Source organism: Pollicipes pollicipes, unplaced genomic scaffold (genome assembly GCF_011947565.3).
Source record: "Pollicipes pollicipes isolate AB1234 unplaced genomic scaffold, Ppol_2.1 Scaffold_4295;HRSCAF=5057_pilon_pilon_pilon, whole genome shotgun sequence".
In the NCBI taxonomy this organism is placed as follows: domain Eukaryota; kingdom Metazoa; phylum Arthropoda; class Thecostraca; order Pollicipedomorpha; family Pollicipedidae; genus Pollicipes; species Pollicipes pollicipes.
In genome coordinates, this window is record NW_023596461.1 from 34,903,530 (window position 1) to 34,974,291 (window position 70,762).

At 49.7% G+C, this 70,762-nt stretch overlaps 2 protein-coding genes across 2 annotated transcripts; both read right to left on the minus strand.

The window, feature by feature from the left end:
- Positions 1-330: 330 nt before the first annotated feature.
- On the minus strand, positions 331-2,016 carry LOC119097473 (SH3 domain-containing protein C23A1.17-like). Its single transcript, XM_037220503.1, has 2 exons — positions 1,660-2,016; positions 331-357 (listed from the first exon to the last, which is right to left on the minus strand). The coding sequence occupies exons 1-2, from the start codon at positions 2,014-2,016 to the stop codon at positions 331-333; spliced, it is 384 nt and encodes a 127-aa protein (XP_037076398.1).
- A 9,122-nt stretch (positions 2,017-11,138) lies between these two features.
- LOC119096825 (chondroitin sulfate N-acetylgalactosaminyltransferase 1) lies at positions 11,139-17,430 on the minus strand. The gene is made up of 4 exons (XM_037219786.1): positions 16,953-17,430; positions 16,252-16,760; positions 13,597-13,666; positions 11,139-12,797 (listed from the first exon to the last, which is right to left on the minus strand). Exons 2-4 carry the CDS (start codon positions 16,370-16,372, stop codon positions 11,540-11,542), a joined length of 1,449 nt encoding a protein of 482 aa, XP_037075681.1. The 5' UTR covers positions 16,373-16,760; positions 16,953-17,430; the 3' UTR covers positions 11,139-11,539.
- Positions 17,431-70,762: the final 53,332 nt, after the last annotated feature.

A 70,762-nucleotide genomic window follows, 5' to 3' on the forward strand; every position in this document is an offset into this window, starting at 1 on the left:
ATCTTCGCCCACTACATTTTTTCAACTGCAGCGTCACCGTCTCCACATGGAGCCAGCGCCAGCACACAGGTTCGTCGAACCGCGCCACTTTCGCCTATGCACACTTCAGCTTAACGGTGACCGGGCCTGAGGAGGACTGCCCGACTACACAGCACACGCCAAACAGTCCACTGAGGCTGTGGCCAGGGCTGAGGGGGACTGCCCGACTACACAGCACACGCCAGACAGTCGACCCAGGTTGTGGCCAGGGCTGAGGGGGACTGCCCGACTACACAACACATATCAGAGCGATAGGTTGGCAGCACACGTCAGCATACGTGAACAGTCGACCTAGGCTGTGGCCAGGCCCGCATGGGACTGCCCGACTACACAGCACACGCCAGACAGTCGGCCTGGGTTGTGGCCAGGGCTGAGGGGGACTGCCCGACTACACAGCATACGCCAGACAGTCGACCTAGGTTGTGGCCAGGGCTGAGGGGGACTGCCCGACTACACAACACATATCAGAGCGATAGGTTGGCAGCACACGTCAGCATACAGAAACAGTCGACCTAGGCTGTGGCCAGGCCCGCATGGGACTGCCCGACTACGCAACACATATCAGAGCGATAGGTTGGCAGCACACGTCAGCATACGTAAACAGTCGACCTAGGCTGTGGCCAGGCCTTCAAGGGGCTGCCCGATTACGAAACACATATCAGAGAGATAGGTTGGCAGCGTGCGTCAACATGCGTCAGGCAGTCGACCTGGGCTCAGTATCTTTTACCGAGAGAGGAGGAGAGACTGAGAGGTATGGATGCCGTGGGATGTTTGCTGTCGCGTTGCTTAGTGACTGCTGCGACAAAAAACATGCATTCAAGCCGTTTGCTATTTTTTTCGAGTCGCTCGCTAAACTTTTATTATCATGCGTGAATAAATGCATGCCTGCACACCGTTAAAACTGTGTGGTTGAAGCTGAGATATTGTCAGTTTTTAAGTTAAAAAATCGTCATTCACCATATCAGGAAGTAGTAGTTGAGTAATGTTGTCAAGCAGTTATTGCCATGGTGAACTCCCCATTGATTTGTAAGAGGACATTTCAAGGCAGTACTAATGGCCACAACCAGTGCCCTGATCACCGAGCGGCAGTCATAGTCACTCGTGATTGTGTTTGCTTGATAACGTTGTGTAATAAATGCCTGCATGTACATGGACGATCTGTTATTTTCAACTCCAGGACTTCCTCGTAGTTGAGATTATTTGACAAATGATGCGTGCACCTCAGCACCCGGCAACCACACAGCCCTCAAAGAAATATTGGGTGATGCTTGCATCTGCGCCCGTGGCAGCCAACGATTGTCATGATGATTTTCTTTCTCCTTTCGGTGTCTCCGGGTGCAGTACCGAATCAGTTGGTTAGCACTCCGCATAGACAGTTTCAGTCAGCCCTTGTGATCAAATATGTAGCCGCCGGCGGCAGACGCAATGGACTACCGCACAGTTCCTGGAACGCGACGCGCAATCAGCAGTAAGCAGGCCTTGTTATTACCTCGCCGTCGGAGGCGGCAGCTTCAATTACGTCCGCGCATTCACGGAATTAAGTCCGCCGTCTGGGCGGGAGCGGGAGTGGCGGGGCGCGGCGCTTCTCGGGCGCGCCGGCGGCGGGACGGGCTGCACTACCACGTCCGCCGGCAGTGGGACGGGTCGCACCACCACGTCCACCGGCAGCGGGACGGGCCGCACCACCACGTGCGCCAGCAGTGGGACGGGTCGCGCCACTACGTTCGCCGGCACCGGGACGGGCCGCACCACGTCCGCCGGCAGCGGGACGGGCCGCACCATCACGTCTGCTGGCACCGGGACGGGTCGCGCCACCACGTTCGCCGGCACCGGGACGGGCCGCACCACGTCCGCCGGCAGCGGGACGGGCCGCACCATCACGTCTGCTGGCACCGGGACGGGTCGCGCCACTACGTTCGACGGCAGCGGGACGGGCCGCACCATCACGTCTGCTGGCACCGGGACGGGCCGCGCCATCACGTCTGCTGGCACCGGGACGGGCCGCACCACCACGTCCGCCAGCAGCGGGACGGGCCGCACCATCACGTCTGCTGGCACTGGGACGGGCCGCACCATCACCTCTGCCGGCACCGGGACGGGCCGCACCATCACGTCTGCTGGCACCGGGACGGGTCGCACCACCACGCCCGCTGGCGGCGGGACGAGCCGCCCCACCACGTCCGCCGGAAGCGGGACGGGTCGCACCATCACGTCCGCCGGCGGGGCAGGTGACGTCGTTCGCCAGACGGCTCGGCCGCTTTATGAGGACAGTTATGTCGGCGCCGACACCGAGTCGGCCGGTCGTGTAACGAGCCGGTAGCCAGTGGCCGCCGGCAGGCAGGTCACGGAGAGTATTAAATTCGGCAATGACCACAAATCTCGCCGGCGGCGCGACGCGAGCCGAAATGAAGCTTCACGCGCCAGTTGTACGACCGGCACGTTTTCGGCGCCTGCCCGCGCTCGTCCGGTCGTGCCCTCCAATCACTCGCTCGGCCGATTCCGAACCGCCGCTCCAAGGGGCTAAATCAGCCATTTGCTGACCACCGTCTCGCTGACGACTATTGATTGCTTATTTTAGGCGCCATTTAGATTCTGAAGATTGAATGGGATGGAGACGCTCGGGGCATCATTTATCCCGGCGGCAGCTGTCGGGCGAGCCGGTCCGCAGCGGAGGATTTAGATCCGGCTCTGTCCCCTACAGCACGCCCTGGGGACAACCACGGGCACTACTAATGTCTTACAGGTATCGCGCCGGTCCTCATTTCCATATGAAATGCCGCTCTGAGCAGTATTGGAGCATTTCAACCACCAACTTTCTGGAATTCATCAGCGTAAGCGAAGTCGCAGGCTTTGGAACTCTGACTTGAATAAGGGTTGAAGTTTGCGCACTACAAAGGATTCGCATCTTGCAGGACCACCATCGTTTCAGGAAGCACAGAGGTCCTGGTCATGATGTGGAATCGCCACCCGGAGAGAGACGGGGGCATCCGCCATGTCACACGGAGTGGTGAAAGCTGTTGCTACAGCACTTACATTCACAACGTTAATGTTAGACGCTTGATTCTACCCAAAACAGTTTTATATTTCACGCTTCATCAATGTGATGGAACGCTACCATCATCAAAATTATCCATTCGGGTTCCAGCTAATCATGAATACTTTCATTTTTGCTATTTGTCTTAGGACTCAACGCGATTAACTGCGACATAATAACGGAAGCACCACTACCGCGTTCCCGCCTCCTTAAGGGCCCACTTTTTATAAAATCCTGTAGATGTCTAAAAGCTCGTTGTATACGAAAGATATGAGCGAGTGAAGAGAATAAGCCGACAGTTTTTTCATTGATCAAACAAGTTTTTGCAAGGTCCTACCCTTTTGCTTAACGTAAATCTAAATACTGGATGCGTTATTTAGCTGCCCTAGGTGAAGGTTGATTTATTTTTGATCACCTGTTGCTGATTTTGTGCTTTTCTGACAGGCATTTAGCATCGTCTTTCTGGCAAGAACGCGATAGTTTTCAATGCTTTTCGTAAGTCTTTCCTTGACATCTTGACACAAGTCTTTTCTACTGGTATGGAGGCTCAAGCCTGTGGGGGATCGGAGCCAACCCATAAAACACACGAGAAGTCTTCTCGTGAAGAATGCGCCTCATATCTTCCTTCTCAAACATGCGACCGACACCGCTAGATGGGCCGGCCAACAGTGGCTGCCAAGCTTCCCACTAATCCCAGCGCCTCAGCCGCCTCATCCCTCCTCGGCGCAGCGCCTCGGCCGGCGCCGAGGCCTTGGCGGCGCTGCCCTGAGCGCCCGCAAGGGCTGGCGTCGGGAGCTCCCAGTGGAGGGGGGTGTCGTTCCACCCCCGATGAGAGCCGGTCAGCGGAGGGTCTTTTTATGAGCGGGCGTCATCTGTAGGACGGTCACATATCTATTCAGAGCACCGCCGGGGCGGCCGACGCGAAAACCAACAAAGGCCGGCGCTGATGGATGGCAGTCATAACAGACCAGCGCGCGGCTAGCGAGTTATTAAAGATGAAATTGGCGGAGGCGCCGGTGAAACCAGCTTCTTGGCCGCTGCAGCGTGTGGCGGTCAGCGGCAGGGTGCGGAGCGTCTCCGGCTCCGGCACGGAACGAGAAAACACCCGTGATACCTGGCTCAATGGGTCGTTGATGTCGACGGCGATGGCGCTTAGGCTCCCTGCTAAGATGGCCAGCAACAGAGCCTCAGCGCCGGATTTGTCATGTAGTACGCTTTTGCATCATCAAGAGATATCACATGTTACGTGGTGGATCTGCGGGTTATGGCCGGCGGTTGAAGCATGTAAATGAGGCGAAACGGCAGTGTAGAACAGGGGCACAGTGGCCGTCTGGCCTCGACTGATGTCTGTATTAGCATGCCGCAGTTGACGGTGTTCAGGTGTTGCAGACGGCATTGCGTCAGACGCAACAGGATGTATGCAAGGGGCACGTGCTTGCAGCGAACTATGACGATCAAAACTAAGTCGTAGATCTGTCTATGGCTGTTACATGTGCTTTGTTCCGTATAGTTGTCGTCCAATGTCATGCCTACAATAGTTTGGCTTCCCCACTTTCCAACCTTATTCTCAGTGACGTGTCCGATTTGTTGCCGTGCATTGCGTATCCTTGGCGATGATCACAGAAGTCCGTTTTAAGATTAGAATGGTCGATGGCCTCTCGTCTCTTGATCTGATCTGATCTGACCTGATCTGATTTGACCTGATCGGGTGGATCACTGGTATGCCAATAGTGTTTCAAGCGCAGAACCGAGAAATGAAGCAATGCTATGGCCACCGAGAGCTAGAGGTGGTTGGTAACTTCCTAAGACGGTATCAGAAATAGTACTCGTTGGCAACAAGCGCGTGAAAGTAACAGCTGTTCACCCATTCTCTAGCCTCACTTGCATTTGCTGAATGTTTATGTTCTAATTATTCATATATTTTAATTCACGATGCGAAACGATGTAAGTCGTTTTGATAACAAACCCGCCAAACAGCCTCATGAGCAGTGGAGAATGATAACATCAAATCACCCATTGCATGTACGTCCAATGCCATGCAAATGCCTGCTTTGTTAGTCCCAGACCAAAATGATTTAGAGCATTATCCGTTCAGCCCGAGTTCCCCGTCCAATGTGACTGGGATGCTCTTATTCACAGCGACATTCGTGTTCTCAGACACGTGTATTTCCTCAGGAATTTTCCGTCATCTGACGTGGCTGACTCTCCACCGATCGCTCTCTGCCCTCCCTATCCGTCCCAGCCGTCCTTCCCGGACCTCCCATTTATAGCGAGCGGTGACGACAGAACAAAATGCAATAACGGCGAACAAACAACTCGGCGTAATGACTCCCCCAAGAAAACCCAATAAGACGGCTGCCGCCCCCGGGGCTGGGCGAATTGACCCCTGCTCAGTAACTGGGCGCCGCAGGGCACGGAGCGGTCGTTCCGGAGCGGGCTCGCGTTGACGAGGGGAGCGGCGGAGAGGGGTGGGAAGCGAGGGGTGGTGGGCGACGTCCGACCGCAGGATGGCGCCTTCCGGTGATCCGGCGACGGAGGCGGCGCGCGGGAGACGGGTGGAATTGTGCTCCGTTGTAGTGGCAGTCATCACGGAGACGGAAGCTGTGAATAAGCCTGGTCTTGAGATTTGGAGTGCTGCGTTTTGGTTCTGGCCCTAGCTATGTTTGTAGATTGTAGAGCGTGGTCCTTTATGCAGTCGCCTGTGTCAAAGGATTTTTTCTTCGGAAAGAAGTAGGCGATCGATCTAACTGCGTTACGCGAGTACTAAACTCAGTTAAATCAACTTGCCGGTTCTAAGAAAGGGGCGTCGTTTAACCGAGCCGCGTCTACTGTCGTCCAAACGAAAACATACAGCCTGAAGCTGCCTGAGCTGGGGCAAAAAAACCCTCAGTTGAGTCAACTAGATTACCGTACGGAAACAGGGCATCTCGCTCAGGGCTACTCAGTCCCTGCAGCCCCAGGTGGACGAACAATCGAGTTAGTCCGACTGCCGTGATGTGTTGCCTCTGCGCGCGTCCCGCGCCGTCCCATCGACGCGACGCTCTTTGGACGAGTTCAGCGTCGTGTTCTGCGCCTGCGGCTCACCGGAAGACCGGCTGATTGCAGACACGGGTCGTGAGCCGATTGGCCGATTTCTTTTTACGCTGCTGCTGTTTGCTGGCCGGATAAGCGAGGGAAAAAGGCAGCCGTCGCGTCTGTGTCAATAGTGCCGCGTCGGTCACACTTTACGACGAGACGGCATTTTTTTATCTTTTCGCAAGGAATTGGCTCCGGGTCTCCAGGGACGACCCTCTGTGTGTGTGTGTGTGTGTGTGTGTGTGTGTGTGTGTGTGTGTGTGTGTGTGTGTGTGTGTGTGTGTGTGTGTGTGCGCGTGCCTGCGTGCGTGCGCACGGGTGCATGTGGTGATAAGCAGGGAGTATGACGATCTAACTGCAAGTTCAAACACGAAGGTGTATAACCGGCCTCATGAACTATTCTGCAAAGCGAATATTCGTACATATTTGGTTTTGTAGCAGTAACAGTTTACTGTATGATTTTTAGAAACAAACATTTATGACCGGGCGCATCAAGATACTCTATCCAACAAAAATCTGTTTATGCATGGATTAGTCTCGCACAAACGCATAAGCCAAACCTACCCCGTCACCCGAAACAATGTTTCTCCTCAGATTTGGCCCACTTTCCTTTCAAAGTTGATGGTGGAGCTGGAACCCCACAACACACCCCGCCCCCTCCCCCCCCCCCTCCCCTATGGCACCATCCCAAGTGAACTGGAAACTGTATCCGCGCATCGCTGGTATAAAGCACGAACTGCCACTGGGTCAAACAAGAAACCCTGGCTCATTCGATCGTACCATACATAGACAAAGGACGCCTTGAGAGCCGCAGAGCGCAAATCGCTGGCCGAAGCGACTGGTGCACAGCAGTAAGCACTGGTCTTGCAGCAGCATGATCAAGGCAGCGATGGGGCATTGAGTAATAATGAACACATCAGACGTTAAGTTAGCTCAAAGTATTTGAAGAAGAATCCGTGAAGAATTCTTGTGAAGAAGAATCTGTAATCTGAAAAAAGAATCCGAAATTATATTTAAGGGCTCATTGTAAACGAGGCGGAAGACTGTGCGATATTTTCTTGAACGATGATAAAACTTTGCAAAGTTCAGTCGTTGCGGAGTGAAGAAAAAATGTCGTTGGGCGCATATTACAGATTCATGCAATTATAAGTGACTTGAAATTTAATCTGAGTTTCAACAGTATTCTGTGAAACATATAAATTGCTCAGCAATGTATGTGCTTGGCCAAGCCTTTCCCACAGCATTGCAACTTAATCACAATTTTACCTTCTCATTCGATTCACATGATTATTTAAAGTTTGCAACTTGAAAAACGTCTGAGAAACGTGGTTCAGAACCAGATGCATGTATCGATGACCTCAAAATGTGGCTTGATGTCTTCGGACGGTCGCGTGATTTCCTGTGAAAACAACGGAGGCGCACATTTTTGGGTTTACTTTCAGTGTCAGATTCTAGAAACCAGGGCAAAGGAAGGTGTGAAACAAAGACACGGTGTCGGCGAAGATGTCGACTGCAACTTATTAACGGGTATAATCTGTCCAATCCACTTGTTTACGCTCAACCCACCCATTTTAACTCTGTCCAACCCGTATTGCTTCCACAGCCTTGGTCCAAGCCATGGACTCGACAGAAGTCAACCAGAAAGCGACTAAGGTCACCATTATCGAAACGGACATTCTGAGCGCATGCTGCCTGGCCTGAAACGAGATCCATTGTGCTCTGGAAATTACATTTGATTATTTTCATGCATAGCGGCCAATACCTAACGCTCACAAAATATTTCCTTTTGCCGCGATACTTTTGGCTACGGCAGTTATAATCCCAAATAATTCTAAACTCTCGAATTTTAAGGTCTTAAATTGTCAATGCCAACCAGACCCAAAAACCAGCCATTTTTCGAGTAATGATGCATGTGAACTAATATGTGAACTGAACACTGATAAATTGAGACCGGCGTGACTGATTTCCTTTTCTGGAATCAAAAGATTCAGCATTAGTAATGTGACCCCTTTCCCACGGAACATTGACTGTCGGTATTAGTCACTTATTCGCTCTCATTCATTACTGGTCACATTACCAAATATTTTGATTCCAGAATCAGGAATTACTGACGGTGCTCAGTGCAATTTTCAGCGCACCGATCCTCCACCTGTTCAATTTAGAAGAGCGGTAGACTTTCCACCGCATTTATCAAACTTCTGACATCGGTTGTCAAATGTGTGCTTCGGAAGTCGCAGTCCCCCCCCCCCCCCACCATGCCACTCCCGGCGTCCCCTCCCCGGTTCTTGTGCCCATGCCATGAGCAGAGCTTATTGTTCAGCTTGGTTGGGTATGTGACCACTCGGGATTTGCCTGCCAATAAGTTCACTAGGTCAGAGGCTTAATCGCAACATGGGTTAGGGTGTGTTAGGAAGGGGGAATCGGTAACCTAGATAAGGCAGTAGTATTAGCTATATTCCTTGGGGAAATGGCAGGAAAATGGAGATATAGTAGGGTTGATATTTTGGCAGCATGTTATCGAAACAATAGCAGAAGTCAAGATAAAGGCATGCTGCCGAAATATAAACTCAGCTATACCTCCATTCTACTGGTTTGTCTCCGGGGAATAAGGCTAATACTACTGTCTTATCTATGTGAATGGTGTTCCTCGCTAATGCACTGAGCAACTTCCGAAATGGGTAACCTTACCCACAAAAATAAAAGTGTTCATCCGCGAATCGATCCAATTCCCTTTCAGCCCTGGGAAGTTCCTCTTCCCCGCAAGTGAACAGGAACCTTCACTGCCGCATAAGATCATTTAGCGTCAAAAAAGGCTCTTTTCAAGGCAGCCAATCGAGCAGGCAATGCTCGAGTGTAACTAAAATACGGCCTCAATGGCGATGTTCTTATGCGTTCGGGACCAACAAAACCTCATCCATATCTCGAGCAGATTTTATCGCGTCGCGCACACGCTGCCAGCCTCCGGCTTGGGTTTCACGTGACGCCTGACAGATGAGCAGTTTCACACGGGCCAGCGGGGCACAGTCGCTATGTCCACGGCACGTGAGGTCACGACGTTTATGACCCTCGCAGTTATGCGTTTCGTGGAAGCGAGCATACCAAGCCAAATAGTTGTTTCTGTGGCGGCGCGCGCCGGCGGGTGGCGGTGACCGGCCGCCCAGCTGGCCACACCGCGTCGTCGCACACCGTTGTTACCGGCCCGAGGGACGCTCCAAACGCCACGTCCGTCGCATAGGCACTCCTCCGAGGCCAACCGCCGTCGCCATCAACAACGGCTGTGTCCGAGTACAACCTGACCCCGTCAGGAGAGCCTGCTCACGTTCACTTCCCTGCAAGGGACGAAACGAAAAACAGAGCGTTTCGTCTCTGCAAGCGACGTGCCAGACATGCCTTTTCCTAGACAAAATCTCTGCTCCTGTCCATCTCGCATCATCTCTTCCGCTGGTATGATTTTTGTTTCGAACGCCTCCGTCTCGCAGCGTACTGAACTAGCACGGGTGGTAATGAGATTTAGCCCCGGAACTCTGTCGAGTGGAGTGCTAGGCATCCTGGCTAATGTACAATCTCTAATTAAATTCCTTTTAATAGAGACGCAATTATGCAGCCGTGCAGAAGGACGCAAAACATCTTTCGGCGATGTGAAGGGTAAATAATGTATAGAAGACTCAGCAGATGACAGGAAACAGTTTGCAGTCGAAGCTGTCTGAAACTCGTGCTCCACGCTTTCATAACAAAGCGCTTATATTCCAAGCCTCATTAGACAAGCCGGTGTAATGGGCGAAACATTCGTCCTGAGGCAGTTTGGAACTGTTGGTACAGGTACATCTTCAAACAACGCTGAACACTCACCATCTTTGAGCATGACAAAGTGGAGCATATCGAGCAGTTCAATGTTTTATACCTACCAGCCGTGTCTTTGTTGCAAAATAATGCGCTCGATGACCAGAACCATTGGACAAATATAAAACAAAAGAGATATTCATTGTTCTCACGTTTCATGGCTGCCCATGTTGAACCATAACCATTCCCGTCGGTTAACTCGCTCGATTTTCCCACTGAAATTAGAACGATCATTTCGGTGGGCCCATGCGTGGCGACTCCAGCTCGAATTATGTGGACACAGATGCTAGTGTCAGTTAGCAAGGACGTCACAACGTATGTTCAGAACGCTTACAATTTCGATAAGACAGTGGTATTATTAGCCTTATTCCTCGGAAAACCAGGAGAATAGAGATATAGTTCGGTTGATATTTCGGCAACATGTCTTTCTCAAATTAATAAAAGAAGTGAATTCAAGATTGTCTACCGATGGTCCTACTCGATTGTTTCAGGCTTTTTACAGAGGAAGCCACAGTTTTTACTGAACATCAACATTCAGGGGATTAAACAAAGAGCGATTGTCAGCTATTACCAAGATACAGTGCCTATCTAAGAATTAGAATGTCCAGACATGACACTGTATCTTGGTAATAGCCGGCAATCGCTCTTTGCTTAATCCCCTGAATGTTGGTGCCCAGTAAAAACCGTGACTTCCTCTGTAAAAAAACTGAAAAAAATCGAGTAGGACCATCGGTAGACAATCTTGAATTCACTTCTTTTATTAATTTGAGAAAGGCATGTTGCCGAAATATTAACCTAACTACATCTCTATTCTCCTGGTTTTCCGAGGAATAGGGCTAATACTACTGTCTTATCGAAATTGTAAGCGTTCTGAACATACGTTGTGACGTCCTTGCTAACTGACACTAGCATCTGTGTCTACATAATTCGAGCTGGAGTCGCCACGTATGGGCCCACCGAAATGATTGTTCTAATTTCAGTGGGAAAAGGGAGCGAGTTAACCGGTCCGAGCGAGTCCTTCAAAAAAGCCTGAAAACCGAGTAGGATCATCGGCAGGCAATTTTGAATTTGCTTCTGCTATTGTTTCGAGAAAGGCATGTTGCCGAAATATCAACCAAATATATCTCTATTCTCCTGGTTTTTCCGAGGAATAAGGGTGATACTACTGTGTTATCTCTGTGAGTAATGTTCCTCGCTAATGCACTGAACAGCTTATGCGTAACATTTCCGTTCGCATGCGTCTCATTACGTAGCATCACAAACAACACACAAATACAACCATGGTTCAATTACCCAGCGGCAAAAACGCATCACCAACTTCCAGTGTGGGCGGATATCAAAGGATGTCTTACTGGCACTTGGAGAAAACAGGCATCACACGTCAATCTCTAATGTTCCTGGAAGCAAAACATTACAAGCGCGCCTCAGGCATGCAGCTCATGTTGTCATTCACAAAGCACAGCCCTTACTCGTATTCTTCTCGCGGGACACGCAGACAACGCACGGAACGACACCAGAGCATGTCGCATCGTCACACGAAGGCTCAACGCTTCAGGCCACATTTGTGCTGCGCTTTAACCCGTCTGGCATTTTGAAATTGTTCACCATTTTCAGGAATGCTTCCACATCATCCGTATCCCCCATATTTTTGTAAACCCACAATCCCCACTCAAGTTTGGACGCTTCGTTCATTACCTTCTTCTTCAGACACTTGTTGAATGATTCTCTGCCCATCTCCTTAGTGCAGTGGGCCCTGTGATACAGCTGCACAAGGTCTCGATCAGCCATGCGGATGACTTGAATCTCACTTTTCACGAAACGCTCGTACAACCGAAATGCAAAGCTCTCACTGGCCTGGTTTGCAAACTGCACGCCGAACTTCCGAAAGTCGGACAGGTACTGGCACGACATCTCGTACTCCGTGTCCAGCCAGTAGCCCAGATTCTCGTGAATCAGATGCTCCTTCTCATAGTTCGTCAGGATAGGTATCACCTGCTTTTTTATCACACCGTAGACGATTTCTGGATTGTACGTACTAAACACCATCGGGTAATAGACCCTGCCGTTGGGCTGCGAATTTGCCCGACACCGCTGCAAGAACTCGCGGCCGAAGACCATGTCGATGTTGCAAAGGAAGAGGATGACATCATGTGACTTGTCCCAGTTGGCGGCGGCCGCCAGCCACCCGGCACCGTGCGAGAAGGCCCCCCTCTCTTCCAGGAGCCTGACGCGCGGGACGTCGCCGCCCAGTGCCTCGTTGGTCTCTCGCACGAGTTCGGCCACGCCCGCCCTGTCCAGCCGCTCCTGGTAGCCCTCCAGGGCGGGCACACCCTCAGAGAAGTGCACCACCGTGAGAACCACGGCCTCCGCGTCCAGCACCAGCTGGCGGAAGCGCCCCACGAACGCCTCGAGCGCGGCGAAGCGGCCGTAGTAGGGCAGCACGATATTGACAAGCCTGCTGCCGGCCAAGCCGGCGTACGTGACCTCTAGCGGTCCAAGCCCGCGTTGCAGGCGCACTGTGTGAAACTCGGAGGCAGTAGCCGGCCGCAGCGCCGGGAAATAAACCTCGTACTCGGTGCCGAGGCCGGGCACGAAGCGCAGCCGGGCGCCCCGTGAGTCGCTCGGTCGGGCGGCCGGCTCGTCGGTGCTGCGCTGCAGCTCGGCCGCGGCTAGGTCCAGCACGCGGTGCAGCTCGTCAATTTCCGGACCGGCCTCAATCCGCTGCTTCGTGCGCACGTCACCCGGCACGTGCACGTGCCGCCGCCAGTGGCCGTAGTGCACGTGCTGCCACGGGTACATGCCTTGTCCGCTGGAGGTGTAGGACGCGAGGTTACGGCTCATCGTACGGACGGGAGTGAGCGAAGAAGGTAGAAACGATGATAACGTGTTTTGAAGGGCGCCTGTGCACAATAACATTGATCGCAGCGAGCGAAAGCAATTGCTCTCATGAGAGTGTTGGCTTTCAGTTCAAAACACCACTGTGGTGGTATTAGCATGGATCTGATGCTACCATGAAGAACGGGGTACAAGAGCATAATTCATATAATGACATGATATAAATCCGACCAACTTTCTGTTTGTCACCGCCATTGCTGATCATGAGTATCATGATAACTGGTAGTGATCCATAGAGTCTAGTGATCGTGAGCTCTAAAGCATTTTACCTTTCATGCAACTTAAATAGGACAGTACTGCTAGTCTTATAACTTGTCGAAAAAACAGGAGAAACAAAATATAAATCCAGTAAAATTTCGACTATATGCTTTTATAGACACGAATATTGGTACTAAATTCATAATGCTGGTTTGATTTCGGAATTTAGTCTGAAATTATAAATTTACTTTTAATAGTCGTCTTGATAAAGGCAAGGAGCTGAAATGTTAATGCATCTATCTCTCGTCTCCCCGCGTTATTCGACGATGGATAAGACTTATAGCACTGTCTTATCTAGATTATAATGCTCGTTACAAACGAACTTAACAGCTTACACAAAGCCCCAGTTTAACAAAAGCTGGTCCTTGATCAGACTGACCGTAGTCTGTTTAAAATATGTTCTGGAGGCAAGATAAATAGTATTACGCAGCCGGCGTAGCAAACGACGTATTTACCCTGTGCTGGCAGTGAAATTAATAAGGTCAGCGCTTCGAACGGACGTGAGCGGGCGGGTTTCAGTCGTCGCTGAAAAAGAAACAGGCATTAATGCGAGAGTAATCTCACTATCGACATGGATTTTGAACAAGTCGCATTTTCCATTAGCATCGCATGCTACCATACCGCCATTGGCAAATGCTCGTAGGTCGATATATGAGCCCTGAAGAATAGCCTTACGACACGTAAGGTACTCAGGCATGTACGAGGCACGTGACCTTGGCACATAAGGCACGTGTGAGGAATAAAACGTCGGCAAGTAATGCAACGTAACGTAACGTACGAAAGGGGGCTAAGGCACGAACGTAACTCAGACGTGCGGTGCGTATATGTACCCACAAACCTAACGTGAGTGCACCCACACGACCAAGCCGTTTTCATAGCATCGTTCTTCACACCCAACGTTTGCAGTTGCAGAGTTTGTGGTAGATTCCAGCGGTTCGCAAGGCTTAATATTAGCATTTCATGTACATTGAGCAGCTGCAGATTGCCTGAGCGAGTGTTTCAGCTTTGTATGGGCTCATGGTAACATAGTAATGGGCTCCTTGTTATCTAGATAGACAATAAAGATGTGAGCGAAAGCAGTAAGCAAAATATTTAGTCTTTAGTCTTACCTACGAAAAGTATAAAATACTAGGAGATTTTCAAAACAGATCCAATGTGAAGCACTCTTTACCTAAATTAAAAACATTCTAGACCAGCAGCAGCGTTACCAGTGATGCCAACAGAGCACCGCTGCTGAAGGTGTCGCATGGCGCTTCAGGAGGGCGGCGAGCTCGTCACACAGCTTTTACCGCAGTACGTTGCTGCTCCAACGGATATACCGATGTAAGAATGAAAAACAGCCATGCATTCACCTGAGAAGAATTAGGTTGCGTTTTGCGTTCATGGCAGCACATGGTACACTCTAATTGTATTCTAAAGGTGGAAAACACACGCATCTGACAAAATAGTTTGAAGGCCATCGACAATTTGTTCGTTTCGTTGAAATGTATTGATTTTGGATGAAGTCAGAATAGCCTGGTTAGAATTTCAGAAATGTGTTGATTTGCAATGAATTCAACGATGACCTGGTGCGACATCGAATCCCACGGCAGTTGTGGCCGTTGGAAGATCACATGGAAAGCCAACGTGGTTTTTCGAGACGCCATACGTGGACGCAGATGACCTTTCATTCTTAATTGCACTTTTAAAATAGTAATTCCTCATGCATTGATCTTCTCAGCATGATGCAATTTCACCTGTATCAAGACACTCAGTGCCAAGTAGAACAGTATACATAAACACAAGACCGAATCAAAAGGCCACTGTAACAGTACAGTATTAAGTATAAAGGCCACTGCAACAATATTAAGACCACTGTAACAGTACAGTATTTACTGAGCTCATGAGTTTTTGAACGCTATTGGGAATATGGTAACAATACAAACAAGCTTTCAAGCTTTTCAAAATATGCGTAGCCTGACTTGTCGTTTGGGACGAGAAATAGCGCGGCCAAAGAAAACTTGCGCAGTATTTTACTTGAATCATACATCCGCAGGCAGCTGTAATTTGGCGCCATGATAAGCTATGGCAGCGCTGAGAAGTAGCGAGTTTAATGCTTTTGTTTTTAATGAAGTATGCATGCACAGCATACTGCTGCTATGCAAAAATCACCACCGCGCCTAACTGCCGAGTTAGTTAAAGCGAGTGTGGATAAAAAGGTGCCCCAGCGGAATGCAGTCGCATGGTGACGCACGGGCTCGGGCTTGTAGGTAGCGATTTCAGATTTGATGAATTGGACATCTTGGGCGTCTCTCAGATTTGATTTATTTGGACACTGGGCGTCTACCTGCAGGAGCCAATAACGTAAAAATCTTCCGTCGAACTACATAGAGCGTTTTCGGCCCATTAAGGCGACATGTATATCTGAAGACGACGTGGATACGCAGACGATAAGTACTAGAAGCCGGCATGCAGCTTACACAGCATGCTTATCCTGGATTGTCAACGACAGTCTAGTGATAGAAATTTGATGGCTTCTGAAATCTTAGCAGGTAGCTCCACCAGTAAGTCCCATCAAGAGACATAAGACTTGACGTTAAGAGCCCAAGCTAGTACAGATGTTCTCACTGCCCCGTGAAGAGCTTGTGTGTTCCTGAATATTCGGTGCCAGACTTGAGGTCATATCGTAATCACTACCGACATCACATGATGAAAACGAGCGTGGAGAAAGATCAAAATTGTGTCGAAGGTGACTAGTAATATTGCATATGGAGGTGCACATAGAACTGTCACAAACACATGAGGTTTTGGCACTGTGCGTTAAATTTTGTAAGATGTCTCAGAAAATGGAAAATGTCTGCATACATTCAATACGCAAATTGCTGCATGTTATAAGCATATTCATATTAATAAGCATATTATTCATGTGCGTAGGTTTTACGTCAGACGCAAGATCTACGCACATGAAGCCCATTGATATGCCAATTATCGCAAATCCCCCCCCCCCCCCTCCGTGTGACTTGTTCACCAGCCGACACCTTCCGGACACAGTACGGTGACTCTGAGAGACAACCGTGAAACAGCTGGGAACAGAGCCTCCGACTGCCGGGTGTCACTCGCCCGGCACCCACCTGGGCTTCTCGGGTGCGGCCTGCGCGCTGTGCTGGTGCTGTGGCGCGACAGCAGGAGCAGGGCCGGCACCGAGACCAGCAGCAGCAGTGCTCCACACATCGTCAGCTGTCGGCGGCGCATCGCGCGGGCTCGGTTCTGCCGCGGTCTGGCAGTGCGGGCGGGCGACGAGCGGGTCCGACCGACCGGTGATGGCCGCAGACCGGCTAGCGTAGAGTCGGCTGCTGACGTCGGCTGGTGGTGAGTCAAGTCGGCCACGGGCCGGCAGGTGGTTGACGCCAGCCACCGAACGCTGTCTCAGCCGCCTGACGATACCTCAGCCACCTGACACTCTTTCAGTCACCTGACACTGTCTCAGCCATCTGACACTGTCTCAGTCACCTACCACCGCCACCAGCGTCACCCAGCGCCGACGAAGATCCCTGACACTGACTCAGGCACCTGACACCGCCCCCGGCCGCATGATGCTGGTCGCCGGTCGGCTGACGCTACGCTGTCACCTGGCGCCGACCTGAAGATTGGGACACGTCAGCAGTGTCGTGGTGATGTCAATGGTCCACCGAGAAACCGCGGGACCACAATATGAGTTCGTATGCGCCCGCTTCACCGAGTCGCTCACTTAATGGGCCCGTGCGTGCTCACTGCACGTGCTCCCGTCATCAAGTTGCCGCACACTTCCTTTGCTGAGCAGATGAGTGCTTACCTCAATGAGATGTCACGCAGAACTTGAGCACGTGGTAACGCCCAGCCGCCCCCTGGCCTGCAGAGAGCAGTCTGCCCTCAAAGCGGTACCGATGAGGTAGAGGCTGCAGCAGTGTCACTGACGCCACCCGGCAGAGTCACTGACAACACGTGGCAGCGGCACCGATTTCACCCGGCAGCTTGTCACTGACGCAACCTGCGGTGTCACTGACATCAAGCGGCAGCATCACCGGCGTGACTGTCGCCACCCGGCTCCTTGTAGCAGACGTCACCCGACAGTGTGACTGACGTCCGGCAGCAGCGCGGCCCGCACGTAGCCTGGTCAGTACTATGTGCCCGCCGGCGCCGCCCGGCCCAGTACACCTCCCTCAGCGCTGACGGTGTCCTCCCACGCTGACACAGGGCGGTGTTGACGTCAGCTCAGCACCGTCGGCCGATGACACTCCGAGACATCTCTGCGGTCGACCGACGGGCGCTTTCGCGGCGTTCACACGACTGCTACGAGCGGCGTGCGTCTCAGTGCCGCCAGCGCGCCGGCCCTGCCGCCTTATCTGGCGCCGCGGCCGACGCTGAACGTGAGATAAGAGGTAGGGCTGGGTCGGGGGTCGGATATGCTTATCTGGAGAATGCCTCAATGCATGCCCATTATTGGAATCTAGCAGGAGGTGTCGATAACATGTTGGGGAGTGGCACTGCGAATCAGATGCTGTTAGAATCAGGTGTGAATCAGAAGTGACTGTATCATATGTGTGCGTTGTTCAGTCTTGTGCGCGGGCGCCTCTAAGAGTGTGGGGTCGAAATACAGGGTGAAAAGTTGCCTTTTCTGTCCGCGACAAAATTTGAAACCGTCTTAGTTGCCACCTGGAATGAAATCTTTCAGAAATCGCTGCAATATATCCCTAAATTATATAAGCCACAAAAATAAAGACGAATTAAATGCCATGCAGCATAACCATCAAACCTTTTCGCTTAGGGAGTTCATTGCACTAAAAGTGTCAGTTACTGGTCATCAAGCACTGAATGGTGCTCGATACCACACTAACAGAATGATCAGATAAGAGCATGCTTAACATAACCCGACTAAAGGCGTGTAGTTTCCTATTCGGTTGGGGGGGGGGGGGGCAGGATTGTGGTTCCTCGCCAGGGACGCAGTTTCCTATTTTCGACTATAATTTTTATCCATTATTGTTCATTTATCATAATTTGGGGGCTCAGCCCCAAAACCTAATTTTGAGAAACTACACCACCGCTCCCAAAAAGTGCGTTATTTAGAGTCACTTATTTATTATTGATTTACTTCTAATCTATAATGTTACCAATTTGTAATTACTTAGAGCAAGGCCCATGCAGTATTGGGAGCAACAGAACAGATGCAAGCGAAATTTGATATGCAAATGATGACAGCTAAAAGAGTTTTATCTCACGCCTGTCCATTGATGAGTGCGCTAAGTCTGAGGTACAAAAGGCAATTGAGAGGCCTACACCTGTGATGCTCAGCCCCTTACCCCAAACCCGCTCTTCCTCTCAGCAACAAAAAGCCCCGTATGAATCATTGACATGTGTCGCCCCAACGACCTCCGTTTACCTCTGAAGCTACAGTTCAGGTATCCACAAAAACAACTCTCCTAGATCGGCAGGGCTTTTTAACGATATTACCGTAAAAACTGACGATTAGCTACGTTCTTCTAGCTAGTCAGCTTCTGACGACATGAACACAACTGACAGCAGCCCACGGCATTGCAATGAACCCAACGTATTACCGCGTGTGGGCAATCTGCCCATTTGTCTCAAATGGCGCGACGCTTTAAAACGCTGCGTGGTAAGCTGATCACTTTCGTTGTAAGATGCTGTGGCCAGCCAAGAATCTCGTGATTAGCAATGAGCCTAATTATTTGACATTCTATACTGCTTGGTATGTGAAGTGAGTCCTGGCTAAAAAAAAATCTTTGAAAAACACTGATCTGAGGGACACTGGAAAAGTGCTGTGTCACCACTGATCTGTGATATTTGATAAAAGTTGTAGTATATTTTGATATAATTTGTAGTATATTTTGATGTAATTTGTAGTATATTTCTGTCACCTCCTAAAACTATCCTGATTAAAGCTACCATGTTTGGCAGGATCTTATGACTCAACTCGTTCATATAAGGAAACTTCAATGCTTCGATGTGTGCTATACACCTGTTCACGCTGCGAGCTCGACACGCGTTCACCTCGCAAACCCGGTAAACCATTTGGCCGAGGGCCAAATGGATTATTGTTAATTACACAGTTATTGCCCAAAATAGTCCACGCCACTGGGTGGAAGCACAGCCTCTCTTCCCAATGCGCATCAACGCCAACTCTCGTCTCGCAGAAACAAAGATGATTTTCGGCCTTTTCGCACACCACGTAAACAGTATTCAATGGAACTCCCCTGTTCCGGCATCAATCTATATGTTAATCTTTCTTCCTTCCCTCACCCCTCGCGCTAAGTAAACCAAATTTGCCGCGTTTGTGAGGCGCCAGACTGCGCTGCCTGTCACTCTGACGGAGCAGCAGGCTTACCGTCGTCCTCGAACACAAACCAGACGTTTGGCCGTCCCCGACGGGGGTGCTGCCGTTACGAGCATATGTCGAATGTCTTGGGTGATGGCATTCATCCAGTCCATGGAAGGGTGATGTATGGACGATATGTTGTGCGGTTATATTCTGTGATGGGGATCACTAGAAGCATAAACTCTGTAGCAGGAAGATGTTAATGAAAGCTTAGCACTGTTTCGTCGCCAGTTCTGCCGGATATATCTCTTTTCCGTGGGTGAAACAGTCGTCGGAGTTAATTGGCTCAAGTCAACCACAAATTTCCGTGCTTTGCGATTGTTATGCTTAGCAATAAGGCGTTGATGCAGGCTGCACTTCTACTTCGATTCCAAGAGAGATGACGCACAATATAAAAAAAAGAAAGGTGCCATGCTAGCCTGTGATAGATTAAGTAAATAATACTGCTGTGAACAATGTAAACGATAACCTATTCATTAAGGCGTAAGGGATATACTGCGTTTGTTGCATGCGTTCTTTACTCTTTCTGCCATACCTGCGAATGGTTAAAATTACTCCCCCTGCTTTTCTGCAGCAGCAAGGGAGCTAACACTGCCTTCTCAAGGCGTTGGCGTACCCGCGCGCGCGGGCGACCAAAGATCGGCGGCACAGCATACCACACATCACGGAAATAAGGAGTGACATCTAGGAGTGCTTAGTCAAACTACTGCTTCGATCGGCGCGTTGAAGATATATTGAACAACTCGATTCTTCATAATCGAGAGCATACACAAACCCAACCACAAATCATCAATGATTCAAGCATACAAAGGACGCAACGTTGCAGGGAAGACGAAAGCATGGTTGGCTTGCCGGTTCAGGGGTGGCTGCATTTAATAAAATTTCCGTAAGAGCGATATCTGTCATTACAGCTGCCTGCCGCCAGCCGCCACGAGGCTCAGGCTACAGGCCTGTATTTGCATTTCAGCAACGTCGCTTAAGCTGGCGTGACAAGCTAGTACCTTAATTACAGATGCTAGCTGTTATGTGCTTCAATAAACGAGACACAATTACGGAGCTCAGTACATTGCGGGGAAGCGTCTTCTGTCTGCCTCGTGTACAGGGTTCGGAGGAGCGGTTGCTAACATAGCGAATGTCATAAGGGCTCAAGCGGCACTGCATCACTAGCGACATCTGCTTGCAATTAATGTGGATCAGATAGGCCGCACGGAGGTGATTCGCATGTCCCAGAGGTCTACGGCCACGGCTTATCGCCGCTGGCTGTAGGCATATACTGTGTCCCGGACTCTGAAGAGTGTATTCATGCGCTGTATCCCAGATTACGACCCTGACATTATTACTGACGCTTGGAGTCCGTCACAGCATCTACTTGAGAAGATGTGGGGACGGAACTGACAACAGATACCATACAGCTCAGCCAAATCTTCCGGGATGCAACAGACTATCTGGGAATTAACAGGCCGATGCCAAACATGAGCAAATATGCTCAACATGCGATCCAACTGTCAGTGACAGTGACTCAACTGTCAGTGATTTTCTAGGCGGTGTCTGAGCGGATATCCGAGTACATGTCTAAGTCCCAAAGCGTAAGTGCGAGCCCATCAAATTTTTTCGGGATGACATGTCTTATTATAAGTTAAATGTTATATGTAGGTTTACTGATTACGTCTAACCAAATCCATGTGATCATGCCCAACACGCAATCCTCGATAAACTCACCCAAAACCTTTCGATGTAGATGAGCAGCCACAACTAGCCATGCCGTTATGTGTGACGTACGCTAGTACGTACGCTAGTGATATGTCATGTGCATCTCCTTTCCGTGTTTCATCGCCGCCGTTTATGCTGATGCCTGAGCCTGAGCGCAGCATCTCAGCCCAGTCTGCGGGGCACCTATCCTCAATGAAGGTGTGGATATTGCAATTTAACGACCTGCGCAGCCGCTCTGACCGGACCCGCTGGGCGGCGAGCTAATTCGGAGTTTGGCCCGGTCAGTGATGGAAGGTCGTAAGTTGTGGGCGGCTCGCACGCACCGCCGTCCCTTCCCTGCAGTTTAATCACGCGAACGACGCAACGGCTCTCGGGGGAAACGGACTCCCCGCTCTCCAGAAATAGGCTCGCCCACCACCAGGAGTCGCCAGAACGTGAACCGCCATTGCAAGGTGTGAAGAAAGGAAGGCACCTAGCGCACTTCTCGGTGCGGTTGAGGCCGCTTAAACCGTACTGTGCCGTCTTTCCTCAATGACATTCATTTCTGCCATCCTTGACCGCCGTCTACGAGGTGGACAGTCTCGTTGTCATGGTTGTGCTTAGTGTTGCAGTGTTTTTTTTTCCAGGTACCGATCTGAGTAAAAATGTTGCATTCTGAGCCCAAGTCTAAGTCCTGCTGTCTAGCGTCCTTCTCGCTGTCAGTGATTTTCGAGGCGGTGACTGAGCGGATATCCGAGTACATGTCTAAGTCCCAAAGCGTAAGTGCGAGCCCATCAAATGTTTTTCGGGACGACAAATCTTACTATAGGTTAACTGTTATATGTAACGTAATAAGTCAAATGTTATATGTAGGTTAACTGATTACGTCTAACCAAACCAGCCCAAACCCAACCAAATCTAACCGAGACGAACTTGACCCATTCAACCAATTGCAATTTTATACGCATACCAATGCCTGCCACATTGCCTGCATCAGACCATATCTGCCATAATGTGCGAATGGCAATTTGAATATGCACTGCAATCGTGATCATGAATACCAAAACAATACAACGGTCATGTTTATAGCATCTTCGAGTCAGAAGTCATCATCTATAGCAGGGTCATGTTTATAGCATCTTCGAGTCGGAAGTCATCATCTGTAGCAGGGCCATGTTTATAGCATCTTCGAGTCAGAAGTCATCATCTATAGCAGGGCCATGTTTATAGCATCTTCGAGTCAGAAGTCATCATCTATAGCAGGGCCATGCCTATAGCAACTTCGAGTCAGAAGTCATCATCTATAGGAGGGTCATGTTTATAGCATCTTCGAGTCAGGATCAGATGTGCATTAGCTCGGGTTGGAGTCCTCGTCCGAGCCCACGGTTGGCCGTGCCGGCTGCTACGAGTCTGAACTCACTTCATCTGGAATTAAACGTACTTCATTGAGTCCGAGTCCCAAATGGTTTCTGAAGTTAGAACTTGTGCTCGAGTTCGACGCAGCTCAGACCCTCACCGGACTATCGTCTGGATTATATTGAGCCCCGTGTTACGTTAATGCTGCTGCGATGTATGCAATAGCACTACTTTCCCGGCGTGAGTCGGAACGAATAAACCATACTGTCGGCTGACTAGTAGAGTTTATGAACCAGGCTCACCATGAACCAGGCGCGTTGGCATGCCACACTGCGCGAAGCGTTGGTGTGTCACAACGGATATTTACCACGAACACAAATACCATCGCCTGGCTTCATGTAAAGACATTCGTGATACAGTGCAACTGTTGCGCCATGAAAACAGCCGTACCGGTTTACAAATAGCACTTTCGATTTACGCATGCCTAACGCAGAGTATGAAAAATATAACCCTTGCACCGCGTTCTATCGATTGCATTTCAAAGGCCATCGATAGAACACCACACAAAGGGCCCGACTCGCACTAGTGGAAACAAAAGCATCTTTTGTTCGTAGAATTTGATAGGTTTTGTCGCGAGTTTCATTGGCTTGCATGGCTGTTAAAACTGCTCCATAACTACTCAACACGCCGTCCTCGAACAGATCCCATCAACACAACGGCGTATTATTCGTGTATGAGCCATACTGCCTCCTGCCTTTTCAAGTTCATATTTTCCTAATAAAGGACGTTGTGTTTTCTCGCTTTGTTAGCTGGCGTCACATGTCTATGTGAGGTGTAAAAAGAGCTGAGAAGCAAGGCCAGTTCGATGCATCTTACAAGCGATTATGAAGCACATCTCGTCACACCGGAGTATCTCTCGAAGTAGTAGCTGTGGGTAACGACACGGCTGCGTGCCACGTCCGAGGCACAGCCCGTGTTCACCATCGGGCCAGGCGCCCCCCCCCCTCCCCACCCACCCAGCTACATTCCGTCTTCATCCACCAGTCGAGCACTGAGCTCAAGAGGCACATTGTGACTTTAAAGCCATAGCAGGAGCTTCGCAAAACTAATTCCAGTGTAATGTTAAAAAAGCACATGTGCATTGGCTGTTCCCTTCTAGGTATTTTTCATCAACGTTTAGAATAAGAGCCATTCATCGAGGACGGTATAATAAGGAATGTATGGAGCTGCGCCCCAGATTTGGAGCACCAGTCTCCGCATTATATCCGTAGTATTAACTTTGTCTTAACTGTGTAAATTGTGTCTGAGCGCAAACCCGTGCTCAGTGCGATCTAGTATCAGAATAGACTAAAAATCACGCCAGGTTTGGATGGGTCTGACTTCATTTGAGTCAGTTCATAAGCCCAAGCTTGAGAATCAACAGCGAGTTTTTGAAAAGTGCCTTTAATTTACTCCTGATTTGTCTCAAAAATACTTTACTCAGATCCACTCAAATCTATTCACATTTCAAGACGGTTAGTAGCAGAAGGCTGCCGTTACGTATTTCAATGTATGTATCCTTCTGTTTTCACTGAAAACCTGTGACCCAAAATCTGTGAAATTTTTGGAAAGCACCCCGACGACTTCTTCTAGCGGTAGACGTTCTTCTTACTTGAACAGGCTGTTGATGCGAGTTGTTGAACGCGAGAATAGCTGACAGCTGTTCATCAGCCCAGACTTCCCTGATTCGTGAGAACAGCTGCTCGTCGTTCTTGCCGGAGTCACCTAAGGCACAGTCGCATGTGCCTACCGCATGCTTGAGTATTCATCCGGCTAAACTTTTGCTGCTGCGTGATGGGCTAGCGAATACCAGGTCAAAATGCACCGTTCACCAAGCTGAAGTACGTAGCATGACACAGCATTACAAGCAGCATGTCAAATGCTGTTTGTAGCACAAACAGCAGCATATAAGTTAGTCACAAGCAACTTGTAACTTGTTAGGTACAAGTTACAAGCAGCATATGAAATGCTGACATGCTGCATTCAAATCAGCATATCAAATTAAGTGTGCGTTTCGAGGAGACGAAAACAGGGGAGCATGACACGGCTGAATTCCTGCTGTGAACCCCTGCTGGCTGTGTTAGCCCTAAAATGCTGTATGTAGAGGAATATGTGCAAGACGTTCTTAAGTCCCCCTCCCCCCGCGCAGGCACATGGCTTTTCTAACCCCCCCCCCCGCGCTGATTGCGCTGTTTGTGGATACAGTTGTAGCTTTTTTGCGATTGATGCGTCGCCTGATCCACGTCAGTCGTGTGTTAAAAATTAGACTTTGGAATGACGACGTAACCTTCAATTAATTGAATCTTCTGCCGGACAAAGGTCGGCCCCTATCGAAATGAAAAGCTTCAGGTTGAGTTTGATTTCTTGCGGTTTCATAGCCTTCGCTATTACACATATTTCACGGTTCAGCACGTCCAAATGTGTTTTCTAAACAATTATTCGAATTTTCAAGCAATCGGCTCCCATTCACAGCGACAGTCGGCATGGACCCTTACTCAATTTCGTCTTACAACGCCACACGCATCACCCCGTGATCCTGCTAGTACATGCAAATGCACCATCAGCAGCTGCGCCCAGCCCCGTGACGGCCGCTTCGTACGGTCCACCGAGGCGCGGCGGATAACGAGCTTCCTCTGTCGCTCATTAACCAATCGCCAGCTCACGTAGCGTCTCAATCGGCGCCTTCGCGCGGCTCCTGCGACTGCGGCTGAGGATGGCGTCGCAGCCGGCGCAGATTAATCGACGAGGGCCGCCGGCCGGCGACGGGTCATCATTAACTGTCGGAGGAACAGGTGTGGCCCCGTTAGAGGCCCGGCTGGTTCAGCCCGCCAGAGGGCCGCCGATCGACAGGGGTGCCATCCCTCTTCGAGGACGCTGAGGGGTTGACGCTTCGGGCAGGCGGATCAGGATCGGCCAGGAGAGGGATGTGTCATCTTATGTTTTCAGGAAAGAATCGTGAATGCTTCTGCAAGTGGCAACGGGCCAAGGGTGTTCACATGCACGCACACCCGCACGCACACATGTACGCAGAGATCATGAGGAAAGCCTGCAGCCTGCTTTGGAGCCCCGGTCACGTTTCGGATTATTGGTGTCAGCTTACCGGCAGCAGTATTGGTGACGCAGTAATGCGCTTCTCAAGGGCGTTAGGAATGTCGATACGCCCTCGCCGTTGGGGGCGTGACGCTCTGGGACGCCTTGCCCGGCCGCTTCGGGCACGTTTTACAGTCTGGATGCGCGCTCGCAGCCGGATGTTTGCAGCCGGTGATACATTTGTCACTGGAGGGCTTCGCTCGATCGGAGTTTCCGTTGCAGCGCCGTATGGGCGGCTCGTCTCTCGGATTACTGGTCAAGGCGGGCTCAGACAAATTCCGCCGTCATTCACTGGTATTCATCGAGTAATCGCCATGCAGTGTCTGGACGCCCACGATGAGCTGCTCTGATTCATCTGGCGGTGTCCAGCTTTGCTCAGCGTCCTGCCGTTGGCCATGCTGGCTGTCGGTACTCAGCACGCGCTCTGGTGGCTGGTTCAGTGCGACGCGCTATCGTTGAGGGCAGTCAGTTTGCAACTCACTTGAGATTTCAAAAATTAAGAGATCTGAATGCACTGAATTGACGGGAAGGTGAACTTTCTTGTCAACCCATTTGTGGCAAATTTTGAGGTCCTTAAGTCATGATCCTCGGGGTAAATAAGGACAAACAGGATCATCGGTGTCGATAGGGGTGTCGGTGGTCTCGGTGGCCTAAATGCCCTTAGGCCTTCCCATCCAACCAACTTTATCTCAGATCTACCTGCCTTTTATATGAGAGAGATTACTGGTGTTCGTGAAATCAGTGAGCTTACTTGAGCTTCGTGACTAAAAGCCTTCGAGGTCGTTCTGATAATTGAATTGACAACTGAAGTTCTGATAAGACAAACGTCGAGAAGTACGCTAGACGTCCGACATGCTCTTCGAAGCAGGAAAGTTGATTGGTGTCATGTTGGGTCATTGGCATCCCCTGAACTTCATGAAGTCCGACTAATATTTTTGGGCGTCCCTGTGATCAACAAATTAGACGTGAGCGTCAAAACTAACTATTGAAACAATTATTCCAACACTAAAAGAATTTAGTTTTGACACGGATCTGACACTTATACCTGACACAAGGTGAATGGAATTGGCAATGATCCTAACTTCGCTCACCCGATTGTCTGAGAAACCTGTTTTAAGGTGTATAACTTCTTCCAGCACTTTGTTGCCGCATTATAACAAGCGATTCCTGAGACATTGATCTCGCTGGCAGCCATGGCCTGACATTGATCTACCATAGGCCGGCAATGTTACGAGGTATATGCATCCAATTTTGCTCGCTAAGTGATCCGTTATTCAGAAACCTACAGGTGTACCACGTTTGGTGCCGCTATGCCGCACGGTTTGAGCCTGATTCTAGGAAAACACTTTGAGGGGGGGGGGGGGCAATTGATCCCCACCCGAGTGCTTGTTAAAGGGAGTGTCCCACCTTTACGGCATATTTCAAAAACATAATCTAGTGAAACCCCAAGACCACTTGCGTCTAACAACAACACTGGGCAGTGCCACTACAGAACCGTCGAAACATAACGAAGATATAAATTTCATTTTTCCTAGTCCAAAACACGCTGTCAACGCTTTGAAACAGCACTAAGCTTCTTCTCTGCAGCTGTTGCGACCACCGTCGTCATGGCATTTGCCGCGCGCACGTCTACTGGTGCGAATTGAAAAGAACGTTCGTGATTGGCCCAGAGAGCGGCAATACCGTGTTACGGAGAGGCGCGTTGGTTAAAGTTTGAACTATCGCGCCACTATGGACCGTGTGATACTCCCATCCCCAAAACTTAAGTGTGTCTCAAAAAGAGCCATTGAATTAATGCCATAGGCGAGAAATCACAGCTATAGCGTAACGTTTCGTGGAATTCATTAGATAATAGTTTCATGCTTGCCTATTTTTTTCGTCTTGACAGTGTTATCAGCTAGCGTAGCATTAATTACACAAACATTTTGACAAATTAGTGAGTTGCAACACTTCAGAATACACATGTCGAAAGTAGCAAGGCAAATGTGATGCATCACTTTCAAAGTAGTGGGCAGGAAGTCAAACGAGATCCCCTTCATGGGGGCTGCTTTTTCAAATCTCATTCCAAGCTATTCAGAGAGATTTCACGAAAACTGGTATTGCTGATCAAATCGCACGCGTCTGATCTGACATTACGAAAAGGCGGCATACTTCCTTTAAGCAAGGAGAAGGGGAGCACAATCAAGTGTATACGTTATTAGATTCTGCACACCTAAGCTGCATTATCGAGTGTTGTTACCCACGGGGAGCTGAGCATGCTTCATAATAAGACGGGTCTTTTGACGCTTGAGCATGCAGAATATCTGGCCGAGGCACCCTACTGCCATAATTCGTTTTCCCTTCCGAAAGCAACCATAAATTCTCCGAAGCTTGATTATTTTTGTCTGCAAGCCGCAGATTTCATGCGGTTCTGAGAATGCATTGCCGGATATAAACGACCATCTAACACTTCGGCGTAATACCGCAGACGAGGCTATACTTTCTGCAGCCAACCTCACGCCGCCGCGGACGTAACCGACAATAATGGTGTCCTGTGGACCTCCTTAGTCGTCTTATTGGTCTGGCCGGGAGACGAATGGGGTAAGTTACCGGCCGCAGGTCGACGCTGGGCCGGCCACTCGGTGACGGATGGCCCGCGGCGCGGTCCCCTCCGTCTCCGACAATAATGCTACGGGGGTCAGTGCGGCTGTCCCTGCCCCGCCCCACTGCCGGGCTGGCGGTCACAACTTGGCCCGTAAACCATGGGAGAGGCGTGATGAAACGCTGGCCGCGAGGCGCAGCGTCTGCCGCGTCGGGCCGCCACACGGAGGCGGCGAGGCGCGCCGCGAACCGCGCGTGAGCGGGACGGGCTGGAGGCCCGCCGCATCCTCCGCTTGCACCCCTCCGCGCGATGCGTTGCACGTTTCTGAAGCTTGCAACTGCCGTCAGATTTCGTAGATGCAAGCTTATCCTTTGTGTGTCGAATCACACGCCTGTTTATACATGCCACATACCTGTTTCTGTCACGTTCGCCCCGCCCAGTCTGCTGTATTATGCAACAGTGTTGAGCAGACGTCATCGCGGATGTGAAAAAGGACCGCAGTACTCCGGAATGTTCATGAAAAGACACCTTAAACAAGCACCGAGTTTACGAGCAATGCCTTGTCAAGACAAAACACCAGCCGACATGATGTCAAGGTTGTCAAGATACCATGTCATATGACTTGAAATGGTCACCGACCAATGGGCGTGCATAAAACATCATGTGACCGTCAACCACCAGTGCAATGGCCGCACCTGTAGAACGTGACGTTAATGTTACATCATTATGCAGCATCACCTTTTTCTCAGCGCCATATACACACCCACGAAGATTATGGGCTCTGTCGGATGCGCTGTTCTACCAATCAAAACGGGAAAGGAAAACAGGACAGACTTTGCCTCGTTCATAAAAACGGACATTTAGAGGAACCATTCAAATGGTTCAATAGCGGACGATCTGAAGCTACGCCATCTGGCAAAAGCCGACCCTTCGTAACCTGTCTCCAGAGCCAAAATACAGCCAGTGGCTGTTCTCAAAGGCGTCTTGGTTGGGAGCAGTTTTATGGCGGCGAAGACAGGAGCCAGGCTCCCCTCTGCCCTAAGGCGCAGTGCGTATTTTATGGGCGACGTCTAAGTTATGTTTATGGCCTAATCGATTCTGTTATTGCACTTCCGGGGTATTTTGGTTTTATGTCGGTGAAATAAAAGGGCAGATTTATTTCGTACTTTATAGCCGTTTCATTTAAGCAGTATCTTCTACTATTAACGTGTCCAACATCAACGCTTCTAATATCAACTGGTATGGGTGGGACACAGCAAAAAGAGCTTACAGCGACTAGTTGCCTGCGGCGGGACAAATTGCTATCGGTCTGAGTGCACAAACATTCGATATTTCGCTTCACTTAACTCGTTCGCATGACATAAGTAAACTTTACGTGGCTTATTTGTCTGCCTCTTGGATTGAGTCGTGATTGGATCACTCACGCCGGCTGTTGCCTCCAACTCGGCGAGTTTTTTTTTATTTTATAGCTCTGCGTTTACTGCCCAGGTACAAGTGGGGTAATATATTTGCTTTCCTTCAGCCGGCAGACAGTTTAAAGGCATATCCGCTTTGTTTACCAAGTTGCTCACGTTTCATTTTCATTATATTTGTTCACAAAGTAGGTCACCTATCTGATTTTTTACCAACGTCACGGTAAATGTCCTACATGCTTTAGCTATAGAATGAAAGGCATGAAAACATCTGTGGAGAATTCGTATGGCTCTCAATGTAAGTAAATATTACATTGCAAATGTACATTTTTTCCCCAGATGCTGCACTGCTGGCGCACAGTCACATGCATGTGATTTCAGCGCATTCGAGCATGGGGTGGAGTGAGGGAATGGTAAGAAAGGCAAATTCTGAATGACTATTACGTTATATCATATACAGCCATCTCTGACCCCTTGAAAAGAGCCAGCGTCGTTTACCAATTTCGCTGTGACAAAGGAGATGTCAAGCTCCTAAAGCAATCAAATTACGCTGGTGCCGCTACCAACACACTTTCAAGGCGGTTGACGATGCACTTGGCTGACGGTGCTCCAAAAGAGCACGTGCGAAAAGAACGCGGCCGGAACATCAATAGAGACGACCTAGCGAGAAACACTACCATCATAACATCATCATTAAACAGGAGGAAGCTTTATGTTCTGGAGGTTCTCACGATCAAACATCGTCGCTGGAACTAAACAAGCCAACCAACCCCCCAGTCACCCTTCACCTCATTTGGGGACGATCGATACCATCCGTGGATGGTATACCTCACCATTCATTGTTTTGCCGCTTCAACTCTTATGCTCCTAAAAATGTCAACCACCTAATTTATACTTTATACCATTTGACGTTTGGACTGAACTTGACGAAGCCTAATTGCCGTACCTAACTGTAATATGTAATCGTAAATTCGTCACTTGTATGCTGTGTGTCTGTAACTTTAAAAATGGAATATGTCATTCCAAAACGTTGGTACAAATCAATAGACGTCAAGCATCTGCGAGCTACCTTTTAGTCTCAATGGTGAGCGGAAAGCCATAATTAGAAAACTCGAGAAAGGACAGAAAAAAGCTCATGAAATATGCCTGCGCCAAGGTCTTTAATACATTCTCTCTCTCTCTCTCTCTCTCTCTCTCCTCTCTCTCCTCTCTCTCTCTCTCTCTCTCTCTCTCTCTCTCTCTCTCTCCTCTCTCTCTCTCTCTCTCTCTCTCTCTCTCTCTCTCTCTCCTCTCTCTCTCTCTCTCTCTCTCTCTCTCTCTCTCTCTCTCTCTCTCTCTCTCTCCTCTCTCTCTCTCTCTCTCTCTCTCTCTCTCTCTCTCTCTCTCTCTCTCTCTCTCTCTCTCTCTCTCTCTCTCTCTCTCTCTCTCTCTCTCTCTCTCTCCTCTCTCTCTCTCTCTCTCTCTCTCTCTCTCTCTCTCTCTCCTCTCTCTCTCTCTCTCTCTCTCTCTCTCTCTCTCTCTCTCTCTCTCTCTCTCTCTCTCTCTCTCTCTCTCTCTCTCTCTCTCCTTCTCTCTCTCTCTCTCTCTCCTCTCTCTCTCTCTCTCTCTCTCTCTCCTCTCTCTCTCTCTCTCTCTCTCTCTCTCTCTCTCTCTCTCTCTCTCTCTCTCTCTCTCTCTCTCTCTCTCTCTCTCTCTCTCTCTCTCTCTCTCTCTCCTCTCTCTCTCTCTCTCTCTCTCTCTCTCTCTCTCTCTTCTCTCTCTCTCTCTCTCTCTCTCTCTCTCTCTCTCCTCTCTCTCTCTCTCTCTCTCTCTCTCTCTCTCTCTCTCTCTCTCTCTCTCTCTCTCTCTCCCTTCCCTCTCTCTCTCTCTCTATTTATGCATTCAAATATCTGAATTATTCTTTCTGTTGCGCCATATCCAGGCGCATGCCCTCGTCACGTCACTCCTGAGTTATTTGTGACAGCCGACCGGCAGAGACTAATCGAAGGAATGAAGTCATATCAGGTCTTGCAAAATCCTGTTATAATGATAAGATGCTAGTAATTACCCATCATTATATGTATTCGGTCGGTACACATTGGCAATTATCACACGTGATCCTCTCCATTCTTTAACGAGAGTTGTCGCAGCCCTTACCATAGAGACATTGTCCTAAAATATTTAAAAGCCGCACATAATATGTTCATGATGTCTATTACCTTATCATCATCACGTGCCTTCAAATAGAGCGTCCCATGTCACCAAAATTCGATGTCTCTGTGTCTGTCGATGTCTGTTATAATGCAGCGAGAATTTGACGTCGACCCGTCGAATGAGCTTTTACAAGTCTTACCACAATGGATAGCTAATTTTACCTCACCATTTTCCTTCATAAACCTTTTTCGCGCACTATTTTTGCCACATTTTTGTTGTTCTACCGCCGCCCTTGTCCGGGCACGTCTCGGTATCTCGCCCAATCTTTCGGCCATAATTCCTGGGCCATATTACCGTCGCGAGCGTGATGTATAGTTTAAAGTTTTGCGGAGATAAACTGGGCTCGCTTACCAGACCGACAGTGAATGATGGCGCCGTTTGCCTCTACAAGCTTCTGAAATCTATGTGCAATGGGCCGGAGCGGTTTCTACAAATGGCCGGCATGCCGCGGCCGCGTAAACACAGCGTGTTTGGACGCCGGCCAGCCGACCACTTGCACTTAGCGGGCGTGCCTTGGTCGCTTTGTGAACAGCTGATGGTGTGGATGCAGGAAAGATTGCTTTTCCTGCAGGAGACAAATAGACGTGACAGCTCAAACGGTTTTGTTGCAACAGGTTCGCCTCAGAAGCTTAAAATCTCCGGGGCCCATAAGTGCTTCGGAAAATTGCGGTTGGTCTAAATGCTTCGGAGAACTGCGGTTGGTCTAAATGGTTCCTTGTTCTCAGCAAGGACAGAATAAATCAAGAACTAAATTCAAATGCGACGGATTATGACGTCACGTACTTCGATGTCACGTCACGTACGTACGTGACGCCTTACCATAGAGTGTTATGAAGCCACGGAGACCATTCTACTTATCACGTGCGCTGAGCGTAGAGATGTCGATGTTCTACTCGGTTCCTCAGCAGTTAGGCGCGTTGCTGCTTCCCACGCGTTCGGAAAGCTTGACTTGACCGAAGCGAATAGATGTTTTGTTTAAAAGCCTATTGATATTCAGTTGTAGTGCGAGCCCCGAACCCACAAAACAGCGTCGTCGGTAGTTCGCGGGCGAAGACAATTCGTCTGCGTCTCTATTTCGTCGTCGGCCGTCTCCATCTGCACGGCGCGCTGTCGGCAGCCATTTTCCACACTTCATCTGGGGGCGGCAGGGGCTGGGCGACTCCCTGGCGCCGTCCATCTGTGCCCGGTCATCTCCCCTCCGCCGTGCCGGTGTCCCCAGAGGAGGCGCCCCCGAGCGACGGCCGCCGTCGGCGTCGGCGGCAGGTCGTCGCGGGTGGCGCGTTGGCTTCGACGCGGCAGGCGCGGTGTCTTTTAGAGTCGTGGAGCCGGTGCAGGGGGCCGGCGCCGGCACCCGCGCCGGCTGACGGGCAGCCGGGGTCCGAGGAGCCAGACGCAGAGCAGTCGGCCGGCTCGCCCGGCAGAAGTTGAAATTGGTTCGGACAACAAACGACGTCGATTCGGGGCTGACAAATGTGCTGCCGCTCGGCGCCGGCGCGAATAATACACCGGGGCTTAAACTTAGCCGGCGCTTGAGAGCCCCAAGTAGTTAGGATGGGACTTGGAGGTGTCAGACTGCTGCCCACCAAACACACGTGAGAGGCGTGGACTTCGCCTCAGCCGCTTCAGGTCGCAGAGAAATGTGCGAAATCCGTTTTCCAGCTGTCAGGTTGAAATGCGATTCATTGCGTCAGCGATGCACAAAGAATTGGGAGCGAAGATTGGTGAATGGATTCAAAGGAGACTGCTTTCCCAGGGGTGGCATTGCGCTGTATCTTTAGCTTTTTTACGAGGGTCCGGCTGTTGGAATGCTGAATGTGTAATAATTATAGTATACTTAACCAGAGACAGCGGAGCGGGGGCCAATGCAGATTCAAATGCACCAAGACATGATTAACGAAGTGCTCCCATCTGTCTTGGCCGATAAGCACACGAAAGTACAGTTTTTCAACGCATGCATAGCAATGGAGCTTTCCGCAGAACTCCCCACTATTTCCGTGATTAAACTCGTCATCTACAAACAAAAATCAGTTTTGCATTATTCATAACCCTTATTGTCATCAAAGCTAGCCTCAGCATAATCCAAATTGCCGACTTATCCCGTCGTCTGTTTTCTCGCTCAAGCTGTCTAGCTTGAATTGGACGCATCCTTCGCTTTTCAGCTTGGCCCCGGCGAGCTCCGTCTTGATAAGACCAGGCGTTCACCCTCTGTTTCCGTGGTCTTGTGTGCCACTGCCTATCCGTTATGGTATTACAACGCGCAGCCGACTCTGATTGAATTTGAAATCGGAATATCGGACGCCGTTGGGCCGGCAAAAGTACCACTGCGCGACACGTCACGTGGAAAATCCTGGCTCCGGCTGATTTGCCTGCCGGAAAACGCGACCGAGCGCCGGCGGCGCCGCCAGAAAGGCTTTTTATGGCCGAGCTTTTGTGGCAGGAACCAGCTTTGATCAGCCAGTCGGTATTCGGCAAAATGTGGGAATGATATTCGAAAAGATGGCAACTTTTGCTTTCAACATTGGTGCAAAAGACTTCTGCAAAACTGTGGACAGAATTAAGATGCATTTAGCGTTACAGTAATGTCTCTGGGCAGTGACATTCTTGATCATCTATAACGGTGACAGACTTCGATTCCCATCCGACGATAGAGCCAGCCATTCTTACATCCTCTTCCAACGAGGGCGGGGCTGGCGGGCCCCCTTCTAATTTTTTACCAAGACAGAGCACCGGGATGGAAAACAGCGTGTTGCTTGTTGCCTAAACAATCTAAACATATTCGGTTTTGTTGCTCCAGGTCAATAAGTCATATCCAGGTCACGATAAAGACATAAAACAGGCCTATCGGAAAATAGGTGAATTGTTTTCGCCAGTATGATATCCAAAACTCTAAACAAAAAGTAATTATGTATCCTCCCTGTTCTTTGCCGCCTTTGATTGGTTGCAGAATGTTTTTGAAAATGATCTCGATGTGGAACACTCTCGCAAGCCTGTGTCATATATAACATGCAAAAGAGCCGTTGGAGATGTTTAACATACGTTGACCCGTGGTGTCGACTTTTCGGCTTAACACGCGTTCGGGTGGGGGTCAACTCGACCCGCCGAGGGTTTCCGGAATGGTCCCCGAACCGCGCGGCGCAGTCACGCCAAATTTTGCTTAGCTATAGACAATTAGATAACAAATCACTTACTTTCAAATATTTAGATATACCTTGTAATGTCGCTGACGTACGACAGGTCAAAGTTAGGCCATGGATATAGCGAAGTCAGTTTCTAGGGCATGGTTCGATCTGATGCGGCAACGGAGTGTTAGACAAAGCCATACATCTCTAAGATATCTTAAGGCAACACAATAATTACATGAATAAATTCCATTGAACTAGGGCCAGGTAGGAAGGGCATACCAAAGTCAAAAACACCCACTTCTATTATTCTAGAGCTTGCTGTATGGGGAAGTTAAAGGTACTCATTTCGAAGTTATTGATAACAGCAACCTCATTATACTCTTCTATGGACTTCTTAGAGAACAGAATAGGTTACTGATCTAAAATAACTCAGGTCAACGTTTTGCAACAGGAACATGCTTCCTAACGTAATCTTTGTCGCTTATTCAAGGGCAAAGCTCTAAGCATTCTTGCAGAATTTTACCAAGACATAGAGCACCGATGTCTTGTGTCACCATGTCACCATGTCACCATGAACTTCGAAAGGTCAAACAAGGCCACTGACCTTGAATGGGTATGTGGCCTTTTGTTCAGAACAGGTGCCTAGATTCTAAGGGCACTTTGGACATCAACCTAGAGTTTGACCTTTTTACCTCATCTGATTCAAAGTTCATAACCTTGGAACCTGAAACTTCAACCCAAGTGAGTTCACTTACAGACCGACACACCCTGTGAATGTGGTGTTTCTAGCTCTCTTACTTTTGAGATCTCAGGGAGTTCAAATTAACCCCCACCCGAGCGAAGGATATTCAACTGGCCACCCGGGCGCATGTTAAGAACCAATCAGGCCTGAAATTACTGACATCGGGATCACTTATATTCGTAAGAGAAACAAGTAGCATATTCTCATCGGAAAAATCGAACCGTTTTATTTATTTGGAGTTGTTCCGACTGACGTGACCTCCATAAATGCATCATAGGTCACGGCCTGTAGGGAAAAAATGCTGAAAAAATGACAGAACGTGCAAACGTGTCATGATTTTAGGTATCCCAAAAATTATTGTAACATCTTGAATGGTTAAAAGACATCTAAGACAAAACTCGAACAGCCTATCAGGTCGTTCGTTTCTGGGTGGGAGAAACGTTCGCTGTATTTTATAAAATCGTTGTTTGTCCAACGAACGGGTTTAAGAAAACGTCCAGTTTTTACATAGTCTTGTGTCTTACTGTTAGTAAAAGGGGAGAGCGGCTCATCAAAGAGCCGATTAGTGGAAGGCCGGCGAGACCAGCGGCGAAGCCAGCGTCACCGCCTCATTGTCTCCCGAAGAGGAACAAGGCTTCACCCGTGCAGCATGCACTTTGCACATGCAAAAAACACTGCTTCGAGCTGCGGCTCTTCTTTTGTATCGATGATATGGCGTGAGTGTAAATTATTCGTTCCAAAGGTGTCCAGAAAATGGATTTAACGGTCGGAAGCAAATGGCACAAGCCTGACCGCAATGAAGCTGTCCGTGTCCAGTTCGTCAATCCCTCTACGCCTTCGTCATTCACGCGGTCTGCGTCGGCAGAGACAAGCCGCTTTCGACTGGTTTGGTGACTCGCCAGTGCGGTGCTTGGTAAGAGGCCTTTGAGGTGTTGAACGTCTTTCAAGTGTCACGCGCGTTTTCCTGCCTGGGAGGAGCTTAGGCGCCACCCAAGCGTGCTCAGCTTCTGCAACGTGGCGCACAAACTCGCGTCAGACAGCGAACGAACACCGGCGCCATTGTGCTTTCTGTTGTTTCGAGTTTAAAACAGAGTCAGTGCGCATTAGCTGTGCTATTGCATCGTGAAATAATGGAAGAGTGAGCATTGTTCAGCATCATTTAAGATCGTTGTCTTAGATTCATGTGGTGGTCGTGTGAGATGACTGTGTGTCGAACATCAAACCGAGATGCAAATGTCTTAAAAATGGCACCCCAGCAACGGCAAAATCTTTCCTTATCGAGATGGAAGTGGAATGGTAGTCAAGAAAGTATTTATAAGGCGGATGCACTTTCAGCGAATGTTTATGCCCAAATGCTCATAAGCGCAAGTGCTTTAGACCGGTAATGTGCGTATCGCAGATGGTCGTATCGCCAATCTTCTTCACCGTTCATGGCCTAGGAGGTGGAAACTTCGGCGGTGGCATTTGATTTTTCGCAGCGCTCTTTGCACAATTATTCGCAACATAATCACCACTTGACGTCATAACCTATACAATGTACGGATGGCACCGCGCCAGTCCTTGCCGACCGTGCCGTGCCGAGAAGTGCGGCACGGTAAACATTCGCCCCCAAATCCCGCCGTTGACCTGGTATTGCGCCATCTGATCGTAAGGGTCAGGGACTTACACAACAAGCACCTAGCATGAGCTCTGACCCCAGAAATCCATCCATTCAAAAGGTTTGGAGTAAATCTTGAAGTAAAATGTAACAAAACATAAGCACCAGAAATGCTCGTGTTAATGGTCGTGTAGCACGTAGTTACGGCTGCAAAGTGTCATACTGCAGATGCTCGTGAGCCCAAATGACAAGAGTAGGATGAGAGAATATAGACTGAGATAGGAAACAGCGTGATTGTGAACCATGAGTATGTCAATGAGTGGTGAGAAACTCCTGATCTACCGGTCCGTATATTACATCGTGGATACCGGCGCAGATGGATGCGGATGCCGATAACGGGATACGTGGATACGGATACCGTATTCCATTAATTTCATTTCAGTCCACATGGAGATATGTCGCTAACAGTTTTAAGAACTGAAGCAGAGTTACAAGTCGCTCAGAGTGGCTCAAGCTGAAGATCGGCATTCTTTTCTTTGCATTTTGTCATCAAATGTGAAATAGTGCAGACTGAAAAACACCGATGATTCCCTCTGCCTTCTTTCTGCTGATGCAAATATCCGACCGTCTCTTCCGGCCACTGCGCTGGCTTTGGGGAAGACGGGCACCGCGATGGCCTTGGGGAAGACGGGCGCTGCGATGGCTTTGGGAAGGCTGCAGCTGGATTCGCTCGGATGAAGCCAGAGACTGCGCCAGTTCTGGTGAAACTGGTCGTCGCGTTAGCTCCGATGAGGCTTACGTTCCGTTCGGAGAACGCACTCGTGCATTGGGAGCACTTGCGTTGACTGCACGCGCGGAAATTGATCCTAATTTTGAGTTGAGCACTCTCACGCTGGCAGTTGCGGACATTCAATGTACCGGAAGGTACTGGTTACACGACCCCGGGTCATCAGGCCACATTGGTTGCATTGTTAATACTAGGCGTTTTAAACTGCGCTATCGTCACGGGTCCGATCATATAGATTTTTACAAATTGACGGAGTTGTACTGCTTAGACAAGGGCTTCGTTCCGACACTGAAGCAGAGTGCTTGCAGACTCCTTGGCGTCTACCGTCAATATCTCGTCGATTTATCCCTTGCGTTTCGCTTGTTATTTAGACATCGTTTCGCGCGTCTGCAATATTTACATTAAGAACGCCTGCGAAACGCACATTTGCGGTTGTGTAAGCATTTCCAGCACGAATAGCTACAATACGGACAGTGCTGCACGTTAACATCAGTCTACGAATATGAGCGTCTACGACCGTTTACGTTGGCCCACTCACGATGTCTCTGCAATCACTACTTGAGTACGAAGATTTGAGATGATAATATTTGCTTTGTGAACATTTATCATACTTTATCTTAGACGTTCGTTCTATTGTTCGGTATTACTTTGACGATAACAAATTAACGCAACTGTCCTTATTAGTGCCGTGGGATTATTTTGGAAACAAATTTTCAGGCCTCCAAGTCTCCCATGATATTGCGAGCTTGTGAAAAACACCTGGCTACGCTTGACAACTTTTGCTGGGAATATTTCATTCTTGAAAACATTGAACTGTTTTTCAAAACTGGTTACTTGGTGGAACAGCATAGGTAGGTTTGACGGTAAATGTGATTAAGTTTCGCATTGTTGCTGGTAAGAAAGCTGGCAACCCCGTTACACGGAAATAAAACCATGTTAATCACAGCAAAATGTTACGAGGTAACGTGAAACAAATCTAAACATAGTTCAAAGCATTCAATCCACGTGTGCGTCCTTTTCGTCTTTAAAGGTCGTTAAATTTTTTCGGTTTTTAAGTTTAAGTTTTTAAACACGTCAGTGTGGTGGTAGCGCTGCCTCCTGTTGAACGTGATCATTTGTCTTCGGTGTTTGTCACCCCAGCATTCTCACGTAGCAACAACACCGTGTTTGTGGCACGTCCTCTAGACCTACCACCACGAGCCTCGCTGCAAAGGAGAGGGAGAGAGCCGCCAGGCAGGAAGTGGGCAGATTAGCTGTGCTAGTTGTTTCTATAAATGTTCTGTCTGAAATTGTGTTTTGTTCGTAGATTCTTTAAGCATGTAATTGGATTGCCTTTCAACTATTTGGTTCAGCATAGCTCCAACACGACTTTTTTGCGCACAAATAATTTCAAAATGTTTGCCACCGTTCTCCAAACAACGGCAAAATTTGATTTCGTGCCTTCATTGGGTTTCATGCGCATGTACGCAGCACGCACACACATACCCACAAACATAGATGCTATGCCAAGTGTTTAAAATGCACTGCTTGTATGTTATCTTATGCTCATCGTACAGACGCTCTTAAAATTAAAATGTAACGAACCATGACCATATCGCTGGATTGTGACTACTATCATGAGTAGAGTTGCAATACAGTTAATTTATTTTCCAATACGCCTGATCGAGAACCTGGCCACTGCTTCACGACAAATTACTTTAACTGCATCGCTGCCGCACGACACAACAGTAATGTCCATTATTTTCCACACTTCAGTTCAGATGAGCTTCTCTGGCGCTCCAGTTTGCAATCTTCTATTTAAATTGCAAACCATTTGTCTCTGTCATGCATGCATCTAATCAAAGCGGCAAAGCGTCAGTGAGCGGCGTGGCAGGACCGAGCGCCGGTGTTCATCACTCGAGCATCATACTGCGTCGTGGCTCTCTTTGCGCCACACTAAATATCTCTCGTGGCCGTGGCCACAAAAACCGTCACACATATGATGCACGGTGTATTGAATGGCATTGCATGCTGGTCTCTTCTGCTGGTCCGTTCTGCTCCTGTCGAATGGCCATAGCAAAACTCTTTGGTTTTAGGTGTCGTGGGGCATTCGATGGGCGAACAAGTAGCCCTGCAGTGACTGTCGCCGTTCTCAGTGGGCTGTGGAGCGAATGTCACTCATGGGGAAAGTAACATCCCGAAACCCGATCATTCACAGAGAATCATACCACCTCACTACGGAGATGTTGAGCACACTTCGCGGCCACCGTAGAACGTGAGACAATATGTTTGGTCATAAGACATCAACGATTTTTCAGAATATGTATGTGCTCTAAAAGGGAGTGCGCGGATTTTCTGCATGACAAAGAGTACATTTGCTTTACACCTGCACGACCTACTGATAGCTCACAGCTGAGTTAGACCCTCTTTGGCGCTCAATTAATCAATTACTTTGTAAATGATCAGCAAAGCAGCCCGCCCGGTTTTCGGTAATTCTGGGGAAACCGAGCATTCCACCCATTATGTTGCCCGCACATTCTGTCCCTGTGCTACGTGACGCGGGGCTCAGCTACATTTAAGGAACAAGTAAAATGGGTTCAAGAAGGCTCATAACAGCGGATTCATGATCGCTTCGCTCGTGGCAGTTCTCAGCCGCTTTTAACATGGATTAATGCGCTGAGAAGTTCTTAAAACGTTTTTTGAAACATCTTTGTGAAGCTTTAACATACACTAAGCACTTCGGCAAGGAAAGAATTGCTTTACAGGACAGAAATAATGAATTATTCGTTGTACAAAAACCGGGAGAATGGAGAGATAGGTGCGTTGATATTTTGGCAGCATGCCCTTATCGAAAAGAAAGCAGTAGGCAACAGACTTCTGTTATTTATTTAGATAAAGGCATGTTGCCGAAATGTCAACGCGTTTATCTTAAAGACATTCACTACCGTCTTATATATATATATATATATATATATATATATATATATATATATAATGTTCTTCGCAAATGCACTCAACAAATGGCGTAAAAGATTGTTTCCATGAAATTCAATTAACATGCAATAGGTAAACCACATGAATCTATCTAGGACTAAGTTTGTTATGATCAACGAGACCTTTATGGACATTTTTCAGCCCATGTCTTTAGTTCCCAAATTTTCAGGAAAACACTAGGTCTGGCAACCAACAATGTGTACCGGAAGAGGGCGTTGGATGACGGCTGCCCCAATACTGTTTACATCGTTGCTGTATGGAGCAAGGCTGGCCTTAAAGATCATTTCAGTCAATGAGCATTCATCATAGATGCAAGTAAGCACTGTGAGTAAGCTCTGTGAGTATTGCATGCCTGTTAACAGAGATGCTGCAAGGATATGGGAGTTTTTTGCGCCTACGTCAGAGAAGTCAGCGATTTTTTCACGAGCTCAAAAAGTTTTGGCAGGAAGACATCTGGCATGTCACCTGCACATAACACATAATTTTCTCATAGCCAGCTAGCCGTAATTTCATCAAATGTTGCGTCTTAACACGCATGCTTTTTTAACATCTCTGCGAATCATTCCTAAATGGCTGATCAAAAGGTGTGTGATTGGAAAATAAATTCTGAATGTTTTCAAAAAGCTAAACAAGTTTATAGCGAAAATTTTCCTGAAAACGGCTATTCACAATGACTTTGACCTTAAGACATCATTGACATTACATTATTGAGATTACTTTGTAGCCAAAACTTTGGTGTTCTCGAATCTCCATCGCCATGATGTACGTGTTTCAGGCTAACATTCAGTTGTCATGGGGAAACCACGAATGCTGTGTCTAACACCACTTCAGAGAACTGTTCGCAGATTCAAGTTCATAACACCGTCTGTGACACGGCAAGTGACACCGAACTAATGAGAGCATCTTCTGAGAACCTCGAGACCCATCCGTCGACTGCCACCCCTCTGCATGGGTCCTATTAAAGCTCTCCGATAAGGCAGCAGATGTTCATTAACTGTCGCCTTGATTCGCCGTTTTCCATAACGCAAACTGAGAGGGGGGGGGGGGGTTCATGGGACCCCCTTCCCTGGCGTTCCCTATTGAAAATAGTGCTTAGCAGAACACACCGGTAGACTGCTCTCAAGAAGGTCTCGCGATCGGTACTAGTTATGATGTCAACTTAATAATCCAATGATGCCAGGCGAAAGATTGAATTTTCCAGAAAATCGCACTTTTCAGCTTTGCATCGTCATGCCTACGAAACTATGCCTTGTGATGACACAAAGCTGGAGCAGGCGTGTTTCTTGTGCAATTCTAGATACAGCGGGACATTGTGTGTGTTTTGAGTACACATTTACGATGTGCGACTCCGTTAATGTAACAATGTCGGCCCGTCACGCGCGTTACGCAGCATCGTCGGTTGCCGCCCGCCACCCGTCCCTCTCGTAGATGCACGTGCAGTGCTCCTAAAAAACCTCCACTGCTCCAAAACCAGAAAGGCCAGCCTGAATGGTTCCCGGTAGGGGAATACGTTCTGGTGTCAAAACACGTACAAGCGGATGCTCCATAGGCTCCTGGAATTTGAGAGTGCGATCGCGGTAGGGGTGCGAGATTAGGTGAGATCGCGATCAAACAACGGTAGGGGATCGCATCGCCCCCTCCCCCCCCCCCCACGCTATGAAAGCGATGATTTAGTATACCTTATATGCAACTATTCGTGCTGGGAACCATTCAGGCTTGAGAATAGCACGATTTGCCTTCGTTGTGTGACACCCCTCACTAGCATACGCCCAATTAGCTGTTCTAAATGCATGCGAAGCGCTATAGATTTCGTTCGCAAGATTCGTGACCAGGTCTACTAAGCTCCAGTGTCAACAGAAGTAATGGGTCTGTCTGAGGTGCACTATCATTAGCCCATAACTTTGAGTCGTCATCAGTATCAAGTTTTCATCATAATTGTTCTGCGAAGCCGCGGAAACCCACCATGATTCCCAGTTGGGGATATCACACACCACATTATGGAATTTCTACTGAAGCCTTAATGGCCGACATCTTGTGGAAGCACGAGCCACGTTCGTTGTCGGGCCTGTGCCACCAGAATGCGAGTACGCAGCTTGAAGGCGACTCCGTGGCGCCACTTGCCGGCACTGGTTTTGGCTAGGGTAAGGCGTTAACTTTTGTGTTCGAATACCAGTGTACCTATACAGATACAGATGTCCAAAACATGCAAGCAAATGGCCAAACGATTCCTTTGTTTAAAGACGCAATGACCTACGCCGGCCAATATTTGTGATCAACACACGCAGAAAGATGGCGCATCTGCTCCTGGCTAACACGGTATCTCAATTTTCCAGAGTTCTGCTCGATAAGCTGCATTGCATGCAAAGTGGCGACTTCAGCATGAGCGTGGGGCCTGCCAGGGTCCCACGCAGCACGGCGATGGGTGCGGTCGGTTCGCTACTGACGCTGGACGTCCGACGTCCCGGACGTGGCTGCGCTTGACGAGGATGTGGAACGTAGTTGAGGCTATGGAACCGCAGGGTTTTGGAACGTTACCGGGCACCTCACTGTAGACCATTTTCATTTTGTCCTCTGTTTTCAACGAAACAAATGTGTAACGTCGTTTCTGGCATCTGACGGTGGGACAGAATGTAGGCAAATGCTTGCGGTTGAGGCAGTGAATTTTTGACGCACTTATTATTACTGGATTCGTGGCATCATGTCCTTACCAAAAACAAAGCACGATCGTGATGTAGACATAAGACCGGAATGAAGAATGCCCATTGCTGATCCAGGCAGTTTCCTGGGGTCACTTGTTGGGCTTGGGGCCACTAAACTCAAAATCCTGGGAAGAGGTATTCCGCAGCAGGCGCAATAAATTCCCTACAGTTCATTGCATCGCCCTATGTTTTTGGAATGCAATATATTCACCGCTGTACTGAAAGGATCCGTCGCCCGCATTTATTCACACGCAAATATATGCTTGTAGGCCTGAATCAGCAGCCGTCCATAACCCCACTGCGTCGTTCTTTGAATGTCCCACCGGCATTTCGCCATTCAAGTAGCAGGTAAAAAGTAATTCTCTCTTGGAAATATCCTCGAAATTTCGCAAGGTACCTAGGCAGTTTGCAAACTTTCTAGTGTTTGCAAATTGAATGCACAATGGATGAGCTTTGCGGTGCCACCTGCAGAGGGAGCACACAGTGGCCCAGGAATGTTCCTAACGCCGTTCCGCACCTCTTTCCCTCCACTGGCGACGCTCGTAAAAGGTACAAGACACGCATTCCAGCAGAAAAGTAGTGCGTTACCTTAAAAAAGGATAGTCTATCCACAGACGTGATCCAGAGCCGCTACTCTGCGTGCATGGTCGGGGGTGGGCTAGTCGAGAGTCCGACAAATTAGCCAACGCGACTGTATGTTCTACAAAGGATGCGAGTAGTGCAGTTGACTTCAAATGTCAACTGTTATGACTGGCTTTTACACTATTCAGCATTGCTTTTTATTCATTTTTACACATTCTGTTACAAATACTTCATAAGAGGCATACCGCATGATCGCAATGAAACAACCAAAAATGCATCGACTAATGTCAAGATAGGCGTAAACACTGCTTATCTTGTGTGCAATCACATTTGTATTGCGTGCAGGATGATGCAGTGGCTACCACAGACTTGGTGGCAATGCAACAGACTAGCAAGTGACGACAGGTAGACGAAGCACGACTTGATGCGCTACATTAATAATCAGTGGCGAATATTGTGCTTGCAGTAAAGTCGCGTTACGTCTACCGTCTGCAGGGTTTTGGCAAAATATTGTGCCCTGTGTATAACGTCGCATGCAAGATTAACTAATGCATCTAAAATGCATTAAAAGGAGCAGGTGCCTCCTCTGCCCCTCATGAAATGCACCACTGGCCATTGTCATTTCAGTGTGAGAGAAGTAAAGTCTTCTTTTCGATATGCCATAAGCACTTTCAAACTTCCTGACTGGTCAGGGAGCATCCAAGTTCCCTTGTAAGTTTGTAAACTCCCAGTTACTTCATACTCACTGAAACAGATTTCAAGTTTGCAAACCCCCTGGGAAGCCTGCCAAATCCTGGGGTATATGCATAAGAATGCTTTAAGTTGGCTAGCGTCTAATATGATGATAAACAGTGAGCCATGTTGTGTAATAACCTTCTTATATACTTTGATGATGTTTATCGTATATCTCCATATTTGCTCACCATATCCGTTCAACCAGTACATACTGGTGTGCTTAAAGTTGGCTATTTTCGCCACAAGAACCGACATAAAGAAGACGTTGCTTGCCACGCTATGTTTACATTACCCAGGTATGTCTGGATGCTCCGTTTTTGGACCATTCTTGCGCTCCTGGCCTTCAACACGTCCAGGCTCCAGGGCCCTGCGGCCCGCCTGCTCGGGTGACTCATCTTGTGAATCCGGGACGGAACGGTGGTGGCAGCTGCACCTGCAATAAATACCGGCCGCCCTCGCAGCGGCGGTAGTGATGGCCGCTCGCGTGTTCACCCGGCCTGCCCTGCTTGTAAACATTCTGATGGATATGGACAAGGCTCGCGGGCAAAAACGACCACACAGGCTAGCTTCTCTGTACCGTTTCACGACTACGACTGAGCTCCGCACCGAAACAGGATTGGGGCGTTGGCTGTGGCTGGCTATAACAGGAAGCACCATCTCGTCAGACATTGAAGAAGTCTGAGGTCATTTGCCGACTCTGAACTTATTGATGGCATCAAAAAGTGCATTAAGAAGGCTGGGTGATCACCAGCAGTTCTTGGACATTCCACGGGAACACTGTGTCCGTTCTGAGTCTGCCGACGGCCAGCCAGCTTGTGCCGAGCCTGCCATGCCTGCCAACGGCTCGCAAGTATTCGTACACCAACTGGAAATGCCGAGCACACAACCTCGTGTTGTCACCCGCCGCAATATGTGCGATAGTGCGATAGGGCAATCGCACCCCGTGTCTCTGGTTTGAAAGGCACCCAGCTCAACCACTGCTCTGCCGACACCTCTGCAAGCGATATGCCTGTCTCAGTGGGAATAACTACGTGCCACCGTGCGTAGCCTTCACACTTACTTCAAATGCAAGCACCACGATACGCACGATAGTATCCAAAACTATTCATTGAGAATCATTTCAACCACAGAACTATTCCTATTACAAATCCTAGATCTGAGTGGCTTATGTAATCATAATCAAGCACATTGTGCCGATCCCCTCTGTCTCTCTAGATTTCCCTAATTTCGCCGCCCGTCTGGTGCGGTTATGCCGCAGGAGCTTCACCACTCTCCGCGGCTTTCATTTGAAACTTGGCACCTCATTTGCTAGCCGTCACTTAAAATGCAGTGCGAACTTGCTTCGCTCAGCGTCGGTGACACCGGCGAACAATTAACGTCGCTGGTCCTGCCACCACCGCCACCCGGACAAGAGCGGGAGAGGGGAGGGGGCCACCCCCGCTGCCTTGTTCCCCTCCGCCTGCTTATCCGTGCTAGCCTGTCTTCCTCATAAAGACTGACGCCGCCATTAAGCCGCTATCGTGTTCGGTGCGGTAAATACGCCGCAGCCGCTTGCGATACACGCGCGCCGCTATCGCGGTGACCAAGCGACCGCAGGTCCCGCGCCGCCCTCCGTTGCGGTTTGAAGGCTGGCGGAGCACCGCTGCAAACGGCGCGACGTACGCCTGGTCTGTCGCGGCGCGGAAGGTCTTCCGTTTGCGCCGCCGCCGCTCGTCCCTCTGCATCGTCATCATCATCCCTGCGCATCGTAAGTGATAGACGGGCGGTAGGAGGTGCCCGTCTCCAGCTCGCTACCGGTGCGGATCGCTTCTGGAGGCCGACGGTGCAGAGAAAATCGTTGTACTCGGAGCTTGCGCAGCCGGCAGTAGCGCATGATTATGGATGGCCTGGGATGGCCTGGGATGCGATGACTGGCGGTACTTGGGCCAAGTTAACATGATCATGTTGTCATCACGATCATCACAACCTTTTCGCAGGTTTCGGATTAGGTTGCAATAAGGCCCATCCCATAGCCTGCATGTGGGACTTGGCTTGTTAAAGCTTTCCAAAAGAGGCACGTCAGATATCCTGTAACGCATAGCATGAAACTTGAATGTTTTCTGACCGTAGGTCACGTTTTTGTTTGTGACAAAATCTGTTTCAATCCATGCACCGCACGGGTTTTCAAGCATTCCTGAATCCATTCTGGTCCGGTTCGTTATAACGCAAAGTTCTGTAACGTAAAATATTGAACGCGTGAAACCCCTCCAACTTTTGGACGACACAAAATTTCATGTAGGTGTAAGAGAACGTGGCGTTTATTCGCCTGGACTCGTCCAAAAACCAACTGGCGCCTGCGAGTGTCGGGTCCCTGCCGCCGCCTGAGCAGCCGACCCTTGACCCCCAGCGAATCGGGAGGCCCGCGGTCAAGTGACGCCTCCCCGCATTCAGTTAGATATAGAGCTCGGAAGACAGTGAGGTTGCCCCCCGCGACAGGCCGCTGCCGCCTCCGCCGGGTGCGCGTCTTCAGCCCTAAACCACACCGTCGGAGCCGCCGCCGCCGTCCCATGGCTCCGTCGCCGGCGCGGCGGCTCCCACGAGCTCACAGGCGCCCCCTCCCAAAACACGACTAACTGGTAGCCAGGGCGCACACCCCGCCCAATCACATCACAACATGTTATAGAGGAGTGTATCCATATTTACATCTTCATCAAACTCCACACGCAGAACCCATCTAGTTTAGATAACAATTCCGGCTTCAAACATTTCGATAGACATTGAAGATGAAGTGCATTAGGCAGCTATGATTCATGCATGTATATACATACATACACAAACATACATACACAATGCATACATTCGCTTGCAAGGCTTTATTCCTGCTTGCTTTCTTTTACCCTGACTCTACCACAAAATACGGGATAGGTTATTCGAAGTGGTTTGCTATAGGATCCGCTTAAACCACAGTCATGCAATCAAAATAACTTGCAATATACAAAATGTGCTTATGTGCATCGTCTGCGCCAACTTTCATATGTGCAATTATTTTGAGTGCAGCATCTAGTATTTTCGTTGTTTTTTGAATTGCTACACATGAAAGGCAGATTTCTAGACCGGGGAACTAGCTCCAAGCTAATTTATAGGATTTTTTAGCTTATACGCGAGGCATTAGCGTATCCTAGACATTCACCTGCGGACAATTGGTTAACACCACTACCAGCTTTTTTCCCATCAGGCTGGCTTTGAACCGGCCTACGGTTGCACATTTTCTTTCCTATCAGGCGCGAGTGGGAAACAAAGTTATGACCTCGTAATACGCTCACTAGATTTGCATACATCATTCTATTTGAATAGAGATCAAAATGCAAGGATTGAAATATTCATGGAGTGAATAAGCAAATTTGCATAATGTGAGCCGCAGGCCAAAGGGATGAGCCACCAGACATTTTGAATTTTACCGGGTGGAAAATACTTTTATTTGGGCTTTTGTTCGACACCCATCCAGTGCAATTGAATGTGAGTGGGCCTATTACGATACATTATTGAATTTGCTGTCACACGATGAGATGATTGCAGTTATCTGCTTGATGACATGGAAGACATTTCCTTCCTAATATCGGTCAACTGCAATCTGATTTGGTTTATAGCACGAGTTTCGTCAAAATAAAACTCTTAACGATACTGGTATTAGTCCGAAAGAAATATCCGCGTGTCTCACATACAAGTCGGGGTCGTTGAGCCAACGCATATCTAGTCATAACTGCAGCAGCATTTCGAACTTGATGGACCCTCGCTGACAGCTTGACACATTGACAACAAACCATTGGGGTTTCCAACACAGCGTCGGAAGCCGCTGACTACAGGCAAGCTCTCCCTGTGCACCGGTCGCTGGCTGCATGTAAACTCTCCCTGTGCACCGGTCGCTGGCTGCATGTAAACTCTCCCTGTGCACCGGTCGCTGGCTGCATGTAAACTCTCCCTGTGCACCGGTCGCTGGCTGCATATAAACTCTCCCTGTGCACCGGTCGCTGGCTGCATGTAAACTCCCTGTGCACCGGTCGCTGGCTGCATATAACTCTCCCTGTGCACGGTCGCTGGCTGCATATAAACTCTCCCTGTGCACCGGTCGCTGGCTGCATATAAACTCTCCCTGTGCACCGGTCGCTGGCTGCATATAAACTCTCCCTGTGCACCGGTCGCTGGCTGCATATAAACTCTCCCTGTGCACCGGTCGCTGGCTGCATATAAACTCTCCCTGGCACCGGTCGCTGGCTGCATAAACTCTCCCTGTGCACCGGTCGCTGGCTGCATATAACTCTCCCGGTACGCCGTCGCTGGCTGCATATAAACTCTCCCTGTGCACCGGTCGCTGGCTGCATATAAACTCTCCCTGTGCACCGGTCGCTGGCTGCATAAACTCTCCCTGTGCACCGGTCGCTGGCTGCATATAAACTCTCCCTGTGCACCGGTCGCTGGCTGCATGTAAACTCTCCCTGTGCACCGGTCGCTGGCTGCATATAACTCTCCCGGTACGCCGGTCGCTGGCTGCATGTAAACTCTCCCTGTGCACCGGTCGCTGGCCTGCATATAAACTCTCCCTGTGCACCGGTCGCTGGCTGCATATAAACTCTCCCTGTGCACCGGTCGCTGGCTGCATATAAACTCCTCCCTGTGCACCGGTCGCTGGCTGCATATAAACCTCTCCCTGTGCACCGGTCGCTGGCTGCATATAAACTCTCCCTGTGCACCTGGTCGCCGTGCGGTCCGTCCCAAACGCCGCGGCGTCCTGTAAAGACTGGCTTATATTCAGCCATGCAGCAGTAACGGCCCCTCCAACGCAAGCTGGCGCTCTGTTGACATCCATCTATTGGGAGCCGTCTCCACCGGGCTATTTCATGGCTCACTGATCCCTGTTGCTTGGGATACGAGGCTGGTGTTTGCACGGCTCGACTTTGTTGTGGCCACCCGGTTCTGCCCTCTCTCCGTCTGCGTCGCGCCGGACAGCCTCCCTCCCCGCTCCCCACCGGCCCCTCATCCTCTCCCTCTATGCGGATCGACCGCCTGGTGGATCTGTTTGCACATTTCGAACTGGATCCGTTCGGAAACACTAGCAGTCAGCTGACAGGAGTTGCATTGGCACGGTACAGGAGTTAGCTCTAGGCGTTGGTGCTGGTGAAAGTTGGAATTTTGCGGAGTGGCATGACGTATCAGTGCGACGTGAATTATTGCAAGCAGTTATAAGTATTAATAGTGTCATTGCTGTATATGCTCAAGTTTGCACAGATAAAGAGCGTAAAAAGTGGAGAGCACATTTTACCGCTATTGGTCAAGCTGAAAACCTAGAAAACAAAACCAACATTTATTCCTACCTATTTAAGCATTACGTAGTGAGCTTGGCAATGGTTTCAATGAAATCCTATGAAGCTAGAACTATCAAAGACGTCAACTGACGAAACATTACATTATTCTTCACCACCATGACATCTGTTGAATCAAGGGCACGACACGTATTTTGGATTGGGCGGCAGGGTTTTCCAAGGGCCACCGGGACAGAATCGGGCTTGCTCACGGGTGTCCCCTGGACACCGTCATATTCAAGGGGGACGTGACCCATGATCATCTCGTTACATGTGCCAATATCTACAAAAAAAGCTTCCCGAGCTATAGCATGAGCAACAAATTCATAAAGTGGTCTCATGAGCCAAGAACGGGCTTCCTGATCCAGAAAATGATCTCCTGAATCTGATGCAGTGCCCTCTGGCTTTTTCATCGGAGCCTCTTTGATCTGAATTTTGGTGATTTCTGTAGAGCTACAAAGAGTCTCTTTGGCAAAAGCGGCCTGCTAAAACTTTGAGGAGAAAATACACTCTCCTCTCCCCCTCCCTGCTGCTGCGCCGCCCCTTGTTTGAATAATCGTAATATACCGCAGCACCTCAGCTAGTGAAAAAGCACAGCCACCACCTGCGCAGAGCCGCCGCCGGGGGCCGAGCAGTCACCGTCCAAAGCAGCGCAGCCACGCAGCACGGCGGCTTTACCGCTAAGAGCAGCGTCCCTCATCGATCAGCACATCACCACCCAAGCGCCTGGCTGGTAAGCGTCGGCCGCTCAGCGCGCCACTTGGCCTCACCGCTGGGGAGGGCGCCCGGCTTGGCGGCTCTCCGCAGCCGAGCGGGGACGGCCCGGCCTCGGCGGCTCCGGCCTCGACGGGGACGGCCCCGGCCTCAGCGGGCCCCGGCCTCGGCGGGGCGGGTCCGGCCTCGACGGGGACGGCCCCGGGCCTCGGTGGGGACGGCCTCAGCCTCGGTGAGGACGGTCCGGCCTCGGTGAGGACGGTCCCGGCCTCGGCGGGCCCCAGTCTCGACGGGGACGGCCCGACGGGCCACGGCCTCGACGGGGACGCCCGGCCTCGGTGAGGACGGCCCCGGCCTCGGCGGGCCCCAGTCTCGACGGGGACGGCCCGGTCTCGGCGGCCCCGGCCTCGACGGGAACGGCCCGGTCTCGGCGGGTCCCGGCCCTCGACGGGGACGGCCCGGTCTCGGCGGGCCCCGGCCTCGGCGGGGACGGCCCCGGTCTCGGCGAGCCCGGCCTCGGCGGGCCCCGGGCCTCGGCGGAGACTGCCCCGGTCTCGGCGAGCCCCGGCCTCGACGGGCCCCGGTCTCAGCAGGGACGGCCCGGCCCTCGACGCTCCACCGGGCAGACTCGGCAGCGCCTGCTGCCGCTCCGGACACGCGCGGGCCGTCGGCGGTGCGGTAAACGTGGCTGCCGTCACATCTGAAGTCGTGCAGTCAAATGGCCAATCGATCCAAGCACCGGGAAGTGTCGTTTCTCAGGAGCCACCCGACCCGTGCCGGGCCACATCGGGCGCCCGGTTAGCTGTCAGATAGCCTAAATTGACTTTCTTCTCGTTCCATTAATCTTTGGAGTTAAACTAAAACATTTCCATCGGGAAATAGCCAATCTGCTACATTACTAGTGGATAAATGATTGTGCTAGAGAGATACGACGATTGTAAATGGTTAACGGGATGCGTCAGCGTCCTCGGCCGGTTTCGTCCTTAACAAATACGGTCATTTAGGAAATCTAAAATGGAGACTGCCCTGACGTTTAAAAACGGGATTGGGATCCGTGGTTCAACGTTAGAACAATCGAGCACATTGTTTGTATAATGCACCGATAACTTTTTACTGCTCTTCGCCCTTTGCTCTCTCCTCCTTGCGTGCTACCAATTTCGGCTGCTCTGAAGCACGCCAAGCTTTCTTTGCTACGGAGTTTAAAATCACTTAGAGATTTTTGTTATGTCTCTTCTTCAAGGGCTTCATTATTTTTTGCCCTGCAATTCAGATGTTGAATGAGCTAATTCATTGGACAACTAATATTGAACAACAGGTTTGTGATACAAATGCCTCTCTTACGTTCATTCTTCCGAAAACGTAAGGAAGCAATCTTACGATAGCAAGCAGGAAGCAGCGAACAGAAGGTGATCAATTACGACCCTTTTGTTCGCAATGGCCCTATTTCAGCAGTCGCTGAATTGTCGCATCAGGCCAGTCTCTGACAGCCCATCCCAGCCAATGACCTTGCTTTTAGTGGCTACACTGCAGAATTTGGAAGTCGGTAAAAAGTTGTTTTCAAATGTTTCTGTGGACACAATGGGAGGGCAGCGCAGACGGCTGAAAAAGTTAAACGCAGTTCTTTTCAGGCATTTATAGTGGCTTCAAGACAATATGTTGCATCTAAAGGCGTTTGCGAGTGACATCTTGTCCAGCTGGTGCGGGAATCAAATTGAAACCTTGAAATATGCGAGATGTGGGACTCATTACCTAGCTAACGGGAAGACGGCAGGAAAATCCATGAATTTAACCCGATGTTTATCTTAGGTACGTGACCGTGTTCAAAAAATTGAGGGATTATGCAGAGGTCCTATGTAACGACTGCCGATTTCATACGTATGTTTGTTTTTTTTACAACAGCCACAGCAGCCGTCGCTGCCAGTAATGCTACCGGCAGCATCATAAGCTGAGACTGGAACCTCGGCGGCTCCGTGAGTGGCAGAGGCGGCAGCAGGGCCAAACAAATGGAGAGCCTATCGGTGTGCACGTAAGTAGGCTGCTTGTGCCCGTCGGGTCGAGAGGTACGGCTTCTAGCCAGCGCCGCGTCGTGCGGGCACTGCTCACCTTTGGACGCGCGTGGAGCAGCTGCGACGCGGTCCTGCACGCTCGCGGGGGTGGCTCGGTGTCACGAGCAGAACCGTGCAGAGTGAAAACCGCGCTCTGCCACGAGCAGCTTCGCGGAACGGAGTCCGCCAAGGCTTCGACGACCGCCATGGTCTAGGACAGCCTGCCTCGAGGCTGCTGCATAGACTGCCGATATAAGGTCACGAGCATCTGATCAGCGCTGAAGTAGGAGGGCGGGAGTAGCCCAAGCTGCTCGGCTAGACCACTACGAAATGCAAATCGTTGTGGACGGCACATGACCAATTCAATATGATGCGTTCCGCCATCCGAAACACTTTCACGGCGCATACTTCCGCTGACCTCCGCGAGCCGCATTACCTTTAAAGCAAGAGTGAACAAAAGTGACAGATGCGGGCTCAGCTTACCTGCCGGTGATCATATCGGATCAAACAAAGCAGAATAGCTTTCATTTATATGTGGCGCACGCTATAGTCTCGTTTTGCCATCATCGCGCGGCATGCGGTCACTTAGCTTGCTCTCACCACACCCGCAACGCCTTCCCAAACCGTCATATTCGTCTAAGAAAAACGCAACAAACAGCAACGCACATGAAGCTTCATGACTGATATACATCAACTGCAATGACGCAATAATAACTGGCACGATCCTTTGTATCAAAATTATGGCGCCTTGCAAGTCAACAGCAACAGCTAATGCCTTCCGATGGAAAAATACAGATGAATGTAAACAAAAGCTGCTTGCAACGCAACGGACACAAAGATTCAGCGAGAGAGCGAAAGAAAGAGAGGGGGAGAGAGGGGGAGGGAGAGAGAGCGAGAGAGTGAGTGAGAGAGATAGAGAGGGAGAGAAAAAAAACATATAAAAACACGGCTTCCAGTTATCATCTGATATACCACGCAGGTAAGCATTGCATGCTAGCCACAGAGTAGCCTTTCAACATTCATTAAGCGTCTTCACGGATGCAGTGGTGAGGGGTGGTGGAGGTTTACCCTTAATTAAATGCAGCGGGTATTCACGCTTATAAGGGTTGTGATATGTTGGTACGCTTGATTTTCGCACCCTTGCGCCACAGCAAAATGTCTGCAGAGCTCCATGTTGGATTTTCCTTCCCATGATCGCCTCTCTCGTTGGCGGGAGGATGTCTCTATGCTCTGGAGATCTGAGGATTTGCTGTCCAAACCATAAGCACAGCGTCTCCCTCCTGTCCTGCAAGTGTTTCCGTTTTCAGAATCTGTAGAAGCCGTTGATAACTCTTGTCATATCCTGCAATGATTTTGACAGTCCGCTTCTGTGCTCGCTCACGTTGTTGGACTTAGTGCTCGGCGAGTCCGAGAAGAAAAACAGTTGCATAGTATTCAAGCAGTGGTCAAACATATGTGATGTAAATTTTTACCGTTTGACCTTGTGGCGGATGGAATTTCTTCATAACCTGAAGCACATATAAAGCCTCCGAACCCCTCTTAATAATTTCATCATGTGCCTGCTAAGTCATATCGCTGGATGATGTTACTCCTAAAGCTTAACACTGCTGACAATGGGTAAGCTGATCCCATTTGCTGCGACGTCCGGGAGCATAAGGAGTTTCTTAGCAGTGAGAACATGCATTACCTGACACTTTTCAGTATTAAGCACCATCTTATTTGCAGCTGCCCACCCACATATCTTGTCAGTTTTGTATTGCGGTTGGCTGTGCTTTTCTATTCGGCCAATTGCATATCCTTCGTAGATTGCGGGTGTTCAGGACTGTTGGGGAGTGTTCGGGAGTCGCAACATGCTGACGTTCGCTCGCCGACCTGGTCGTGCACTTGGAAACCGTTCGCACCCCGTCCCTTCTCGTGTCATCGATCCCGTGGCGTGATGAGGTGGTGATGATCAAGGCAACGTCTCTGCTCGCCGACGCTACGGAAATAGCATCCATGCACACGGCTGCAGCGATGTGCAGCATGCAGATGAGCCGTACTGCGACGCACGCAAGCTGGCTGCCCCCGTTAGCAGAGGGCTGACCCACGATCGGACCTGTGATGGATGGGTATTGGGCGGCGCAGCCCGGGTGCTCAGTGTCTGGGGGTCCAACCAATCCGCAGTTGATAGGCTAATGCTCCGACTGGTGGTCGATCAATGTTCGAAGGTTACTTTTAGGCGCCCAAACCACCTCGGCCGCTCGGCTGCGGTACTGGACAGAAACACGGCTTCATGCGAGCAGACCAGTGGAAAGGTGAAGCTAGGATTTGGGGGAGGGGCTAGGATATAGGATGTATGCTGGCTGTTGGGGATCCTCTACCTGAAGGCTTCGTCCTTGCATCGGAGCATTACAAGCATAGATTTGGCGTGTAGATTTGGATAAGATGCTTTTTCTCATTGTTGTCAACATTGCACACGAAATGATATTACGATTACAGTGATCTCCAAGGAAAGAACTCATCGAGACTCAAATCCAGTTGCTACAAAACAACTACTCAAGATGTTGGCAGCATTATTCAACCAAGTCGCTGGCAGAAAACAAAATTTGACATTGGCCACCCCTAGAGCTAGAACATTCTAATAGTTCGACAATCTGTTCTTCTCACTGCAAGAAGAAATTTTTAAACCAATCCCAATCCGAAAAGAAAATTTTAGAAAAGACAGCGCCGAGGCTTGCAAGCCTTGTGTTTCATTCCGGATCATAAACTGAAGTTAATAGCAATATTGACGATAAAGCAACAATAAATTAGGAAAATAGATGCATGGAAACTAGCCTTCTGCGTCTGACTTTGCCGTTATAAATTAGTGATCTATGACAATAACAGTTATTTTTAACAGTGTACCAGTATATTTTCATCACCTCATCCGTACAATATCATAAATGTAAGATGATACATACGTACGTACATGTATATATACATATATGTATATATGTCCATACTGCAATTGAGAACCAACTCACTCTCTGTTGAACTAGAACCAGCCGCCCCAAACTGACCAGTTTGCTGGGTTAAAATTTCACTGCTCCGCACGAAGTAAGCGACGTCCTTTAACATGCGCGCCAAAGCCAGAGAGCCATCGTCCGGACATTTCTCGGACTGCTGCCATGGCCGATGATACGTGACTGAGAGCAGTACTGCCTTATTTTCCCCGCAATTGACGATCGGTCCCTCCATGGCGTCATTTAGGGTCCGTTACAGCGGCTGGCCGTGAGATCAGCCGAACAATATCCCACACGTGACACCCATTCAGAGTCCGACCAGCTGGTATTGGCCAATCGCGTCAGCCACCGGCTATCTCTACTCCTGGTGCTGACGCCAGAATTGGCGGGCAATCGAGGAAAATGGCGCATCAAAAGCTGCTGATGTGACAGGGCACAGAACAGGACATTAACTAAGACAGATTTTCGCAAGGAAGTGGGCATCGATATTGGTTACGGAGGTCCCAAGGTAGCCACAGGTCCAGACGCGGGAGGAGCTCTTCCCGGAAGGGTTCATAAGAGAGGAATCAGTTATTTATGAAAGTCGTTATTCTCCCCGTTCCGTTGGGACTCAACAGTGCATTTTCTCGGGGAAAGAAGGGACGAAGCGGTAACAGGCTGCCAGCCCGAGGAATATTAACAGAAAAAATGTCAAGGATATTATGTTTTGATGCAACTCCGCGGCACGATATCTCAGACAGGGCACAGGGGTGGATTTTCCCGTGGGTGCTGGTGTCGGAGTGCAGTGCGTGAGGATCGACCCCCGCTACGACGCTACCGTTCTCGATAACAGCTGTTCCACGGCAGTCATAAGCCAGACGGGCCACGGATCGCTGACCTACGCGGACGATTTACCCAGTTCATCAATCTGGCTCGGGCACCCCTCGTCTAGTTAATTGTTAATTTCAGAGGCGGGCGGCGTCGGATGAAGATTCGTAGTGATCGGCGCTGGCTGCCGGGCGGGCGGTTGACCCTGGGTGTCCCCTCCCAGTGATGAATTCAGTCTTGCGAGGGGAGAGGAGGAATCCCAATCTGGGGAGCGAACACGCGCCGTCATGCAGCGGCAATCGCTGCTTGCTATCGCCGCCTCGCTGGGCGCAGCCCAAACAAATCTCCGGGGCGCCGAGTGCTAGGGGACATGGCCGCTCCGCGCGTTTGCCCTGAATTATTTAATGTTGCGTTAGTTAGGTGCTACTCGCCCCGAACAGCTTGGCAATCAGCGATTACAGGGCCGGCGATGCTTCCAGCACCCGGCAGCTGGAAGGCTGGCAGCCTCCAAGTCCATCGACAACACATCGGTTCGTCTCACTAAGAAGATGCTGCTCGCTGCTCGGAGGGTCGACCCGCCCTAAACATCATGGACACCACCGGCGAGGCTGCTCCTGTTGTCGGCGGTGTCGCCGGCGCGGCGTCAGCACAATGGCGCCGACGCAAAAACGACCTGCCGCCGCCGGCGGTCCGTCCCCGCCGGTCGCGAAGACAGCCGAAAAATCACACCGGCGCCGGCGCCGGTAAGCCGAGCCGGTGCGGCGGCGGCGGCGGGCTGCGGCGGCGTGGGAGTGGCGAAAAACGGCGCGGCGCGGCGGACGTGGCGCGGTACCGGACCGGCGACCGGGGCAACTCGACAAAAACGGCCCCGTTGATCAGACACGGACCCCCAGCTGACCGGCCAATTAATCAGAACCCCGGGAAAAAGCCAATTGGTGCGGAGGCGGGTCCATGGGAGCCCGGTGAGCGGGCCGGGCGCTGGGCCGGACAATTAGCTCTGGATGGAGGACCCGGCCGGGCGAGGAGTGCGTCCGTGGTCGACGATTGCCCGCATGAGGACGATTCGGCTGACAATTGGCTTAGCGTCAGTGAAGTCTGTCGCCTACTGACAGTGTTGGTGGACTGGCGTTGTCGGCCTGGGAGTCCCACCAGTCTGGTTCTGGGGGCGTTGACCTATGTAGCAAATGGTCACGTCAATTAAGTGAATAAATAAATAGACAAATAGGGTATGCAACTTGCGATTCTATTTCACACAAGTACTGCAGGAATCGGCACTTTTTCCGGCTTATTGCCTTTCCTCTTTGTTTTATTTTATTTTATTATGAGCCCGTCCCGTCGCGTGCATAATGCGAGCCGACGTGGGTAGACAGAGGTTACGCGGGAGGTGCGCTGGAGAATTGCAGTATGCATCGCTTGCATCAGCGCCCGATACATAACAATACAAACAGATAGAAATGAAAATGAAAACAGATAGATGAAACAGATAGAAAGTTTGAGTGGTCCACCCATCGGGAGCTTCACTTATGGACGCTTATCTTCAATAATTAGGCTCCACTCCAAACGTAAAATTGCTTATAAAACAGCTTTACCGTCGATAGACATTGAAAAGCACTACAAAAGCTTGTCCATGGCAACTACAAAATCAATCGGAACCACACGAAAATCTTCGTTGTTGTAAAAGGGGAGGAGATTAATACTTTTATGCAGAAGTGCATTGTGTACGTGGAGCTTTGCTAAAACGTTTCCGGCACATGGACAGCATTGACATGACTTGATGCATCTATGTTGTGACAACGATTAATGTCTGCTACTCAAGCCGAGGCTGAATGTCCATCCAATCACCACATTGATCAGTTTGCACGAAACCTTCCAGTCCTTTGTCCCGGTGCAATGACAGCTAGATGGGCCGAGCCGAGGTGCCACATGGTTCATTGACCTTCACATGGGTGAAACGGCTGGTTCTCTTCATCTCGAGGGCTTTCAGGGCCTCTGCGTAAGTGGTTGCTTTCGGGAAGAGATACGGAAGGGTCACCCGGTCGGAGGTATGACCCCAGCGGCAATCTCAGGTCTGTGACATGACCCCAACGGCAGTCTCAGGTCAGAGACATGGCCCCAGCAGCAGTCTCAGGTCAGAGACACAACACCAGCGGCATTCTCAGGTCAGGAGGCAGTCTCAAGTCGGAGGGCAATCTCAGGTCGGAGGCGTTTGAGGTCTGAGGCAGTCTCAGGTCCGAAGCAGTCTCAGTTCGGAGGCAGTTTCAGGTCGGAGGCAGTTTGCGGCAGTCTGAGGGCAGGCGGTCTGAAGTCAGCTATTGCTCGCACATGGCATGCGTAGAGGGCGGTGGGTGAGGCTTTGCTTAGCTCCCCTAGACGCGTAACGTGCAGGTGGTGGCTCTCAGAGGCTCATGGTCAACGGCGGGTCAGGCGGCTCGAAGCCACCCGGCGACGGACAGGAAGGTGGTGGGCTCAGCTGCGCGGGTGCCGCCGCGCCGGTCACGTGACCCGGGACGCCGCTCGCAGCAGACGTGACCCCGCAGCGGCACCGGTGCCGGCGTGTCACGTGACACAGCGGCACCGGTACTGGCGTGTCACGTGACACATCACCGCCGCCCGGCACACAAAGCGCTGTCAGCGTGAGTTACGGGTACACCGGGCCCATCTGAGGAACTCCTTCGCGACGGGCCCGGCTTCTTTGCCGCAATGGGATACGGCGTCCATACCACTTGCAAATTGGCGGTAGAGCTAAGGCTCGTTGTCATGTTTTATCCGAGGAAGGGATGATAGTGCAGGCGACTGCAAGCACTCGCAAACGTGCGGACGAAAGTCAACGAAGCCCCGACGCCTTGTCAGGGCACAACAGCTCAGGGATTGCAAACGAGGTGCGCAGGAAAAACGACTGGCTTTTCCATCTTCTGAAACAATGGTGCATCCCACGACCTCATTAAAAGACTGAACCAAACTGACCGCGCCTAAACAAGCGCCGGAAGCGGTCAGAGTCATGCGCAAGCGGGATAAGGTTCCCTTAAAGAGGCTGCTCCACATTAATATGGGGTTTTGGGTTGAAACAGCCATTTTGAAGATCGTTCGGTGCAGTTCATAGCCTTGCTCTTTTAAGACCTAAAACCCTCTAGTTTCTTGTCTGCACACCCGTGAAAATGTGCAGACTTTTGTGTGCAGACTATTTTAAAACCATTCAGGCATGCATGCCGTCACAGCGTAATCATTCAAACCTACTAGCCCATAGGCCAGGCGGCGTTCAAGGCCAGGAAGAAAAATTGGCTCCCGTGAACGCGATTTCCGAATAAAGTGAACGCCAACTGGCTCTCAAACAATGTTGAGGCAGCCTGTGCAGGCTCCAGCCGCAAAGCTCGTTTGTACAACATAACATACGAATTTGGACCACGGTTTCCTCACTTGCTAGGTATCACCGATATAAGACTTGTAATCGAGTATGCTAAGAACAATACTGTGACCAGGTATGTGAATACAACTAACGTCTCAAACTCATGAATGAATATGCAAGAACCCCTGGAAAAAGGTCAAGACACGATCACATAACGATGTTTGACTAGGCGAGCACTTCCAGCCTGTGCTGATATCTCCAAACGAATTTGAGGCACTACAAGAAGCGGTTTTGCACAGCTAGTTTGGCAGCACCTCGACGCCATACAAACGTTTCGTGACGTGATCAAACGATGACGCATTTAGGAAGATATTTGATAAATAGAGAAATTGGTGTTGCTGGCAGCAGTCCTTTGCACTTAGTAGTGGGCATAGTAATAGTTATAAGTGAGCTGATTTTATCATATCTGATGAAATCACTTAATAATCTTCACATGGGAACGTTCCCTTTTAAAAAGCAAAATCCATAATTCGAAAGATTGAGGCAAGCATCATATATGATCAAATAAGCTCACTTCTATTGGTTTGGTTTTTAGTGTTTAAGGGCTTAAGACAGCTCTGGATGGAAAATGGCAATACTAAGTAAAAAAATAACCTTTGCTCAGTACGTCATCGTTTGATTACGCCATGTGACGCCTTAATGACCTCGGGTCGCTGTCAGACTGGCCGTGTCAGAATTGCCAGCGTAGTGAAGGGGCTGACTAACTTGTGCTTTAATCTTCGCAGGTGGCCGTGACGGTGTTGGAGGTGTTCGCTTGAGGTGTTCGCCCTTTTTTGTGGTATTCTGGCATATCTGTCCGTAACTTCATAGTGTCGACTTACATTCACATTCTTGGCTATGGCGCTACTCTCAAGCCATTCGGTTCCCAGTCTCATTTCCGTAATACCTTGCACCACTGTCCAGCTTCCTGCTATTATGTACTACAAAATCGAATTCGTGTTCGAGATCCAACCCTCTAATCCTCTTCCTTGCTTTATCATGAATTGTCGCGACACTCCGCTTGTTCGGGGCAGGCTACACGCGTCAGCCCCGGCCGAGAATCCCTGTGGAGGGGAGCCCCGCACTCCGCGCGGAGAGTCCCTGCGTGGGCTAAAGCTTGGCGGCTGGCCCCCGAGATTCATGTAATCCTGTCCCAACGTTATGCATTCTCCTTCATCCCGTAGCCCTGAAATGATTATTACTGGTCGAAAAGGATGTTATCTAAGCAACCAATCAATCAATCATGTTCAAAGTTTGCACTCAACACATTACAGCAGTTAAGGGCCAGTTGTAGACGGTTGAGGGGAAAACTTGCGCAAACGTACGGCAAATACGGACAATTCGATGATTATATTTTGCTTTGGCCTTGAGCACTAGATTACCAATGAAGTGGCAGTATTCGTTTGACGTTTCTATGGCGTCGTGCATGCCTGTGTGACTTTGAAATAATCTGCACGAAAAAGTTTGCACAAGTTGGCGGTGGTCTAGCTCAGTAACTCAGCTCAGCTCAGCTCAGTAAGGGGTTTAGGTCTTTAAAAGGGTAGGGCTTTGAAGTGCATGCAATTATCTTTAAAATGGCTACCTCAGTTCAAAACTCCATGCAAATGTGGACAACCCCTTTTAGGCTGACTTTCCTCAAATTTAGGACAACATACTTGCGGTTTTGAGACGGCGAATATTTATCAGAATGTCATCACACGTCACTAAGCAAAGCTACAATTCCCGCTAATAAAATTAAAAGCGGACATTTGATTGGTTGCGTGATATAGCCACTTCAGCTAGGGAGGGAAATGCGGTGGACTCCGCCTTACCCTCTTGTTAAAGCCAGACGATGTTGTCGATTAATCCGGCATTGCCATATCGGGCGGAAAAGGACCCATGAATATGGCCGATATGCATTTTCTAATGCTGTGCGGTATTCATGGCAACGCTCATGTTCTATGTGGTTATTAATCACACCTGACTGAGCTTCAAGCTTCACGCCGCTGTAGCTGAACTATATTTCGTTTCTCGCCTTAATCCCACCTAGTTGTATTTGAGACAATAAATAGCTAATCCTCGGTAGATCTATGCAGGTGAGACCGAGTTTAGCTGGCTGAGGCAATTGCGGAGATACTTGGGGACGGTACTAACGCAGTCCGTTTCACGACTGCAAACTGCTTCGAGCGTCGAGATCTAAAAAGTGATCCTAAAATACACCAAAAGCCGTCTGTCTGTGATGGTTTTCGTTCGAGCGTTCATGGCTTGCTGGGGGCAATGGTACTTCCTTGCGCTAGCACAGCCCGCACTTCTGGAAGAGCGAAATATTAACCAATTCTGTTATTGCGACCGCGGGTTGTCGAGATCTAGGCCCTGTCTCAGTACGTCCTGTGTATATTTTTGCGAGTTGCAAATTGGTGGCTCTTACCCTTAAGAATAAAGGCATTATTTCTTGGTTATTGGTGTGTTACATGAAAACCATGCATGACCGGAGGCAATGGAAGGCGAAAGCTTTCGAAAACAGTACATCACGGCGCGTTGAGATGAAATGTTGTGACGTTTCAAGAATGGTATCACAATTTGTTGTCGTGACGTGCTGTTGAAATACGACGTAGAAAAGCCTCCAGTCGTCAGTTGCAGATGCACTTGTAAGCCTGTTAGAAACGATGGCGGCCGGTCAGGGTTCAGTGGATATGGGTCACTCAATTTGAGGCTGTTTGCACTGATATAAATCCTGTTTTGTATAAACTGCTTAATGGCTAACAAAGATGTTGAGGGCGTTAGTCAAAAAATCTTGGAAAGATTGAAGGACCACTTAGTGCGGGTGAAATGCAATGAGTGATATGCAATTTTTCGGTTGTATGCTGGGATTTTTGAAGGCTTGGCGGCCTCAAGCTGTGATTTCCAAAGGGTTTCAATGAATCAATGAGTCAATCAATGCCCTCCATACGTACTTGATAGGGAGCCGGTTTAGATGCCGCTGAATTATTGTTTTCAAGGTATGTTATGGTCAGCGCACCGATACTTAAGCTGCTTGAAATGAAAAAATCACGATATCTCAGCACTTCCAAAAGGGTGTCTTTATACGACTTGATGTTGCCATGTTTTATTCTATTTTATCCACCTCCATATTTGATGATGTATGGTGCATATCAAACCGCATTACATAGATATGCTGACTATATTGGCCTTTCTTAACTTACATGTGTACCATAGCTCTTTCATATGGGGGACGATTTCATTCCTGTAAACTACATACTCGATGTCTGGGCGTTTGCAGCGTTTCTGCACGCGCTCTCAAAACTCCAAACTTCTGCGTTCGACAATCGCAGCCAGTGTTCAGGTCCTGGCGCCGCGTCACGAGCAGCTGCCACGCCGGTCAATCGCAGCTAGTGTTCAGGTCCTGGCGCCGCGGCACGAGCAGCTGCCACGCCGGTCAGTCGCAGCTAGTGTTCAGGCCCTGGCCGCCGCGGCACGAGCAGCTGCCACGCCGGTCAGCTGATCGCCGTCGGGGGGCCTGTATTCGGCGCGGCGTCAAACCGATTTGGATGACTGCGTTTCCGTGAGCACACCAATCAGCACCGGCCTAACCGATTAACGAGGGCCGAAGTGGCGCGGCCGTTTCGACGCGACCAGCTCTCTTTCGAACGAGCTATGGCCGACCATGCCATTGAACGCATGCATTAACACATCACCCGACATTGTTGCCCGCGCCATAAACACGCTCTGCATGACATAATCAGCCAAATCGATGTGACGTGTCCCATTCGCGTTAGCGCACGCGTGAAGATCAGACTACAAATGCAAAAGCTAAGGCCCTGGCACCGACACTGCGCCGGTGTCATTGCTAAATACGAAGGAGCTGGCCATGGGATGCAAACGTTTCGCTGGTGCCGGCAGTGGTAGCGACTTGCAGTACAGTCAGTTTGAGGATACAATAAAGCTGTCATGTAACCTGACGATGCGGTGGAAACAGCAGAGTATGCATTTTGATGACTCAGCGGTTATTCATGGAGAAAATCCAATACAGATGTTGCACAGGTAGCTGATGCCCATCACGTTAAGGCTTTCTGGCTCTCCGTAACCCGGCAAGGCGACAGACCGATACCTATGGAGTCTGTCTGGTCGATCAGTTTCTATCGCTTATATGGCTGGCTTCGTGTCTTAGGACGTTGTGGAAACTGCACCAGCATCCGCGGAGGCTCCGACGGGCAAACAATCTGACCTCTTGTCTTCAAAATGTCGATATCAATGTTGTGGACACCGAAGCAGCCCACGTTTGGCGTTTATAAACAGATCCTCGCATGGTTGTCCACGGATCAACTCCTAAAAGAGCCCCCGCACCTCATGTCCAGTTCTACGGCCTTGGACCGTGCCAACATCAACCGGACCTGATGTCCAACATCAGGTCCGCCTCTGCAAAGGTGCTCGGCGATCACCAGCCTGTCATACCTGCTGAGCTCGTCTGGCGAAGTGCCCCACAGAATGGACACCTCGGAACTGGAACCTGGCCGGCTGGAAAAACCTTCCGACTTGCTAACTGGCATACGTTGCACGCAGACAACAAAACGCCTGCGTACGCATGGATGACAGTTTTGGTGGTGTGGTGTGTGTCTTTGGCCGCCGTTGTCCTTTCCGGACAGGTGCATCCGTCTCCCAAACTTCCCGTGAGACAGGAGCAGCCCGGCGCTGCCTGACGCCCTGTGGGCAAAGGCAATGGAAGCGCTCTAAGTCTGACGACGTCTGCGCGTCGCCGAGCGCCGAGCGTCAGGCGCTTTGTGGCGGCCGCGTCAAGAGCGTTCGGGCCGGCAGATCTGCGACTGACGAGGCGGCCGCGTCAAGGAGCGTTCGGGCCGGCAGATCTCTGCGACTGACGAGGCGGGCGCGTCAAGAGCGTTCAGGCCGGGAAGATCTGCGACTGATGAGGCGGGCGCGTCAAGAGCGTTCGGGCCGGCAGAATCTGCGACCTGACGAGGCGGGCTGCGTCAAGAGCGTTCGGGCCGGCACGATCCGCGACTGACGAGGCAGGGCGCGTCAAGAGTGTTCGGACCGGCAGATCTGCGACTGACGAGGCGGGCACGTCAAGAGCGTTCGGGCCGGCAGATCCTGCGACTGACGAGGCGGGGCGCGTCAAAGCGTTTCAGGCCGGCAGATCTGCGACTGATGAGGCGGGCGCGTCAAGAGCGTTCGGGCCGGCAGATCTGCGTGCGATGAGGCGGCGACCCGAGGTGCTCCGACCGCCCTACTGTAATCTCGGGGGCCTTCCAGCCGTGCTCACCCTACCGAAGTACTGATGACCTGGAATTGAGTGGGAATGAAAGCAAAGGTTATCTCATTCACATGATGTACTTGTCAAACGATGTACAAGGTCAAAAGGAAATACCAGTTATCGTGTTCTGAGGGTTACAATGAGCTCTTCAAAGTTGAAGCCTGCTATACAAAGTGTGTATAATTTGCGTTAAATAACACACTTGCCTGTTGATTGTTGGCTTTCGTCACTACAAAGTCTGATTATCATTGCAACAGTTGGTATGTAATGTGTCGGTAAAGCTGCAGGTTGTTGGTTGTTGACACTCATGATGAGGCGACCCACTAGCCCCGTTTAAATGTAACTGCAAGGTGGTCGAGATAAAAGTAAGCCAACGTTTTAATCAAAAGAGACCTGCATATTTCGTACAATCGAGACTGAGATGGCATTCCAATGCCCATTCAGTGGCAAAACGTGATCAAAGCAATGGTAATTATCAGTGGTCTCACATCCGTATAATCGTGACTACAGAAAATCCCACTTTGCAACGAGGAGAATGATTTTATTGACACCACCTTGCTGCATTGCTAACGCTCCCATACCCTTCTGGGCGGCCTTAGGGCGGCTTCACGGGGCAGATCGGGACAAGGGGGCATTCAGCAGGCAGGGATGACATTACAACCGGCACGGGCTTCACTGAACTGGTTGGAGGAGCATTCCCTGAAGGCACATTCGCCTGAAGACTGCCGTGACGTTGCCTCCCCACTCACCTGACCCGTCGCATCTGGGCTTCATGCCCCGGTTACGGAAAGGACCATGTTCACATGGACAACCCAGCGAACTTCTAAGAGCTCGGGCCGTGATCAGACTTGAGATGGGACGCACGACGTCACAGCCGACAACATGGACCGGCCGGTCGAACACCTGCGGCATCTTCGGCTGTCGCACACCCTCGATCGCCAGGGAGTGCGCCTTGAGCAGCTTTTGCGGTCAGATTGAGTGATTTGATATCATTGATGACTGCCAGGTCGCTGATCGTAGTTTAACATTTAATTTTCCAGCTGCATGCCACGACAATCATGATTGTGAGACAAAGACACTTACCACTGATGAGGAAAACGTGGCTTGGGTTTCATCTGGCCCTCCTGTTCCTCGTATCTATGATAATTCCGAACTTTGATAAAAGAATATGTACTTGTGCCTTTAATGAAACGAACAGTGGCGCGATCTTGTCAGGAGCTGGAATTCATTAAAGACAAGTTTACTGGCCCGGTATCACTCTCAAGCGCGTTGTAAAAGACAGCTCCATCTCTAGCTTTTCTCACGTTGAATATTATAAACTTGGCCATCGCCCACCACCATCTTTGATATTACGCGTCAAAACTTACGTTGCTAGTTGATTGAGCCTAAAAGCATGAGCTCATTATGCTGGTTAACTTTGGGAAGAGAGGTACGGATCAGTGCCCTTGGCTTTTCGCCCGGGCAGATTTGATCAAAGTTGGTCTTCGGTGAAGCATTATACGACCCAACTTTGTCGGCCTTTTAGCACGTCTTTCTCGCCGTGGGATGAGCATGGTCTTCCCGGCTAGCAATTTGGGTGCTTTTCCCAGACTCAAGCAATCCTGACTTTGTTCTTGGATAGTACGTTACATCACTCTTATATCACGATATGTTCTTTGCAATTCGTATTACAAAATGCCCTCTGCCACTAGGCCCCTGCCTTTTTTTACTGAAAAGTTTATCTTTTAGTCTATCGCTACAGGCTTCGACAGCCTCTGAGCAGTAAGTCGTCTGATAACGAAGGTTAGTTTGCAGTATATCTGTTTGCGTACAGATTCGACTTTTTATTGCGTCCCAAAAGCGTGGGCAATGAAAAATGCACTGAAGTCGCGAGCCTTAAAAAACTGGGATTGCACATTGTCCGGAAAGTTTGTCCGCTCGTTTCATCCTGTATCAGAATACCCGTGTGAGTTCTGTGGATCGTGTCGTTTAAAATCAAAGTTTTGTCGTGGGTTTCAAAAAACGGCCTTCAAGTAAGTTCTTAGCGCTCGTTGCCTTCCTCCTCCCCCTCAGCACCTATGCATCATGGGTCTTTTCGTTCGAGCAAGGTCCCGCTGTTACTGGAGTTCAAAAAGAGATTCGTTACAATGCGAGTAGAGAGGCGTCCTCATGCTCAAGCAAGGTTTGGTCCTTTGTCTTTGTGAATGTCATCCTATATTAAATTCGTTATAACATTAAGTGGTAAAATTTTGGCAAAATCGTCACATCAATCACATTGTTGCATGAGCTGAGGTGACTGGAATGCATCAGCGATAAAGTAATCGAAGTTGTCATCTTTGCAGCGAAACGTCCGGAGGTCTCAGCAAGGACCTCTGATTTTATCTAACCAAAATAACACGCCTTAAATAACATCACGCCTTCTCTCCGGATGTGGCGAGCTTCTTTTTCAACGTTGGGGAGGGCTCGAGCAAAGTTGGGAGGTTTGACCCCCCCCCCCCCTCCCCTCCAAACTAAGTAGACATCTACATCTCTGGACAGGAGTTCATGAAATCATGTGGCTGAACAAATCCGCGCATTGCATTCGTTTCCAACAAATTTATTGGCACGCTGAGCCTTATCCATAAATGGTCGCATCGCAGGGTTTCGTGCACAAACTTCGCACATCAATTTTCATGCGCAAATCTTTGAATAGAATAGCCGTAGCCGCAAACTTCTTGTCCGCAAATCTTGACACTCGCCAAACTTTGCATGCGCAATTCAACACATCGCGCCTCTTCGCTTGTGCATATCTTAGCATCACCTTTTCGCACTACGTTTCAGCATATCCCTGTTCGTTATACGCGGTCTTCTGTGCATACCTTCATTTGCGATATTCTTCGTACCTTTTGCACCACTTCGTACTGCATTTTTTAATGAATGCGACTTTGAGCATGGCAATTTTGGCGTAGCCGTCCACAACGTCTCTACTGAGATGGTGAACGGCGTGATCCTCGGGTGGTGCCATCACTCCGCCACCGTAGCCTGACCAGCACCTCACATACTCCTTGGCAGCAAACAGTAGCGTGTTGTTTCACTTGGCGGCCAAATTCACTTTCGGCGATAAAGAAAGCTACGCCGGGATGGCGAGACAGTGGTGCGACATGGCTGAGCCAACATGGCAAGTGAACAGTAGTGGCTTTGGGAGTGATGGGCACGGGTGGAGACAAATATTTTGGTCTTGGAGGGTGGGGACTGTGTAAGCCATTGGTGGCAATGGTCGCCCCGCCATCCGGGTTTCTCAGTTTAATCTGCCAAACGTGTGCTCGCATTGGGCCAAAGTGAATAAAGCTTACTGCTCTGGGTTTTCTATCAGCTGTTGCGATATTTTAACTAACGGTACAAAAACAAAATTGCTTATGTACGTAAGGGGTGCTTATACCCATGTAGTAGATATATATATATATATATATATAATATATATTTATATATATAGGTATGTATATATATATATATATATATATATATATATATATATATATATATATGTATATATGCATATATGTGTGTGTATCTATATATATATATAGGTATGTATATATATATATGTATATATGTATATATGTATCTATATATATATATATATATATATACAACGTAAAAACTACCGTTATATTCGACGAAACATACTATCCCATAGGTCGATGAACATCCCGTTAAAATAGAAGATAAGTACTAAAGGAACATTCAAACTGTGGCGAAAGATTCACAGGCGTGCTGAGTTATTCCCATGGCGTTTCCAGACAGGGGCAGCGTATATGTAAAAATCTGCTGGAGCGGCGAAGCCCGTTAGGGATATGGAGCGACCCGATGATTTCCTTGGCCTGTTTCCAGGCATTGGGGTGGTAGCATTGGTGTTGACTTTTTTGGAGGGGCAGACCATATGACGGGTGGTGGCATGGCCTCTTCGAAGAGATCGAAGTTCGTTTCCTGAGCTGTTCCTGAACTGCAAGTGGCGTCAAGGAAAGCACGCAAAATTTGGAAAGTCTGACCGTAGCCGTGAAAAGGATGAGCACAGCTGGCTTTCGGTCAGTGGTTCGGCTTTTTCATAGGTTCAATTACGTACACTTTCAAAAAGTTGACATTTTTATCATTTACTGACGTAACTCGTTACCTTTGAAATCACGAGACCGTTGTAGCTTGCATCCCTATGGCAAACAGAAAATGAGGACTACCATGTACGACGTTGACTTTTGCGCATACTCCTATTTAGATAATGAGCACGAACGTCAATATACCATCCGATCAATTGCGTACAAATCAGGCCAACTGCAGTCGCAGTCATTCGCGTAACGCGCGTCATTTACATCGCAAATTGAACTAAGGAGAACACGCATGTCGATAGCGAATACAACCAGCGTTGACCGGCGTGACTTTCTGCATGTAAAACACGTCACAGAGGCACTCCTGACTGCCTGCTCATGTTTAAGAACAAGAAAAAAAAGAAACCACTTATAGGCGTAATGTTAAGTCATACAACAGTTGAGGAGGTACATGCACCCCTCGCCGACGGCGGCCCATACTCACGTCAGCTGACGAGAACAGCGAGTTAAACTAACGGAAAATATGGAAATGAACTACATTCGCTATTCCGGATGCTCCGCACCCATGCGGCTTCATATCACGCATTGTATGATGCTTTGATCTCAGTTTAAGGCATGTACCAATCACTGCCATAACGGAGCGCTTGAATAGATGTCGATGTTCTGGTCGATCTCTTTCTGCATGCCTTCCCTCATATGAGCAAAACTCGCTGTTTCTGGTTCGAAGGCATGATGCTGATGTAGAAAAAAAAACAACTGGTGTCTGGCTGACTGACGTCTTCGAGCTTAACCTCTCCAATCCTGACTCTTCTGCACCACACTCCCATATGTTAGCGACGTGGTTACATCCCCAGTTCCGAGAAAGATTTTGTGCTTTTTCCCCTCGTTTCACCAGAACCCGTGTGCATGCGTTCGACGATTCGAGTCTTTTCAATCGTGGGTGGCAGTTGCTCACGTTCTGACAGGCGTGGGGATGTCTCCACGATCCCCCTCCCAGCCCAAGCCCCCCACGTTGTCGCCTCCTCTGGTGATGGGAAAAGAATCGTCGTTCATGTATAAGGGCTACCTTCATATTTTCGACTGTTTGCTACACAAACCCCAAAA

What these genes read in the sequence shown, in the direction of transcription:
- LOC119097473 (XM_037220503.1), bottom strand. Translation starts at nt 2,016, where the DNA reads ATGGCGCGGCCCGTCCCGGTGCCAGCAGACGTGATGGTGCGGCCCGTC. An exon ending in TCCCACTGCCGGCGGACGTG is followed by an intron (nt 358 to 1,659) that starts GTAGTGCAGCCC and finishes GTAGTCGGGCAG; the next exon opens with TCCCATGCGGGCCTGGCCAC.
- LOC119096825 (XM_037219786.1), bottom strand. Translation starts at nt 16,372, where the DNA reads ATGCGCCGCCGACAGCTGACGATGTGTGGAGCACTGCTGCTGCTGGTC. An exon ending in GCCGCACCCGAGAAGCCCAG is followed by an intron (nt 13,667 to 16,251) that starts GTGGGTGCCGGG and finishes TTTCTTTTTCAG; the next exon opens with CGACGACTGAAACCCGCCCG. An exon ending in AATTTCACTGCCAGCACAGG is followed by an intron (nt 12,798 to 13,596) that starts GTAAATACGTCG and finishes CTACACCTCCAG; the next exon opens with CGGACAAGGCATGTACCCGT.